This window comes from Melanerpes formicivorus, unplaced genomic scaffold, assembly GCF_026170545.1.
Source record: "Melanerpes formicivorus ecotype bairdi unplaced genomic scaffold, bMelFor1.0.p_v2 SCAF_3, whole genome shotgun sequence".
Lineage (NCBI taxonomy): Eukaryota > Metazoa > Chordata > Aves > Piciformes > Picidae > Melanerpes > Melanerpes formicivorus.
In genome coordinates this window covers 28,552,624-28,623,652 of record NW_027142355.1, presented here as the reverse complement: position 1 = coordinate 28,623,652, position 71,029 = coordinate 28,552,624, and the positions used below count along the sequence as shown (strand labels likewise).

Here is a 71,029-nt window from a genome sequence, read left to right as displayed (position 1 = left end):
AGGGAAGGGAAGGGAAGGGAAGGGAAGGGAAGGGAAGGGAAGGGAAGGGAAGGGAAGGGAAGGGAAGGGAAGGGAAGGGAAGGGGAAGGGAGGGAAGGGAAGGGAAGGGAAGGGAAGGGAAGGGAAGGGAAGGGAAGAAGAAAAGATACACTGAGTCGCCAGAACATGATGCTACCCTACTGGTAAAAACCCAAATATGACATTTGTTTCATTTTCTGCCACAAATCAAGAAAGCAGAAAACTGCATCCATTATGGGAAAATACATTCAAAATGGAAAAGTGAAGTCATCGAGAAGGACTGTTTAAAATAACAATAGTACATAGCATTTCATTAGTAAATAACAGAAGACTAATTGCATCTTATTTTAGGAAAACCATACAAAGCCAATCTCCATATTTTTGTTCTCCTAATATGAAAAGGAAATGGTAATAAATATCCAAGTTAATACCCTTCCTGTAGTCAGACTATGCCTCTTCAGGAACTATGTAATTGGATATAACATAATACAATCATTCATCATGTCAGACATTCAATACAACTTCACCCATATTGCAAGGTCATTTTTTCCAGTGGTCATTAAACAAAAACAGAACTTTGCATTCAACAAATATTTATGCTGGCTTCAGCTAAAAAAATCCCCAAAAAAACAGTGTCTAATTGGAACAGTCAAAAAAAGTCATGGTATCATCAGGATGCTCAAGTTCATGACATTTCTTATTGCTCTCCCACATGAATGTAAGGACATCACAGAGAATCTTCAGAATGTTATTTTACAGAGAGTCTTCTGACAGTTATATTTACAATCTCTTCTTCCTCTTCAACAAGGCTGAAAAGATTTGAAGGCATTCAGGAATTCACAAAAGCAGGACACTGTTTTATAATCTTCTCAGTGCCAGAACAAGTGTCAGTTGTCCTTGATGCTGTATATAGAAAGATCTCCCCATGCTCTCATTAATAAGGGCTGGGAACTACCATTTTTCCTGGTCCTGTGTTCTTCTGAGTCACAAAGAGCCCCAGGCTCGACATCTAGCTCTGTGTCCTGGACACTTACACTCAAAAGATAACAGATAATATAGACTGACATTGCAAAAGAACACCAAATTCTCAGAGCTTTTATTATTTATTAAACATAATTTTAAAGTTACATATTTCTTTCCCCCTATTCATGTTGGTGTTCCCTCCAGGTTTTATCAAGATTAGCAGTTGACTGTGGGTGGTGTACAAATTATACACAATGGATATGGAACCAGGTCCTCCTCTTTCTTTGGCTACATGGAGACCCAGGGAAGTAAAAGTTACTTGTAGAGACAAGCACTAAAAGTTAAAACTTGGAGCCCCCAGAGGAGAAAAATAGGATGCAATCCTCATTTGGGTGGGACAGCCATTAGAAAATGATTGTGTTAGGAACAGAGCAGCACTTGTGTGCAGACAAAAAAATACACCAAAACAACAAAACAACAGTCTTGCCCTCCTCAAGAACAAAAGGAGGAAATAATATCAGTCTTTCCTTTGGATCTACTTTTTCAGTGTCAGATGGAATTTTGTACAAGTGCAGGAATGTGCCCACATGAACATAATGCATAAACACACAGAGGGATTTAAGATTAAAGTAGCTCCATGCTCTGGACTAGCCACAATATCACAACGCCTGCCATCCTGTTCCATGCTGATGAGGAAAATTGAACAGAAAGGATGAAAGACAAGCATGAGGGAATCACAGAACCACAGAAACATTCTGGTTGGAAAAGACCCTCAGGATCACCAGTCCAACCAATAACCCTACTCTACAAAGTTCACACCTAAACCATATTCCCAAGTACCACATCCAAACAACTTTTAAACATATCTAGGGTTGGTGACTCAACCACCTCCCTGGGCAGCACATTCCAATGCCTGACCACTCTTTTTGTGAAATTTTTTTTCCTAGTGTCCAGTCTAAAGAGGAAAGAGTAGTATCCTGGCAGTATCCTGCTATTTCATTCCCTCTTCTTCAACAGGAGTTTCTATTGTCTCACAAAAAAAAAAGAAATGTGAACCCTTCAGCCTCCTCTGTTTTGGAAGTGTGTAAATTTTTCCTTCCTCACTTGCCATATCACTGCCATTCAGTGGCAGCCCAGAGGTTTATTACATTCTTATCTCTGAAAAATGTTGAATTATTTTTTTACATTCTTGCCAAAAAATAACTCATTAGTCATCTCCTGTTTTCTTATCATGGTTATTATTCATAACTTTTGCTAATTTGCTAAATGGGCCAAAATGGACATAAGTCCTTCCATTGACATTGGTGATGCATTCACAAAAGCAAGCACGTTGCAGACTTCATCACAGACTGGTATTGCCAGAAAAGACATTACTCATGTAGAGGTAAGTCTTAGACATAGATGCTCGCTTTCCAAGTTGTTTACATATTCATTCTTCATCAGAGAACAGAATCCAAGATTCCCTACCCTTAATACAGCACAAGCTATATCAGAGTCCTCTTGTCCACCATGATGATTTCTTCATCTGGGCTATCAGAAGTCTATCTCTAATAGGAAGGATGGAGTATGACCCCATTCCAGCCCAGTTTAGAGACTGGGAAATGAGAGGGGGCTGGGACTTCCTCAGGATATGGAGGAAATTTAATTAAATCTTACACTTCCCCAGCAAGTACTTTCCCCCTCAGGTCATCAGGACAACATGGCCACTGCCTTTCCTTCTTCCCTGGGCCATTTATTGCTCTCCCTTACTGAACCAGGAGTGCTCAGATGACTTCTGACAAATCAAGATCTTCCAGAGAGAAGCACTAAACTGATTCATTTAGCCAAAACTGGTCCTGTCATGTGTAGTAAGGCTGCTGAATGTACTGAAGACATCTTTTGGGTATAAGACAAGTGTCTGAGCAGCTATGCTGCTAGGCTGGCTTTACATTAATCATTCAGGGAAATCTATTTCCTTAAATTTGGCTCACAAAGAAACACAGATGCCCAAAAATCATGAGTCTGACCACTAATATCTCTGACTTTGTCCATTCACTGTGCAAAGAGATGAGCCTGAGGGCATATTGAAGTCCAGAATCAGACATGGCTTTAAGGTCACCTCTGGAGAGTGCTCGAGGAGAAGATGGGAAAGCATGAGCAAAAAGCACCTGCAATGTGAGTATTAACACATGACCTTTTGCTTTCACTGACCTAGGTTAAGAGCGAGCCTCTGCCATGCTCCAGTCTTGCTGTGAGGGTCATCAAAGAGGTAGTGACTCTACATTAATGCTAGTAGCCAGTTCACCTTTCATAGAAAGATAAAAGCAGTGATAAAGTCAACTGTCTTGTCATAATTTCCTAGAATTTATGTCATTTGGCATTTGCCACAAAGAAAATGCTAATACAGCTTTCTGTGCTTATATGCCTTCTTAATTTCTAATGGTACATTAGAATACTTTCTCTAACAAAACAACATTTGTATCAGGAAGTCACACAGTTGCATCCGTTTCTAGACAGGATAATAAAATTGCATTGATGTCAAATCTGAGAGAAGAAGTCAAGAATAACTGTTTTATTTACCAACACTAACTTTTTATTCTTACCTTCATGCAGATTTATACTAAGCCAAGTCTGGGTTGAGGTTCAAAATGTCTTGACACTTCTTAACTTGTCTCTTTTGTAACATTCTGGATTAGTAAATATTTTGGAGTGTGACCTGCCTTATCCTTTCTGTAAAATATGAATAAGCCCCCTAAAACTAAATACCAAGCATCTATATTTTTTGGGGGCCTCTCAATTTGATGAAACAATGGAAAATATAAAATTTCCTTGATGTCAAAATTATTTATTATTATAATTCTAGCTCAATATTGCTGCTGAAGAAGTAGTGAATAGGACAAAGTGAATAGGATGAAAAGCATGATGACACTCTGGAAGCCAGTTTGGCTTCCATTAGCAGTTTCAATAAATACAAACCTACTCAGATATTTTTCAATGCCATTAGGTCATGGAAACCTGTTCTTTCAGAACTTGTCACTCCATTCCCAAGCAGAATAAAACAGGCCATGAGTAACTTTTCCACTGTTCTTTAAACAAGACCTGGAAATTAAATAATTTCTTCTTTGACTGTTTAGCAAAATTCCTGCTGGAGATCCTTGTTATTTTCAATGCCTCAAGGCTTGCAGAACATTATATTTCATAACAGGGTGTAGAGAACATGGACTCATGTTCTTTCATTCTTTTCTGCAATGTAATAAAACATGTCTTACTATCTTAGCTATAGAGACATTTTCAAGCAAATGTGCTGTAAAAAAAAGGATTTGGCCTGTATACCACTGAAGCCTCTAGCTTTGTCATTGACTGGGTGAAGACCATATATTTAGAAGCCATTTCATTTCCAGCAAATATTTCCTTCCTTACATCCTTGCCATGTACAGTTCTGCTTAGACCAACCAAGAAATGTAACAAATAGTTGTGAACTATGTGCAGTATGCTGAATTTTTAATATCTAAAACTGAATGCAACGAGAGATAAAAATGTCTGCATCCTAAGGGCCTTTTTATATTTGCATTTGGAAAATATTCCTCTCTTCACAGCTGTTACCCAGCCAAAAAAACAATGTGTGAACGCAGCCAACAATTTGGAGTGGAAAGGAGCTATTTATTTCCTTGCTGTAGTCCGAGGTGTTTTCAGAATTGCTGAATATAGCTTCCTGTTTTTTAGACAGTTCTTAAAAGTGGACCTTTGGGGAAGCAAATTATTCTGAAAGTTGCACTAACTTCAGAGTAATGTCATTGATTTCCCTAAGTTAGTCCCAGCTTAACGTCACTGTGACTCAGTTTCCTTTGTTCTTTATGAAACAATGCAATGTAACCCCATGTATTTTCAAGTATGGATGTAACCATATTGCTGATACTCAACACTGGGAATGACGCCAACTTTGTGAAGTCTTTTTCGTGATCAGTGCCACTACAGATGATATTTGGGATAGAGTCTCTTGCATCGCCCTGTTTCGTGACAAGAAAGCAGTATTCATTGCCAGGTGTGTGTTCCCCTTTTGCCCTATTGCAGCACAGCTTGCAGCAGGCTACTGGGAAGCTCCTGGAAGACAAGCAGTTTATGATAGACTCTTTATTGATAGCCCATTAATGAATTGATAGTCTGTCAGGCGCTTCTACAGAACAGATTTCTCAAAATACATCTTAGCATCTTAGCAAATTTAAGGAGTTCTAGCACCTTGCAGAGCACAAAGCCCTTTGAACTGATTCAGAGACAAATTTGAATACGTTGCCATATTTCAGTGATTTAAGTAAATTTTCTCCTGCAGGTAATTGCACAGTTTGAAATAATACAGCAATTTTAAGTGGCATTTATACTTGTAATTGATATTCTGTTCTCCTCAGAAGTAATACAGATTTATTACACGCCTTTGCATTTTGTTTGCACAATCATTTTATTACCCTCTAGCATGGAATTGCCGTTGTCTGAGGTTTCTGATGGTGCAGGGAAAAAATACATTATTTCCATATTATAGCAGCCCATGCACTTTCACGACTACAAACAGACTTAAGATTTTTTTTCAGGTTCTGTACAGCTCAGGGCTTGGTACAGCTCCATCTGGACATGAGTAAGCCTGTTCTTGATACCTCACTACAGACCTGCTCTGTACTCTTAGGCTTGATCACTTACAAAGTCAGGATGACATCCTTGAAGACTTGGCATCATAACAGGACTATAGCAATTCTGTGCAACTTGTACCTGAATTGGATTTTGAATTCTCATGTCATCAACACTGACTAAAATTTAAACAACTTCATTGAGAGTATGCCTAATCATTACTAATGACCATTGTAATCAACAATCTAAGTACGGTTCAGTAGATTAATCAAATTATGTCTAGTAGCAATCAGGTTTAAATCTTACTATTTCAGTATCACTAAGGTTGGAAGAGACCTCAAAGATCATCGAGTCCAACCTGTCACCACAGACCTCATGACTAGGGTAGGGAGGACACTACTGCCCACTGCAGGCTTGAACTCATGACCTTCCCATTAAGGGTCTTATGCACTATCAACTGAGCCAGATGTTGCGATGTTACTAGACCCATGGGAATCCTTGTCTTGTAAGCTCTACTGATAAACTACTTTCATTCCTGTGTTTAGGACACTCACTGATGTCTTTATCTAGAAAACCATTCACAGAAAATTGTTTATTCACTGAGTCAACATTTACCTTGGACTGTAAATATTTTGAGGCCAAACAGGGACTGCTAATAGGTTGTAATATATATATTTTTAATATGATCTAATGAAAGACATTCTAGAAAGACATTGACTTGCCTCTTGCTCTTCAGGATGTGTGAATTCACACATAATTCAAGTCTTACCTTTCTTGGAAGATTTCATAGCGTTTATAGAATCAGTAAAATTATCAGACTGCAAAGAACTACGGAGAAAAAAAAATCATCCAGTGATAGTGTTCTAAACTATTTTTAATACTGTGCCACTTCCTTCAGTTAATACTCAATATCCTGTGGACATCTGAAGACGTGCAGTCCTTTCCACAGATGTGCTTGATCTGCTTTCTCAGCTATCTTGTGCAAACATAGCATCCACAATCCTGAGGACCTGAGGTTATTCTCCTGTTGGTAAAACCAGAGTCAGAGTGCAGACTTAGACTCTAAAAATGATAAAAGATGATGTTCAGTCTTTCTCATGGTCACTACTTTTCTTCAGAAAAATACCTAAAACTTACATGGAAACATGCAAGTAAACATGGCAATATAATATTAGAGAAGAAATAGTTTGCTGTAGTAACTTTTGTATTTAAGAAAATCACACAGCACTGAAGAGCAGAGTGTATAAAACTGCAGTAAAAAGGGTTTCTAATGCTGGATTATGATCTTCTTACGATGCAGAAGAGTAGTATATTACTGAGAAAAAAATCTGAAAAAGTGGTGCAATGAATAATACTAATACTATAACATATTTGTAAGGGAATGACTGTTTTATTTTTGTTCTTATTTTACCAATCTGCAGTGAGAAAAAAAAAAATATAATAATTCTACACATCACATATTCTGAGGAAATGATAGAACTTCCTGTTCTCTCACATCTGGAACAGTAGCAAGCACAACCTCTAAAAAATAGAGGCTAAATAATTTACCACACTGTTTATTTCAAAGACCTCCTTCCAGAATTAAAGGAAATCTATTTGCATGTTTCTAAAGGCATTGTTCCTTCAGTCTGTGATGTTCATCAGTCAGGTTTGCTGCTTTTGTTTTTGTAATCTAAATAAATATAGTTCAATGGTTTGGAACTCCATGGTTATCCCAGTGGATTCCTCTATATCTATTGTATAAAGTAGAACTAGGGGAAGCAAACTATGACTAATTTTATGAATACAAGCTGATGGAAACAAGTGAAAAATCTCTGCATTCTGATACAGTCTGACACTTTCAGATTCTAATGTCCTGTAACTTCTGAATCTCTCACACTTAAGTTTGTATTTCCCCTTTTTTTCTGATAATTTCTACAATTCTCTTTGATTTATTCATTAAATAGTGTTTGAAATTTGGTAAAACACCACTTATTTATTTGTGGTAGGCAGGTTCACACAGGCATCTACCAAATGATAACCACTGGGTGTAAATCAACGTGCAACAGCTTCACGGCCTAAGTGTGGAGGTAAGGCAGAAAGGACAACTGAGAAACAGCAGCTGAAGAGTTGAAAGCCATGGGAAGTGCAACACCATAGGCTGACAGAAGGAGAAAGAATGCAAATGGAGTTCATTTGTCTTCTGGTTTTTAAAATCAGAATTTAGAAAAAAATTAATTATTTTAAAGATTTTCAAAGTTCTACAAAGCAATTACAGCATAACTAAAGCTGTACCAATTTCTGTGTAGTTCTTACTTGTCAGTGGTTTACTCAGTGAAGTAAATACCTGAGAAGGTCTGTACCTTGAGCAGGGATTTATATGAATTAAATTTTCAGTTTTATGGAAAATTATACAAAATGTATTAAAAAATCTAAACACACTGTTTTCAAATTTCCTGTTATTTCCAATGAATCAAGATGTTTCTGTATTTCCTACCAAAATAGCACTGAAATTGATTTACACTCGATGAATGTCTCCATTTTAGAAAATTATAGGGAAAAGAGGTAATTTGGTTGATGCAGTCTGGATTGTGGCCCCAAATCACCATTTGTTATTCCTTTGAAATCAAGGTAACTCTGGGCAGGATCACACAGTGCACAAGGCAGGACTAAGCCCAAGACTATATAGACAAAACCATGAAAGACAGTGCATAACTGAAGCCAGCTATACAAGAGCTGGATTTCATTCTAAGCATGACCCTTACATTGTATATAGCAAAGAGAAAGAAATTGGCTCCTAAGGCTCCTATATTCTAACTGTAAAACACACATCCAAAATAACTAGCCAAATGACCTTCCGAGGAGTTGCTCCTTCTGCTAACCATAGAGGAACTAGCTTAGGCTAAATGTCTGAATTATAGAATTTCCACTTTTAAGTCAGCTACATTTGGAAGAGAGAAATATTTAATTCTCCTATGTTTTATTGTCTTTTCATATACAAAAACAGCTGTTGATTTTAAATGTAGCTGCTGCCATCTGGAGAACCTGTTTCCTAGTACCACTGAAGACCAAATTCTTCCATAGGCTTCCAAAACATATTTATAGTTCAATGTCAGCCCCACACTATCTCCTGAAAGCCATGCCCAGAAAACAAAGTTCATAGCTATCCTGGGAGCTCCTTCTCACAGTGTTGTTAAATGCAACATTTGTAGGTATGAGAATTTTTATTCCAATTTAAAAATATGAAATGTGATCATATTTGTCACCTTTCAACATCGTGAATAGCTCAATTAGAATTTGATCAAAGTCATTGTCACAGAGTAGACATTGTATTTTATCTTCCAGAGGAAAGGTTTGGAAGACAAAGGGCAAAGTCTGGATTTTCTTTAAAGCTGTGTAGAAGGCCAGTGCAAAGTGACTGACAAGAAGGGTGGGACTTTTCCATTTCCTTGAGTAAGTTCATGATTTAGCCACTGAACTTTGGACATGGAGATGCTATGAGACTTGAGAGCACAAAAGTGGCAGCAGAAATAGTTAAGATGGGAAGTCATTAAGGCATGAACAATGTGAAGCTGGAAAGTACTACAACAGACCATTGGGAAATCATGATTACAGTGTCAGCACTGAACTGCCAAATGTATTTTCTACTGACTGAAGTGGGACCCAGGATTTCTTTGTCACGAATCACATCATTGCTAAAAAGGAAGTACTTCTCTCAGTCAGAGAATAATGTGTAAATAGCATAATGTTGCCTCTCACTTTCTTGGTGGACATATTTGTGCTATAAGTAGTCATGGACTCATCAGCACTGAATTAGTCAGGACTCATTTCTAAAATGGTTTTCCAAGTGCATGGTGAAATGCACTAGGATGGTGAGTACAAAACAAGACAGAGTGCCTTAGCAACAGGTTTCAAAATTAAATACGTTGAAATTTCACTGGCAAATGTACATAATTTTTTTAATAAAAAAGGAATCGCTCAGGGGAACCTTTCTCAAGACCAAAGCTTGTGCAATCTAAAACTTGGAAAGACGTTTTGACTAGACTGAGCAATCTGTTGACCTTTCAGAAATATGTTCTCAGTAAATCCATGTGTACCAAAGGTACTGGAGCTGATTTACTATGGAGCAAGACAAAGTCCGCTCAAGGAATGCCCCAATTTCATGAAGAACGGAAATTTGCTGTCTTTACAGGACCCTGAAAAAGTGACACAGCCATTGCACATTGTACAACCCTGAAGCTCTTTCTTACCAAACTATTACAAACAGTTCACAGATACAAATTCACAGAGGCTAATATATTGTCAGCATTCAGCCAGTGAAAATATTCTAGCCAAAATGTTAAGTTAAATGTTTGCTTACAGGGAATGTTGGGGCTGGAGGGGTCTCTTGGTGTAGTTCTCCAGCATCTCCAAAACCTTTTATGTGACGACAGATATGCACTCTACAATAAAGCCATTTGAAGAAAGCTTTCTATTTTCTTCTGCAAATGGAATTTAGATTTCCTTTTCTCACTGGAAGATAATTTTAAACCTATGATTCACAGTCCAGCTTTTACCAGTTCAATATTTTACTTTAATGTTGTCTCAATAAAAAATATCCAAGATGTGGCTACACGCATTCGTAGCAAATTTATGACCACTTGAAAATGCTTTCCCATTATTCAGTGGTCTCTAAATAAAAACTTTACCTGGTAAAAGCATGTTCTTCAGGATAGATAGCACCACTTAAGCATGGTCATATCTCTTACAGTAAATCCAGGTAGTTCCATCCTAGGATATTTCATGATGCCATGTACTTTTTCTTCTGACTTTTCACATCATCATACTACATCAGAATAATTGATGGTGTGCAGTCCCTGTGTTCACTTCAGTGCAAGAACTGCAATTCAAGTCACCCCTGCTGTTGCAGCCTGTGTTGGATGGAAATATTTTCACTGTCTGCACCAGCACTGCCTCCCATCTGAAGTCCTGTCACATCCAGCTCATGAGGGTTATCTCTCACCCATGGGAGCTGGATGGTCTTCTGAGCTGCAGCACTCACACACCCAGTCCCTGCCCAGGAGGGTGCTGGGGCTTCCCTGTCTCCCTCCCCACCACAACTCCCTGGGGAAGGCAGCCTATTTGAGCTGGCTGGAGAGGGACTGTAGCACGTTCCCGACAGGCTCAAGACATAAACACACAGTATACCCTAATTCTATTCTCAGTTACCCAGACATTAAACAACAGCCGGACTTCCATTGTGCAGGGATTGTATCTTGATGGGTAGAAGAACAAAGAAATGTGTCAAAGCACACAGGAATATTTCTCCCAACATGTTTGCATTTTTCTGAATGCTAATTAAATACACTCAGGTGGCTTTCCTTGATTGTTTATACTTAAACATTTCATCAGCTTGGTATTCCATAAATCTGACTACACGTGCCATTCATTCAGTTTTTTTGAGTGCATTTTGCTTCAAGATGCAGACATTAGTATACTAGAGCACTAACAAATCTCTCAGTATGAATAAACAGGAATCTGTGTTTATGCATGATACAAAGAATGGTGTAGGGAGTTTTCATAATCAAAAAGGTAAGCTAAGCCAAATTTAATCACAGTTTGAAAGCCAAAGGGAAGTATGTCATTATCTCATCCTGCAAGACATAAGGTAATTAAAAACAACAACAACAAAACAACAGTGGCACACTAGTGATAATGTAAACAGATACACAAAATCAGACTAGGCAGTAGTATTTGGCAGGCTCCATACCTACATGCTTATACAGAATCCATTTCAATTTTCAGTCATGATTTCTTGGCTATTTATTTTATATATATATATATACATACACACACACACACACACACATATATATGTAAAGAAAAAAGATAAGTCAGTTTAAAAAAGCTGTCCTAAAGAACACACTCCTTATATTTCTAACATGTAACACTGGAAAACAAAATTAAATGTGTACAATATACTTTTTCACTCTGAGACAGTTTAGGTAGGTTCTAGATTAATATTCTGAAATGAGACATAGAGAAAGCATTTTTAAAGACAATAAGAAGGTTCTCAGCACAGACTTACCAATGGGAAATCATGGCTGACTAATCTGAAACCCTTCTATGGTGGTGTGAGTGAATGGCTAGGTGCAAGGAGTGAGGTAAATGTTGTCTATCTTGAATTTAACCAGGCTTTTGACACTGTCTCCTGTAACATCCTCGTAAGCAAGCTCAGGAAGTCTGGGTTAGAAGAGTAGACAGTGAGATAGATCATGAACTGATTAAATAATATTGCTCAGAGGGTTGTGATTAACAATGCTGAGTCCAGTTGGAGACCTCTAACTAGTGGTGTTCCCAAGGGTTAGTATTGGGCTCAGTCTTATTCTAGATCTTCACAAATTATCTGAATGAAGGGACAGAGTGTACTCTCTGCAAATATGGTGATGATAGCAAACTGGGAAGATTGGCTGATACACCAGCAGGCGGTGCAGCCATTCAGTGAGACCTGGACAGACTGGAGAGATGAAAGGTTCAACAAGTGTAGAGTCCTGCACTGAGGGAGGAATAACACCGTGCACAGGAAAGAGTAGAGGTTGACCTGCTGGAAAGCAGCTCCACAGAGAAGCACCTTGGAGTCCTGGTGGACAGCAAGTTATCTATGGGACAGCAATGTGCCCTTGTAGCCAAAAAGGCCAAAGGTATCCTGGGGTTCATTAAGAATAGTGTGGCCAGCATGTCAAAGGAAGTTATCCTCTCACTCTATTCTGCCCTGGTGAGACTACATCTGGAGTTTTGTGTCTGGTTTTGGGTTCCCCAGTTCAAGAAGGACAGGGATATACTACTGAGCATCTAATGGAGGGCTACAGTGATGATCAAGGGACTGGAACATCTGTCTCAAGAGGAAAAGGATGAGGCAGTTTAGTCTAGAAAAGAGAAGACTGGGAGGAGATCTTGTTAATGTTTATAAATATGTGAAGGCTGGGCATCACAAAAGAATCTGGAGCAAAAATCTTTCTTTTCTTGCCTGATGACAAAAGAGTGTAAAGTAACATCTTAAGGAATTGGGCCAAAAAAAGAAATCTAGGTGCTCAAGACTCTGCCGATGCTGCATTTTGGGTATATATTCACTTTGCTTGGCTTTTTTTAATATGGGGGGGTGTGGGGGTGTGTGTGTTAGTTGTTTTTTTTTTTTTTTCCTGAAGGTGATTCCAAAAGAAGCTGAGCACTGTTCATTTCCCTTGTTTAGCAGCAAGACAAATTCACAGCCTAAGCAAACCCCCTGTTAAATTTTCAAGGTAGTACAGAAAGCTGTCCCTGTAAGTGAAAATAGTGTATTGTATTATTAGACTACCTTGGGCATCTAGCTTCTCCTATGTATTTATATATTTGCACCCAAAAGAAGAATTTGTTCCTGGTTGAGTTGGGCTGATGTGTCTTTAGTTAAAATATCTGCAATTTGCAAAGTACATATCCTTACAGTCAGGAGATATTAACAGCTGTGAGACCAGAACAGTCTGTGATGCTATCTTTGCACAGTGTCATTGTGGTTAGCAAGAACCACTCCATAAATATGCTTTGGGTTCCATGTTCTTAGCTTTTTCTGCCTCATGAGGCTGGAAATTAAAGCCTGCAAATCACAGGGAAGTGCACTAACCAGCCAGTATGGGGGAAGAAGTAGGAAACTGTGGTTTTTACTGGCACACAACACAAATAATCTCTCTGCTCCCAGCTTGCTGAAAATTTTAAAAAGACCTAGTTTTATCAGAAGTATATAAGATGCCAATTTTTTGGTAAAAATGGCTCAGCCAAATAAAAGCACCCAGAGTTTAAGCAGAATGAACACCCACGAAGCCTATGAATACAGCAGTCCACCAAACCCCATATAACCCAGGTTTTAGATTTGGATGGTGCTACAAAACCACATGGAAAAAGATACAAACATTTTTACTTTCCACAAAACAAACTTGTTAACCCACTGCTCAAAAATAAGAGCTTCCTTTAAATGAGTGTGGAGGAACCAGAAACCACATCAGCCACCCCGGAGGCTGCCACTTTATTCTCCTGGCAGTGGCTGGACTTTTCTGTTAAATTCCTGGAGTTAACCCCAATTAATAACCACGCTGCACATCAGCACTTGGCCAGCTCCCATCAAACAGTATTTATGTCTTGTTTATCTGGTCATAAATTGCTAAACTTGATCTTTTGGCCTGCCCAAAACAATTACCTGCCTGTCATAAAAATGTGTGGTGCATCGCTAGAGGCATAAAAGAGCTTCTATTATGTTTCCAAGTCTGTGATGGTAGATGGGCTGTTAGACAGAGAGGCTGCCTTTCCTGAATGAATGGACTCAATCCTCAATCTTGAACTCTGATCTGATGAATGGAATTAAAATGCTTAACCAACCACCTGTACAGATGTTAGCATAATTGCTATCAAACCCTACAAGCTCCCAGAGCTCTTCAAAAACCACCTGCATCCCTCAACAGTGAGAGTGGTTCATAGCAAGGGAACTGGACTTCAATAGATCACTAACTCCAAAGTTCATCTGCCAGATTATTAACATAGGTGCACACACATTTAAGCATATTTTAATGCAACATTTCTTACTGGTATTTCTCTTTTCTCTTACTGTCCAAAATAATAATTCAGGGATCATTCTCTCTCTTGTGGCACCAGACCTCACTGTTGTCTTTCGCACAGCAAACATCTGGGCACAATTTTACGTATTAGCTATCATAAATGTGTCCCCAGTTCTCCTCAGTTCAGATTGCAGATAGCAACTGTGCAGGAACAGGTCTTCAGTGATGCTAACTGATATGCTAGCAGAACTGACACTCTGCTTTGAAAGCTAGTGTACATACAAGGAAATTTCAATTATTTCAACCTATTTTCACTATCAAACCCTGTGACCATTAACAGAGCAAAAAATATTATTTCTTCCTCCATAGTTCTTCATAGTTCCTCCTTCCATAGTTAACCTCAATTACTGCATTATACAGCTAACAAACTACTAATTTCTTCTATCTCACAGAGTCTTGAGAGATACTTTCAGTTATCTTTCAAATCCTCCTTATGGAGAAATTAGATTAAGTCCATCTCACATGGTGAATAGGGGTAGGTGCTCTCAGACTTTCAACCTCTCCATTCCTCAGGCTTTCCAAAGCCAGAGCCACCCTGATTTCCACCTGCAAAAGGGCAGCCCGAGAATGTCAACTATTTCTTTGTGTTGAATATGTCTTTGCTTTCCCTGAACTTGAGTTGACATGAAGTACTTGGCTGAGCAATGGATGGATTCCAAAGGCCAAGCCCCCTTCTCTCTGCCAGGCATGCTGAGATAAAAACAGAGAAGATTTGTTGTTCCTGTAACTTCTGTACCTGGGAAACATTAAACCGGGGCAGTACTCAGCTTCTTTTTAACACTGTGTGTAAAAGCCATTAGACCCAGAGTACACAAGAGGCAAAATTCCTCTCCAACCAGATTGTGTTCTATAAATTCCTGCTATAGAGGTTTTTTTTTAGTGGAGATGTGTATAAATATCCAGAGAGAGAAAACTATGCTGCTTTGCTACCAGATTTCTTGCCTTCCCTGCCTTTCATTTTTACCCATTCTCTAAAATTTACTCATTAAGTCATGCTGCTGACGTGCTTTCACCACAGCATCTGGTTTCTTGCAGCCGTCAGGACTGGATGCCCACAGCACATAGGTTGCCAGGTCAGATAAGAGAAAGTTTATCAGTACTAAGGATGGTATAGCCCTTACTGTACTTGTCTGATTCTTTATTTGTTAGTCATAGTTTGCAGATGGTACAGGAAAAATAATTTTGCAACATCTTCAAACACTGCACGCAGTGGAGGTGGTCAGCTTTCCCCACTACCCAGCTGAATTGTACAGAGCACTAGGCAAGCAGAAAAAGGTTTTGGCTGTTAAGAACATACTAATTAAAGAAACATTCTTCTGTTAATCATTTCAGGCTTCAGCTCTGTTCTGAATTATTATTAGATTTTTGCTCTTTGCCCACTCCTTGGGGAGCTCTGGGTAAATGCTCTCACTATCTGTTGTTAAACTTCCTTGCCTCTATGATGATAGCTGGTTTTTGATCAGTGTCTGAACAAAACTACCTTTGCTGGATGGGTCATAAGGCAGAGTGGAATTTATGAGGCATCTTTCTCCAGTTTATATTGCCTTCAGCTATGCTCTGTCAGAAACATTCTGTAATACTGTGTAAAATACATGCTCTTTTTATGTCACAGTGATCTGGAAATAACATCTTTGAATGGACCAAAAGAGAAAAAGACATTTTCTCAGAGGCTTGTCTTAAAATATTGTGTTTAAAACTGTCAGAATAATCTGTATCCTGTTAATAATGGGCAAAAGGGAGACTTCTTTCCCTCTCACACCTACCAGACTGCACAGCCCTTGCACTGAAACTGCATTCTCATTTATTTTTTACAGATCCCTCCTAGCCAAGCCTCTCACAGGACATCATATCAGGCAGACTGAGCATTTTCAGTCAAATGCATCCAAATCAATCTGTACAATGCTTAGCCCTAAAGATTGCACTGCTATTTGTATTGGTAGCAGCTCTGGGAAGGTTTCTGCTTCATCCTGTGCACTCATTGTGGACAGCAATGGACTCTTCTGTGTCCCTCAGCTCTCCTCCCAGCACTAACAAAGATCATCAGAGGCAACAACACAACGACATCATCTGCTTCCTAACAATGGGATGGCAGGGAGCTAGGAAAAGAGTGGTGCCTTTTTTGATCCTATTCATACCATTGACATGCAAATCAAGGACTGGGCAAAATGTATCTCCACTTGAGCAAGAGAAAAAGTAGTAAACAACCTAATATGTTGCTCTTTCATCAGACTTTGTAGTGATCCCGTAGTTGAGACCTTACTGTATTTTTAAACTCACTGTGAAGATGCAAGTTGCATCCATCTTACCACATACAAGAAGCAGAGTTTATGTAAAACAGCTTCCACATTCTTCATAGCTTTCCCTACCAACCATGCTAAACAGTACTTTTCCTTACAACAAATTAATTTGAGGAGCAGAGGCTGTAAGAATGAGGCAAACTAAGTAACTAAAATATATAATATACTGTTCCTGAGAACCAGGATGCAGACTATAAAATTAATCTCAGAGAAAAAGAGAGTTTGCCAGAAAGTTTTGCATTTTCATGATACAGCTGGAAGTTACACACACAGTATTGTGCAGAACAACACACTAATAAATTTTTAAATGGCATACTGGGCTCATACAAAGGCAAAAGTGTTCCCTGATATGCTTCACAGGATTAATAAACACGAGCCTGACAAAAATGCATTTCATTCCCACACCATGAAATGGTAATGAGTCACACAAATAAAGACAATATAGTACAAAAAGCATAGACATATTGCCAGAAGTTATATAGAGAGAAAAATAAAACCCTTGTCTATCAGCTCTCAGTGTTCAGATAACTATACTGGTACTTCCATATTCATGTCAGAAGGTCTTCTAAAGATGTGTTGTTCTGTCTTTTTCATCTCATTTGCTAACAAATTCGAAGTAAATTAGAAAACCTACAATTAAAAGAGTTAAACAAATCTAAATGCTTGGTTAAGGCAACAAAATAAACCTGAAGCTCTTGAAATGGAAAACAGAATGAGTCATAATCCAAGAAATGCCTCAGGCTTGCCACGCTGTCAGTATAATATGTCAATGTTATCTAATAAACATGATATCCAAAGGTTCAGAATGCCCAGCATATGTTTTGATCGCCAGCACAAAACCCAAGTGAGATATGGATGTAGCTTCATTGCCCTTGCACTTTGAGGATGAAAGATACGCTTCCTGGGAGATTCCTTAGAAGGGCCCCAGGAGCCTTCTCAGAGTATTATCTGGCCCAGTGCATGCAGGATTTTTCAGGAATCAGAGCTCAGTTTGAGGAAAAACTGCCTCCAAGGGCAAGATGGGGCTGCGTCTCAGGAGTGGCTTAGAATTCAGACTATTGCTTGGGTCGTTTTACCATATATAGCCTGGATACAGTCATCCAGTACTTTGACATTCACCCCTCCGATTCTGCCCTTATTCCCAAAGGTTCAGCTGGAAAAGTTGGAGGTCTGACTTACTTCTCTAAGTCTAGACTTATTTCTCCAAGTCTATTTATTAGCTGTAGGACCAGTAGGTTCCTTCCTGAATGATGGGGATATTTACACAGAATCCTTTGTGAAGGAGGAAAAGAAGAAAGCCATAGAGACGTGACAAATAGTATCAGTGAAGGAACATGAATGCACACACACCCATAAACAAATAAACAAATCCTCAGCTATAAACTGAAGCAGCCTACAGAAAACAAAAGCAGCAGACCTTGCACAAACAGAAGCAGTAGAGGCCAAGCATTTATTCTGATTAATCCTACAGCTATAATGCCGAAGAGTGCCCATACAAAAGAAATAAATGCATTGCTTACAGCTGTAAAGCCTGTGAGTGCCCATGAAAAAATAAAATAAAATAAAACAACATTTTAAGCTGTTTTCACAAACACAACATGACAAAAAGGAAGGAGGTAAAAATCTGTCTGCAGATGACCTTATTCTGTGTGTGCCTGTCAGGAATTTCACAGGCAGTTATAGCTGTCTAAGGATCAAAAAGACCGAAGGAGAAAATGGAAAGAGTCCAGAAAACAGCAAAAATGATCTGGAGAGGCTGATATGTAGTGAGCTAAAATAGAAGTGGATTTTTAAGACCTTGGCTCCATGACAATTAAAGAGATACAGCAATCTACAGTTTTGGAAGGCATGAACATAAAAGAGGAGAGGGACTTTTATGGCAAAAGAGGAAAGGCAACTAAATAGGAAAAGAAAAATGCATGTTGGATTTCCAAAATAGACATAGTCTCCCAAGAATGGAACATGTGAAAATTCTGCTAGTCTAGGATTAATCATGTTTTCTTCTCTCACACTTTTCTAGAACAGGTCTCCTAAAAATTACTTATTCCCATTCTTATTAGTCCATCTCCACAATTCAATAGTCCTTGCTACTAAGACACAGCTGGTATGTTATTCAAGGATCATCTAGTTCTGGTCAGTTTTAGAGAACAAACTGATGTCTAATCTAGTCACAGCTCCCTCCCACCACTGCTGCCAAAAGCACAAACATTGAAGGAAATTTTAAGATGTAAGCATCAGATAGGTGTAATTCCTTTCAGCATTTATTGAACTCATTGGCTACTGCTGAGTCATTTAGGCAGGACATTACCTATTCCATCTGGATTTAATAGAAAGCTATATGACAGACAGAAAGCACATAGTTTTGGAAGGGAGCAGCCTGGAGTGAAAAAACCCAGAAGGCTGATGGTCAATCGCAGTTTGCTAGGCTTTGATTATTGATCACATAACTCTTGTCTGGAAAGTAACTTTGCATTCCATCAGCTCCTATCTCCTTTCTTTGGATAAGATAGAGCAAAACACTGTAACAGACATACGTTTGTACATATGTATATAAATACACACACATATGTACATACACATGCATATCATTAAATTATATACCCGTGTCAGAGTTCATGGACTAGATACATGGACACTGCAGAAGCAGGCCAAAACATACTAGAGAAGTCTCATCTTCAAGAATGGGAACATCTACACTTAACTGACTCAAAACAGTTAGCAAAAACCTCAGTTGTTCACACGGGCATTAGTCTTTCACTGCCTGCCCCTCCTCCACCCCCCAGTCTCTCTTCTCAGCAGAGTTTTCAAAGTAGATATTCTTTAATTGTACACCCTTTGAAAAACTGTTATGCAAATTCTACTTGTCACAAAGCCACATCCATTTTCATAGAGGAAGGCATTTACCTCAAAAATCAATTTATGGAAAGAAATCCAGATTCAACCAAACTACCAAACTATAAAAAGAAAAATAAAATACCCATTAAGAAAAAAACACAAACTATAGTGTTCATGGGGCACTCCTTGTGCAACTGAAAGCCAGGTCTTTATTTACCCTAAGTGCAGGAATGGCCAGTGCTTTGGCAAGACAAAAACTCTTCACTGTACACAGCTGACCTATATATATATTTCTGGCTTTCCAATAAACCATCCTAAAACTACATGATGAATAAGAATGGAAAATATTTGTTTCCATATTTTAGCAGGGAAAAAAAAAAAGTTTTTGTTGTTTCTCCAAGGTTAGATTAATTTACTGCTGAGGATGCCCTAATTTCTTCAGAGACTTTCTGGCTCACCAGTGTAGTGCAAAGAGACATAAAAAGCATTCTTAGGATAAGTAGTTTATCAGATTGTAAGCATTTTTGTAAAGGGACTGTACAAGAGAATAACCTAATCCAAAGTATAACATGCTCGGTATTCCCCTTCTACATCCAAAGCACGAAAAGAGCAGAAACCTGTGAGCAGATCAAAGAGAATTCAAAATAGAATGTTGTTAAATAGCAAGTTGCAGAAGTCATCTGGAAAACTCTGTGGTAATAAAACCCTAAAGTGTGGTTTAGAAACATAACCTAAACCATGCTAGTCTAAATTAAGTGATTGTCACTTTTAAAGTGAGATTCCAGATAGATGGCTTTCATAAATAAATCTGAGATGCATTTGATCCAGCTGCTGAATGGATAGGAATCTACATCTTCAGAAAGGAAAAACTATCAGAGTTTCTTTGTCAGATGTCCAAGGTACCTATGATTGTGAAAGCTGTCAAGGAGTTGAAGGATTTGGTTTCTTCCTTTTTTTAAAAAGCCATCCACTGATGACAGCACACTGCTTCCCATCCCTAGTCATCACCTGCTTCCCACTGGGCATTAGCATCCTGCAAAGAAACACTACATCAAGAGAAGTATTCAACAAGCATTAGCAGGGTCTTAAATTAAACCAGTGCATTTAGTAATCTCCAGAACCATAGTGTTACAAGGACCCTCCACCACTGACAGCTAAACACAGAATGCTTGCAACAGAGAGCAGCTAAGCACAGTTATTCTTTTTATAATAATAATCAGTCAGCATCTAATTTAATTGTTGGATGCTCATGGACAAATAATCTGATCCTTCCTGCAGGTACCACCAGCACCAGACCTGTTTGCATATCTCTTCCACAATATCCTGTTTCCTTTTTCATTTCAGTGGACAAATAGCACAAGGTCCAAAGTTCTGATCAGCACTCAGGTTCTGGTTTCACACCACACCAAACTTTCACGCCTTTCTTTGCTCTGCTTGTAGGAATAAACAGTCATAAAGACTTGAATCACCATTTTTTAACAAGACAGCACTGGTTAGCTGAACAGTAGCATCTGGCTGTTTGGCCACCATGCTATAAGGTTAAGGCATATGGTTTTCCTCCCCAGCTGTGGCAGGTGTGAAGCACAAAAAAGATCTATACAGTGCTGAGCAGCTTTGCACATCCTACATCCCTTTCACAGCCTTTTACAACATCCACCTTAGCAGGAATCTTAAATCTTTCTCAAACTCCATTAGAGTTCCTTATAATCTTTACCATGCTTAAGCACAAAAGAAACCTTGATTATAAAGGTCCCTGTACTGCTGTAAACATTGAAGTACATATAACAGGTGTGATCAGCCTCCAAATTGCAGCCTTGGACATTTTCACTGGATTCTCACGTGTTTCAGCACTCATATCCAGATCCCACTGTCTCATTGTGGGTTTTGCCCTGTAACATGTGCTGACAAGTTAATAAGAGCTTGCTGATACATCTTATAAATTGCAGTGGGAAGTAAAAACTGGGGAGGGGAAAAGAAAGAAAACAGACAAGAATTAATTACAAAAACACACTGAAAACATTTCCAGATTTCTGCTGATTGAAGAAAAGGAAAAAAAAAAAGAAGTATTTAAAAAATGTCTGAGCCCAGCCCCTTTGCTGCTCCCCAAGCTCTCCATCTGCTCGCGAGGATTTGCATTCCCATTGTCACTATTAACCAGCAAACTCACTACCTCTTGGAGGCCATTTGAGCACTAACCAGTAAATTATCAAAACAGTAACTCAGGAGATCTCATGGGAGTACTTTCTTTTTTTCTTTCTCATATTACAAATCAGAGCCTATACTGAAAGTTACTATAAGCATCTCTATTATCACTAACCTAGGTTGGCTAAAGAGATACAACTACCTGAAGGGAGGTTGTAGACAGGCTGATGATGGTCTCTTCTCCCAGGCACCCAGTACCAGAACAAGAGGACACAGTCTCAAGCTGCGCCAGGGGAGGTTCAGGTTGGATGTTAGGAAGAAGTTCTATACAGAAAGAGTGATTGCGCTATGGAATGGGTTGCCCGGGGAGGTGGTGGAGTCGCCGTCATTGAAGGTGTTCAGAAGGAGACTTGACGGGGTGCTTGGTGCCATGGGTTAGCTGTTTGGGTGGGTTGGATTGGTTGATGGGTTGGACACGATGATCTTGAAGGTCTCTTCCAACCTGGTTTGGTTTATTCTAATAAAGGTTTATTCTAATACAGAACATTCCAAAATAATTTCTGCAGCTACTTTTTGACCTGAACATGTTTATTATGTCATGTCTACTCTAACTCTCTAAGCCCCTTTCACTCTGACAAAACCAGTCCTCACAGAAGTTTTTGTCTTAAATTCAGCAGGATTTTACATCTGTTTACATTGATTGATCACCAAGAACAGTGAATTTTGCACACTGTAGGGCAGGAAATTACAAGAAAAGCAAATGAGGAGTTTTCATACACAGAGGCACGACCTAATTATGTCTTTTTGTGGAATAAGTCAAGAGTCATTGCTTCAGTGGTGATGAAGTAGCACAAATATGAGGCACCCACTTTTTGGGAAAACTCAGACCATCATCTTTCTTATGTACACACTTCAAACAAGTAACTTTATTTATTTAGCCTATACAAATATGGATACATCATGGCAACATGTCGGAGTTTGCAGCTTAAGCTTCTATATATCTGTCAAATCCAACTATTTAATCTGGCCACTCTGAAAATAAGAAAATCTGGACTTTAATCTATATCTTTAATCTCCAAGATCCTTCAGGTTTTGCCTATTTTAAACTTATCTTTCATATCCCTGAATACCACTCAAATCTCTCAGTTCCCTATACCTGCTTTCTTCATGTGGATTGTGGTGGTGAGAGAAGGCCTAGCTCTCTCTCCCCCAGAAAGAAAGAAACCACAGCTAGCTCAGTCAGAGAAGCAAAGCTATATTTACAAGCAAGATGAAATGCAGGTTATAGATATACACAATATACAGTGTTTACAATATGTACAGAAATACACAACAAAGAAAGTAATGTAGAACAAGACTCCCTCCTCCAGACAGAGGAGGGTTCCCCCTCTGTACCCCCCTCTCTCCCCCTACCTCCCTTTTTCCCAAAAAGGGCTAGAGAGAAAGAAAAGGTAATTAATAAGGATGAAATTTTGTTAGGCTTCAAAAGCGCATGCAGGGATTAGTTATTCTTATCTCAAGGTCAGCTCCGGCTAGTTGCTCAGAAGCAGACAGGCTGGAAAGGCAGAACAGACTGAATTGAGAAAGATTACAACTTAACTAAAACTTAAAGTTGCATTCTACCAATCTACCAATGAAATTTGTTTAGAATATCGATGTTTTCATTTTAATACCAAAACATTCAGCCAGAGTGTCCCAGCACTGTCCCTTTCTTAAAGGCACAGCCTAAAACGGTCACATTGGAATGTGCTGCCCAGGGAGGTGATGGAGTCACCATCCCTGGAGGTGTTCAAGAGGAGATTGGACGTGGCACTTGGTGCCATGGTCTAGTCATGGGGTCTGTGTTTATAGGTTGGACTCGATGATCCTCGAGGTCTCTTCCAACCTTAGTTAAACTGTGATACTGTGAAAATAGAATAGATGAAGCCAAACTGGCCATTATCCATGATCTTGTTGCAAAAGCCAGGGAACTTTCTCAAATGCAAAGTAGAATTGTGAAAGCTTTTGCCATAAGACAACTGACATCCTTTCTGTGGTGAGGAAAGACAATCTCTGCATATAAAGCACTACAACAGTCAAAGTAATGCTCAAAGCTTGAACAGGAGCATCCTTATAAAACTAGTGTTGAACTGACTGCACATTTTCCAATAAAATTGCACATTGGTTGGGTCTAAATGTAACTGATTTGACCTATTCCTCACCACTGGCAAACAGGAAAACTTTTTTTGCCATAAACTTTCCTCTCCAAAAAATCTGTGTGCACTATTTCCCCTTATGCTGCACTTGACACCTCAGAGGAATTGCTGTGAACACACAAGATGCACCTTCATAATCTTTCTCCAAGCAGTTCTTAAAACTCCTTTTCTAATAATGTGTATGAATTACAGAATCACAAAATGTTAGAGATTGTAAGGGACCTCCAGAGATCATTGAGTCCAACCCCCCCTGCCCAAAGCAGGATCACCTAGGGTATTCCATACAGGAATGCATCCAGGAAGGTTTTGAAAGTCTCCAGAGGAGACTCCACAATCTCTCTGGGCAGCCTGTTCCAGTGCTTTGTCACCCTCACTGTAAAGAAGTTTCTTTTCATGTTGGGCTGAAACCTCCTGTGTTCAAGTTCCTATTACTATGCACCACTGAAAAGAGATTGGCCCCCTCCAATTGACACCCACCCCTCAAATATTTATAGATATTGGTCAGATCCCCTCTCAGCCTTCTCTTCTCTACTCTAGACTAAACAGCCCAAGGTCTCTCAGTCTCTCTTCATAGGGGAGATGCTCAAGTCTGTGAAAACACAGCTATAAAACTGCTGAGCCTACCACAGCCTTGCTTGTTTGCTGGGATGTCCCATCTATACGTCTGTATGCATCAGTCATCCCAGGGTCCATGATGTTGATTACAAACTTCTTCAGAGACTACTTGCTGTTCAGTGTTCATGCCCTCTGCATAGCAAGAAGTTCTGGGAGACTTTTCTAATACAAACTTGCAATAATGAACAATTTCACCCCTCCACTTTTTGAAAATAAAGCAGCAAAATGTAGAATGCTTAGGAAAGGGTTGCAGAAAGCTGAGCTTGGCAGCTGGAGAAATCCCTTACTGAACATTGTATATTCTTTGTTTTCTGTACTTTATCCAGAAAAGTCAGGAATCAGCGCTTAACACTGCTCAGCTTTGTGTCAGTCTCACTTGATAGTTCATACACACTTGATAGGTTGGACTCGATGATCCCCGAGGTCCTTTCCAACCTAAGTGATACTGTGAAGTGATACTGTGATTTCCAAAATAATTACTAGCGTTATTGAAGCACCTTGAAGTGTCAGTCTGAACCTCATCTGTCAATTTACCTTTTCCTTCCCCCCACCCACGGATCAAAAAGGAATTGCAGGGACAGGGGTGTAGAAATGCTGTTCATAAGTACATCTTGAGTCATCACACTCTTTCTTTGCTTGCATTTGAACCTATTGTAAACTCATATTTGCAGGCTTTTATACTTAATGAGCCACAGCTACATTGCTAGATCCAAAACATTTACGTGACACCAGCATCACTGAGCTCTTCAGCGTGGGAGAAAAAAACATTAACATGAGTTATGCAGAGATGTGAAGCTTTTCTGCAGAAGTTATCCGGTCAAGAACAATACAATATGGTCCAGAGCATTGTATTAGGTGACCTTCCTACCGCAGCCTCGCACAGTTATTTTTGTATCACTTTCCTGTGAGCTTTTCAAAGCTTAAAGCTCTCATTAATTTAATGCAGTGGTGAAAATTAAAGAAACTTACCAGTACCAACTTCCTTTTCATTTAACAAGCCTGGGTCATTGATAAGTAACATTACTTCTCTTCCTGAGAGTGACAGGTGATCAGGGTTATTGAATGCTGCAAGAACATATTTGTGACAGCTCACAAGCTCACAATGTATCAGTATTACCAAACAGTATAAGTATTACCAAATACTTTCAGCAGTCATTGTGGCAGTTTGCTCACCTCTATACAAATCACTCTTAGGCTTAAAACAGGGTCTCAAACAAAATAGAGGAAATAATTTATGTGGACTGAAGCCAAAACCCAAGGAGGATAGACACATTTATTTCAGCAACAGTTAGGCTGTTTGGGGAGCATAAGTCAAATAAGCAGTGTCGGAGTGTGACAAACCGACGGGGCTGGGCATGGGAACCTTTATTCTTTAGACTTATCCCCTATGTCCTAAAGCACAACCGCCTCAACTTTTTTTCCAGCTGCCTGTTGTGTCAATGACAGAAAAGCTCGTTGCCCCAAATGTCAATCATGCGTGAGGCCGCAGCAAAGGCTGCCCCGGTATTTCACATGAAGGGAGAAAACAAATGCGGCCGGCAGCCCCGGATAGCTGGAGTGGGCAGTCCTGCTGGTAGTTCCGACCCATCAAGCGGTCGCCAAGTCGAGGGGTTGCATGGGCTGCTGGCGAGCCCTTCGGGCGGCGGAACTCTTACTATATTGCGGCGCCCACCCCGGTGCCCGGTCCGGGAAGCTCCCTGTCGCTCCGATTCTCGTCGGTGGCGCGGCCCGTGGGGCGTGTCCGGGCAGCCGTGCTCCGCCCCAGCCCAGCGGGACCGCGGATGCCGCGGTAGCGGACGGGGCAGGGCAGGGCAGGGCAGGGCAGGACTGGGAGCCGTGGAGCAGCGCCATGGGGCTGGAGACGGAGAAGGCGGACACCCGTATCCTCATGGACGACGACAACTTCCCGCGAAGCGGTGGCCCCGCGCTGCCGGAGGCAGAGAAGTTTAGGGAGGATGAGCTGGACCGCGACCCCCGCGGGATGAACGCCCACCTGCAGGTGAGAGCCAGGGATTCCCGGCCTGGCGGGGAACTGCGCCGGGCCGCGGGACGGGCGGGGCTGGCGCTGGGGCCGGGGGGCTGGGGGCTGGGGCCTCTGCCAGGGCGGCGGGTGGGGGGTCGCCAGCGGTCTCCCCTCGTCCCAGCTTTGCGTTACGGCGCAGCTGCATCTTCTTCCAGCTGGGATTCGAGGATGTGATCGCGGAGCCCGAGCTAACCCACTCCTTCGACAAAGTCTGGATCTGCAGCCACGCCCTCTTTGAGCTCAGCAAGTACCTGATCTATAAGGTCCTGACTCTGGTCCTTGCCATACCGCTGGCCATGGTCGTGGGGATCGTCTTCGCCGTGCTTAGCTGCCTGCACATCTGGTAAGTGCATTTTGTTGCTCATCGGTGCGTGGGCTCTGCAGACAGCTCAGCAGAACTCACCTCTTACAGCATTACTGCCTAACCAGTAAACAATGTCTGTAACTTCTATTAATTGTTGTATTTTTAAAGGGACATAAATGAAAACAATGTTTTCTCTGTAATTCAGTTTCCTGCCTTGCTTTTACCAATGGTCTGTGTAAGCTCTGTGGGCACAGAGCTTGTTCTGCTATTTATGTGGCACCTACTGCAATGCATTCAAGCTTCAGCTGGCTTCTGGAGTAATAATGATAACTTGTTGTATGTTGATGTTTTTAAAAAACCATGTTGTTAAGTTGATAAAACTTGTATTTGAAATGAAATGCCTCTCCAGAAGTATTACTCACATCTGGCACCTTCACAGTACTGTCACCTCTTTCGTTTTTCTCCTCACAGACCAAAGAAAGCTTCTGGGGGCCCAGTTTGCTCTTTCTTTGCAACTACCATAAAATATGCTGTCACCTCCTTGCATCTGGTACATGGCCATCTCTAGTGCAGTGCCCCAAAGCACTTCCATCTAAGCAAAAAACAAACAAACAACCCAACCCAAAACAAAATGGAACAACAACCAAAAAAAAACCCCCAAACAACAAAACAAACCACAACCTGGTGAGCTGAGGAAAATTGCTGATGTCCATGGCTCAGGTTCCTAGGCAAATATGGTAGCCTTCCAAGCCACAGTAAACCTGGTGTACTGGCAAAATAGGAAGAGTACCTCACGACCAGAAAGACAATTATTTTGGAGAGGGAAGAAAGGCAGGGAAAAGAATGAGGTTGAGGAAAAAAGAGAGAATCCAGCAGACTGCAGAGGAAGGGATGACTACAGATTATCAATGCCATCCCTGCAAACCAGGATTTTCCATGTATGTGGGTTTTGGGCAAAGTCTTATTTGACTTGGATAGCACTGGAATCATGAAGAAGCTGTTAATGAAAATAAAATATAATCCAGAAACTGGGAAACAAATAGGAATATGTTGGTTATGTGAACATGTAGTTGCAATGTCATGGGTGCAGATTTTAGTTTTTGGAAGTGGACAGGAAGTTTAGGTTGATGATATTTGAAAACTATCTAATTCAAATTTTGGAGCAGAGAGTTTGCATAATATTCACAGGAGTTACAATGTAGTTTAGAGCTGGCCACCTGCTACTTCTGGTTTTCAGATTACTATAAACGTTAATGTGTCCAGACTTTTAGGTCTGTCATTGTGCTGTAGTGTATCACGTGACTCCAAAGGGTATGGTGAGCATATGGATTTCCAGTAGTGGGACATCTATGGAAGAATTAATATCAAATTTATTAAGCCTGTAATAAGCTTTTGTGCTTCAGATACAAACATGTGAGTTTAACTGAAGGAAGGGCTCAGAGGTCAGTTTCTATTTATGCAAGTTATCCCTAGTGACTCTCTCAGGAACTGTGGGTTCTCTGTACATCTGAAATAGGACTGTCTGAATATGGCACTTGATTTAAAAATTTTCCCTTGATTTTGTGAACACATTGTTTCCAAAACAACTGTTTATCTTTCCCTATGTTCATTATCAGTACTGAAGTGATCTTTCATTTTCATTTTCCTTGCACCTGACATAGATGCAAAAGAACTGCATAATTCAGTAGCATTACCTGTTCCCCTTTGGGCCCCATCCAGTGTTACCATCCAAAGCCTGCACTGTCTCATCTTCCCACAACCACAAGCTGGATTTGTTCCAATACAAAGGTGGAACAACACTGAGACTAAGATGCAGCATGCCATGTTCCAGACTTCTTAGGAGTAAGGATTTCAAAGTTTCTGTGTTTGAGAGGGTAGTGCAGGAGCAGTGCAGGTACAGGGACCCTAGACACATGGTGCTTGCTCCCCTGTAGCTCTGTTTGGTCTGGTGAAAACAGTAACTCCTTGTTACTGGGTAAGTGGAAGGGAATTCCATTATAACTCTCTCTTCAGCTGTTGAAATGCTGGGGGGAAACCCCTCTTACATGCAGGAGTCCATACATCCAAGTCAGTGAGATGATGCCTTTGGTTTGTTATAGAGGAGCATTTCTTTAGGCTAGATTTGAGGGTTTTTCAACAACTTTTGGAAGTGCTCAGGCACAAAGCTGTTGATTGTCACACATGTTGTCACAGTTCTGTCAGCATGCTAAAAATCCACAGAAGACTGGCTCAGCATTTCCCATGCAGTAAGAAGACCTCATGAGTTTCACCCCTCATACCTGATAGCAAATGTTTTTCATCAGCAAAAAGATTGATAAAGAAGGACGCACATGTGTGAGACTTCATGAACAGCAAAAAAAAAAGCTGAGTAAGAAGTACGTGATAATGCACTTCAATTTTCATTTTTAACTCTAGAGATGGAATATATTCTGTTCTTGTTCTCAAACTGGCTGCTTGAGCCAGAATCTAGTTTTACACTACCTGGTAAAAGATACTGATAGGCTAAAACTGTGCCAGCTAACAGGTTGGTGACCTACATACAAGCCACTTTAAGGAAAGCTATTTATCTATATTTCTTCTCCTTTAGTAATGACTGTCATTCTCATCATTTTATGACCTATACATGGCAGAATTTGTCAGACTGGATTTTAACATCTTTCTGTGAATATTACCAAGCTTTTTAAACAAAGCATTAGATTGGGACTATTAAAATTATTGATGTTTTGAATATGAATGATTTCCCAATGAACGTGAGCATAGTTTTCCAAGCAGCACATGCCAAATAATGATATTTATTCTAGATTAGGGACTGATTCTTGTACCAAGCCGTGTGTTTGCCACGTTTTGGAAATTAATGCTTGAATTTCATATATGCCTTGTTGTAGTCTTGCCTGAATCCTGTTCTGGTATGTTACATATTTATACTAATAATCAGTGCTTCATTTGAGAATCCATAACATGAGTCTTGAATCTGAGATGTGTTCTAAATCACAAGGATTCGGCCAGCTTTGTGCTCCTATTGTCAGCTGGAGCAGCAGGTGCTTAGAGCTCTTCTTGGCTTGATCTTCATTCACAGTGGTAAGATGTAAGCAGAGTAGATATGGATATACTCTTACCTCTTTCTCCACAACTCCAGTTATGTAACTTACTGCTCTCATACTCATCCACAAAACCATCTCTCTACTGGCTGTCCAAAATCAAAATAAATTACAGCAAGGCCATGAAGACTCACCAGATGATATGGCGTTACCTTAATGCCTCTTCTTTCATGTCCAGTATGTATCAGTTGGCTTCTGAAGAGGAAGTAGGTGGATGTTTTCTTGCTTTCTTTTTAGTTTTATGCTTTGCGCCCTACCCAGTTCCAGGGATATATGATGTTTGGGTTTAATGCATTTCATACATTATGTGTGGGTCCTGGAAGGCTTTGAGGGTTCTCTCTTGCCTCACTCTTAAGTATCCTGAGGGTTAACAGAACTCACCAATAAGCTCTGCAACTGCTAGGCAATATTTATCCATCTGTTCACAATACTTGCTTGTATCGTACAGCCATGCAAGACTTTTAATGTGAAACAATGGTGTAGTACATGTCTGTACTTTGAATTAGGTAATTTAACCACTGGATGGCATAGCATTTAAGAAGTAGCATTAAGGTATTTCTGAGGTTCCATTTTGAAAACACTTTACAGCAGAAGATGTGATTCTTCATTTTGAAGTGGGAATCTAGATTAATAGTGAATGACTACTCCAGCCATGGTTCCCAACCCTGAAAAGTCGAGCTGCTTTGAACTGAAAGTACCCTTATCAGTGGGAATTAAACTGCGGTCTGCCATTTCCAAGAGGTGTCTGGTTCTTGACAGTGTTCCCTCAAGAGAACATTCTTTAGCAGAAAAGAAGTAATGTGAGTTAAAGCAAGAAAGGTTGCTGTGTGTAATTTTGTAGATGTCCAGCCTTGAACAGAAAGAAGAGAAAATAGAATAGGATGGGGAAAAAATTATCATTTGTTCTTTTGAGCTCCACAGTTCCCAGAGAGATGATTCTTTTTACTTATTGAAGGGATAGCTATTCTATTTTATACATATATATATATACACACACATACGTAACAATGAGAGGTCATATAGGCAGTTGAAATACTTCAGCTATGCTTCACCTCAGATGCCAAATTCAACAGAGTTTTGATTTTCTTCCTATGTGCCATGTCATAATACTACTGGTACAAATATTACAGAAAGTGTTGATATCCTTGGGATATGCCAACTTCACATCCACTGCTAGACATTTCTCAAGTAAGCAGTTGCTGTCTCTGTGAATAAAAGTGCAAACTGGGGTGAACCCACAGCACTGGGAGTAAAAGATAGAAGTACTTATTCACATGTCACAAAACCAAATACACAGCTCCTAGTAGCACTTGATTATTTATTTTTTCAAGTGTGCCTGGTCACTCCACTGAAGGCACATCACATTCTGATAATTTGGAAATCATCAGAGGTAAGAGAACATACCCTGTGCAGAACAGGATGTATACACATATACATGTAGATACAAATATAGACACACTCACACTTTTTAGAAAATATACTGCTCTCTCAGGTCTAAATGATTTTATTCTCTGAAGAAAGGTATTTGAGCAATGGTCTAAGTAGGCTGACATTTGTTTTAATACATAGAGTTAGCCTGCATAAGTTTTGGCATGCATTTACCAGAAAATGCAATAGCAAGTGCTAAAAGATTATCAAACATTACCAAAACATTCTTATATTTACTGTATTTAACAATATTGAAAGAGGTTGGGTTCTGGTATGGTGTGAATAACCTCTTCAGCAGTTGCAAGTAGTCTGATCACTGCTTTTCCAGCCTTCCCTAATGACAGCCTGGTGATTCACTACATCTTTCTGTGAAATCTCTGCATAGTGTGGTATTTGTTTAGTTGTATTTTGTGTGGTCCTGTCAATAGAAGGTCCAATGTAAAGGTCAAATTTTCAGCCAAACACCACCATGGCCATTAAACCATGTCCTGAAGTGTCATGTCTACATATTTTTTTAACACCTCCAGGGACACTGATTCCACCACCTCTGTGGGCAATCTATTCTAATGCCTGACCATCCTTTCAGTAAAGAAATTGTTTGTAATATCCAATCTAAACCTCCCATGGTGAATTTTCAGGCCATTTCCTCTTGTTCTATTACTTAATGGTAGGGAGAAGAGACCAACGCCCACATCACTACAAACTCCTTTATAGTAGTTAAGGTCTCCCCTCAGCCTACTTTTCTCCAGACTAAACAACCCCAGTTCCCTCAACTGCTCCTCAGAGAACCTGCTCTCCAGGCCTTTCATCAGCTTCACTACCCTTCTCTGGACATGCTCCAGCAACTCAATGTCCTTCTTGTAGTGAGTGGCCCAAAACTGAACACAGCATTCCAGTTGCAGCCTCACCGGTGCTGAATACAGGAGCATGCTCACTTCCCTACTCCTTCTGGTCACACTAGGACTCGATGATCTTGGGGGTCTTTTCCAATCCAAACAATTATATGATTCTATGTTTTCTGCTTCTCAAATTCACTTAGATTTAAATAAACATGAGCCTGCAGTGTGCCCAGGCAGCCAAGAGGGCCAATGGCATCCTGGCCTGCATCAAGAACAGTGTGGCCAACAGGAGCAGGGAGGTCATTCTACCCCTGTACACTGCACTGGTTAGGCCACACCTCAAATACTGTGTCCAGTTCTCCCCTCAGTTTAGGAAGGATGTTGCCTTGCTGGAGTGTGTCCAGAGAAGGGCAAGGAAGTTGGTGAGGGGTTTGGAACACAAGCCCTATGAGGAGAAACTGAGGGAGCTGGGGCTGCTTAGCCTGGAGAGGAGGAGACTCAGGGGTGACCTTATTGCTCTCTACAACTACCTGAAGGGAGGTTGTACACAGGTGGGTGTTGGTCTCTTCTCCCAGGCAGCCAGTACCAGAACAAGAGGACATAGTCTCAGGCTGCGCCAGGGGAGGTTTAGGTTGGATGTTAGGAAGAAGTTCTATACAGAGAGAATGATTGCCCATTGGAATGGGCTGCCTGGGGAGGTGGTGGAGTCACCATCACTGGAGGTGTTCAGGAGGAGACTTGATGGGGTGCTTGGTGCCATGGTTTAGTTGTTTGGGTGGATTGGATTGGTTGATGGGTTGGATGCGATGATCTTGAAGGTCTCTTCCAACCTGGTCTATTCTATTCTATTCTATTCTATTCTATTCTATTCTATTCTATTCTATTCTATTCTACTCTACTCTACTCTACTCTACTCTACTCTACTCTACTCTACTCTATTCTATTCTTCTAAACAAATAGATAGATAGATAGATAGATAGATAGATAGATAGATAGATAGATAGATAGATAAGCAAGCCACATTAATTTTAGACAGCAGCAAAGGAGCAGTGACATAGCCTTTAGCCTTTATAAACTAACTGAAATGGAAAAGGGGTGAAGTCAACACGAGCTGAGTAGCCATTTCTGGTGTTTTCCCTGTATTGCTTGGAGAAATACTTTTGTTTGTTTTCCTTTGCATTACTGATATTTATCAGCTGCATTTTAACAGGTGGAGCTCCGATTTTATTCTGTAGAAATTATCTATTCTGTATGCAGTGATACTCTAGGTGGTTATAAAAAACAAGGTTTATAGGGTTCAGTTAAAAACTAGAGACACATTATTCCACTAACGCTCACAGTTGCATATGGTGTGTATATCACCAGCTGTTTCAGCAGAGACAAAAGAAGAGAAGGTTTTAGAAAAGCTATTCTTGTTTGAATCCATCCGGGTTAGCATAGAGTGCGGCATACACATACTAGTAGATGGTTTGCATTGTATGATAAAAGCTGATAATAAATAGATAAATACTGAAAAGAATTCCACTCTTAACATTTTTAAGCTTTAACTTTTTTTAACTGTGCCAAGGTTTTGGGTTTTTTTTACTATTTTGTTATTCTGAGCAACACTCATTGGAAATACACAATCTTTCCTTTTTTCTTTCTTTTCTTTTTTAGACCTATGATGAAATAGTAAAGTAAATATTTTCCTGCAATTCAAATCAAAATCAATAAGGTTCTGCAGTAGAATTATGTGGATAAAAGAATGGGATCTTAAATTCTGAGTGCAACAGCAAACTGGAACAGAGATGTTATATGTGCAACAGATTTTTTTCCTAAAACCTTCCTCCAAAACCACCTCAGTACTACATAAATTATTTACGTAAGAGAATCCAGCTTATGAGAAATGACCAGGGGTTTCTGCCAGTAAATGATTAAGAAAGAAGAATAATTTAAAAGAATGAGGTTAGTTGTCATGTAACCACTGCCCTCCTGAGCTGCCCGTACGTGCATTTCTGGCTCACGTCTGTTGTTAGTATGTACTCTTGTTTTAAGCCACCACTAATGACATTGCTTTGGAGTTGAAATATATGGAGAGCATCCCCAGATGCTCACAACAGGAATGCACAATACTTTCAAGTATGCACTCTGAGTGAGTAAAAAGATACTATACCTGACCAGGAGTTTTGACCTCCTTCTACATTAGTTTCTCGCTCACAAATAATAAACTTTACAGGACCAGCAATATCCCAGTTTTACGTGGTTCAGCATGTCTCTGTACTGTAGTAATCTGGTATAACCAGACATTGTGTTATTGTTTCTGTTTTATTGTAGCAACTGCTAACAGCCATGTTAGATTGGTAGGATTGAGATGAGACTGGTGATGTTCATGTGTCCTTGTGCATTTATACCCCAAGAGACAGCAGAGCAAGAACATCATGAAATACTGTTCCCAGCTGATCCAAGTGGGGAATGTGGCATTTCTGTTAAGCTGCAAAGATCCACATTCAGATATGTCCACAGCATAGATGAATCCTTAGCAAAAGACTTTGCTCCTCGGTCACAGTGGAGCAGCATCAAGGTTGCAGAATATCACACGCACCAGCCCTCCAGCAGCAGGGAGAGAACAGAAGCTTACCCCTGTAAAAGGCATGTGCAAAACTTAGCTCAGCATTGCCAATTAGGAATAAGCAAAGACATAATGAAAATAAAGCTAGTATCTCCTGTCTCCTGTGTTGTATACAAACAATCCTGGCCAGAGGACCACACACAGCATGGTGGTTCTGTGTGGGCAGGTGTGAGACACTGAGCAAACGAAACTGATGGAGAATGAGTGAAAGAGTGTGCAATCAACTTGTTTAGAGATCTAGAGTTACAAAATCACTCACACTTCTGTTTGGTTATCCTGATTTCCCCATGCTACAGCAGAAGCAATCTTCAAATCTTCCATTTTCTCTTTTACAGGATTGTTGTGCCTTTTGTGAAAACCTGTCTCATGGTCTTACCTTCGGTCCAAACTGTATGGAAGAGCCTGACAGATGTTTTCATCACACCATTCTTTCAGAGCCTGGGCCGATGCTTTGCCATGATTAACATTCGCCTGGACCAAGTGTAAACATCAGGGATGCAACACAGCTGTAATTGTAGCTAGTGTGATACCTCTTCGCTAACCTAACATACAAGCACTTAGCATTCATTCCAAACTGTTACATTTCAATGGCTGGTTTAAGTGGGAACATGCTTTTTTTTTTCCTTTTTCCTAAAACACATTTATTTTCAGGGAGATCAGCTGAAGAAAAAGTAGGCAGTTTTCATAGCTCAGTATTTTAACAAAAGAGTGAATGCAGAGTATGTTGGCAACACTTTATTTTAATGGTACGTCAATTGAAAGGTCACAGGAGAATTCTCATGGAGGTGTAACAGTCACCACAGTGATAATGATTGGCATTATTACTATAAATATTTAAATAGACTGTGATACTTTAGGTGAAACTGACCTCCACATTGACTTTACTGCAAATCCACCAAGGATCATTTTTGGCCCTCACTGTGCAGAATGATCAACTCAGCCCTCTATTATCAGCAGCTAAAATGAACGTGACTCATTGCACAAGCATACTGGGAACTGTTGTGTAATTCTCCTAGGCTGGGGAGGAAAAGCTCCCTGGAAGATTTTTCCCTTAAAATAAGGTGTTAGCTAATGATTTGGAATATCAGCTAATCTGTATATTTTATTTAATGAGAGGCTAACTTTGCTGTATATTTTGTTCCTTTGTAAATGGCACGTGATCATTTTCTTTGAAGCATTATTTTCATAGTAGCTGAACTCTAACCAGCTTACTAGGCAGTAAGACAATGCAAAAATTGCTTCAGACAACCAAAATTTCAGTTTCTAAGTTATGTAGATTTTTTTTTTTAAGCGTTGCTGTGCAATTTTAATGTATTTGTTATATATGGTTGCATATAAAAGCAAAGATTCTAAGAGTTTTCATGCAGGACTATGCAAAAGAGTTGGACATATCAGTTTATGAGAAATGGTTTTTATTAAATATAGGGTGTAGTAAATGCAAACCTGCCCATTTCTGTATATTATCTGTGTGACTATTGTGATATTTAAAACAAGAGACACTATGCTGGCACTTTAGCTAGGCAGCAAGCCCTTATAGAAGCCAAATGAGTTTAATTTGTATCCTTTTCTAATTCTCCTCACCTACTGACTTGCTTATTTGCTACTTCAAAGCCTAACTGCTGAAAAGCCCTTCTTCCTTCTGCACCTGATATGGCTTTGTAAACCAGAATAACGAAAAGTATGCAGAGGTACATTAAAATTACATTAGCCTTCTGTTGGGCTTATGCTGCTGTTTTCTTTAAATACAGATGGTTAAGTTGCAATTGTAACATGTTTATATTATTTAACAAATTGTTATTTAAAATAATATATCACAGATTTCTTATCAAGCAAAAGATGCATGATAAAATGGCAAAACCTCAACTTTTTCCTATTTTCAACTGCAATTTTTTGGAGGTCTTCAACTTTTTAAAAAGCTCTTAAAAATGACAAACTGCATTAGAACACTATGCAGATCTTCCAGAATATGGGAGAGGGGAAAGAAATGGATGAGCATCAATATGGCTCCGCTACTACAAACAGCATTTAATTTATTTATAGTGGAAAAATATGTATCTCAGTGCATAATTAAGCCCATACAGAATGATTGCTCCCTCTGAAGCATGTCTCTCAATGCAGAATTTTGGCTACCTTCAGAAAAAAAACACTTAATTCTTTTTACAGGCACATGCTTTATTTGCAGATGAGCTGCCAAATTTTCCTTTTCTTGCTTATTGGCCTACAGAAGCTAGCTGACACTGTATATTCTTTTATTAGAATTAGAATAAACCAAACCAGGTTGGAAGTGACCTTCAAGATCATCGTGTCCAACCCATCAACCAATCCAACCCACCTAAACAGCTAACCCATGGCACCAAGCACCCCATCAAGTCTCCTTCTGAACACCTTCAATGACGGCGACTCCACCACCTCCCCGGGCAACCCATTCCATAGCGCAATCACTCTTTCTGTATAGAACTTCTTCCTAACATCCAACCTGAACCTCCCCTGGCACAGCCTGAGACTGTGTCCTCTTGTTCTGGTACTGGGTGCCTGGGAGAAGAGACCATCATCCGCCTGTCTACAACCTCCCTTCAGGTAGTTGTAGAGAGTGATAAGGTCATCCCTGAACCTCCTCTTCTCCAGGCTGAGCAACCCCAGCTCCCTCAGCCTCTCCTCACAGGGCTTGTGTTCCAAACCCCTCACCAACTTTGTTGCTCTTCTCTGGACTCATTCCAGCACATTCGTTCGTTGTACATTGAGAACATCTTCATATGCTAAAAATATTTTTACCCTTTGTGCCATTTAGAGATGGATTCATATGGCTTATCAAAACTGGATTTAATGATTAGTGTCCATGGAAGCTTCTTGGGAGTTGTTTTTTCTGAAAAGAAAAAAAATAGCTTGCTGTTCAGATGTGCTATTTGAGTATTTGAGATACCTTTCTTATGTTAAAAGTGTAAATATCTCTTTGGAAAATAAAAATTGATCAGGTTAGGCTTGAATTCATCGGGGAGCTATTTTCTTTTACAACATCCAGGGATTTTTACAAAGATGTTTTCTACAGAAAAAAATATTCCCTTGATGGATTTATCTTAAAGGGGGAAAAAAAAAGGAAATCTATCATACTAGTCTAAAAGGAGCCTTATAAAAATCTAAACTTTGAGGGAGCTCAGGTTTGGATTCAGCCTTTGAGAATGAGGCCATTCCTTAGAGAAAAATATATCATTTTAGGTCATGCACTCTTGGATACGTGCATTCTTAAGTAGCTTACTGAAGTCATCTGGCTCTAGCTACCACAGAAAATCAAGTAGTATGTTTGATTTGCTGATATTTTGATTTAGGCTTGTTGTTAATTAGTTCTCTTCACCGTTGCCTTAGCTGTTAGAAGACGCAAAAAAGCTCGTAATTAAGTTATTAAAGCTGTTAGTTTCTTCTATATTTTGTAGCAGTATCTTCCCCTGGAACAGATGTGCTTGGCAAATACACATACTCATCCATGGAAGTAATGGAAGGAAGTGTGAATATAAAAAGAGTTTTAGATACTCAAGTGTGAATCTGCCTCAAGCAGCTCTGGCTGATACATCTTCTCTGGGTTTTACTGATTTGACAGTTCTGATAGATACTCCAAAGCTCTGCCACAGATGGTATCATCAATAGCTGACAGCACTGTTGGACAACAGGAGCTGAACAGGCACTGGTGCTGAACTGTGATATTCAATGCAGGAGTAGGTTCATAGAATCATAGAATGTTAGGGGTTGGAAGAAACCTCCAGAGATCATTAAGTCCAACACACCTGCAAAGCAGGACCACCTAGGGCAGGTCACACAGGAACATGTCCAGGCAGGTTTTGAAGATCTCTAGAGAAGGAGACTCCACAACTTCTCTGGGCAGCTGGTTCCAGTGCTCTCACAGTAAAAAAGCTTTTTTTCACATTGAAATAGAATTTCCTGTGATTGAGTTTACATCCATTGCCCCTCATCCTATTGCTGGGTATCACTGAACAGAGACTGGCTTTGTCTTCCTGAAATCCACCCTTCAGATATTTGTAGACAGCAATGAGATCCCCTCTCAGCTTTTCCTTCTCCAAACTAAATAGCCCAGGTCTCTCAGTCTTTCCTCATAAGAGAGATGTTCCACTCCTCTAATCATCCTTGTAGCCCTCAATTGAACTCTCTTCAGTAGTTCCCTATCATTCTTGAACTGGGGATCCCAGAACTGTACACAGATGTTAGGCCACTAGGGATAAGTAAAGGAGGAGCAAAACCTCCTTTGATCTGCTGGACACACTCTTCTTAATGGACCCAAGTATGCTATTGGCCTTCTTGGCCACCAAGGGCACATTGCTGTCCCATGGATAACTTATTATCAACCAGCACTCCAAGGTCCTTCTCTGTGGAGCTATTCTTCAGCAGGTCAACCCCAAACCTGTACTGGTGCATGGTGTTATTATTCCTCAGGTGCAGGCTCAACACTTACCCTTGTTGAGTTCCTGAAGTTTGTCTCTATTTCATATGAAATGTGGACAAACCAACCCAAATGATTGCTTAACAGCAATTTACAATTCAGAATTTAGGCGAGAAGTGGAGTCCACAAACATATTCTCATTGTGTGCAACAAATGCAGGAAAACACCTGATTCAGGTGTATCTACTTTCTTCCCCTCTATGGAACAGGGAAAATCCTGTTGCTCTTGAGAGTGAGTTTTCTATCATCATGGTAGAGCTATGAGGTTAAATAAATAAAAAGTGTGAGATGTTCTAATTCCAGCCTGCCTTGTGTTAATGCAGACCTTACATTTATAACCACAAGCTGGAGATTCACTTCTGCCATGCAAAGTATTTCAGCATCTTGTTTTTCATGAAGATTGTAAACAATATACATAACTAACATTGGATTTGTGTTTATGGACTTTTTTCTTTAAATTCAGATGGAAATTTAACCTGCCCCCTTATGAGAGCTGTGTGCTAAAACCTTTCTAATCTGACTCTAGCACTTTTGTATTTGTATCTTGTCTTTTCCCACCCTACTTGTTTTCCCCATCAATTGGAATAAATACTTAACAGAAACTTTGGCATATGAGTAAATGAGGAGCCTTTTTCTAGCTGTGAAAAAGTCCTCACTCCAGCATACTCTGGATAGAAAATTCAGAACCTCCCTGCGGCACTGGGACCTCAGACCACACACTCATATTTACTGGAAGCCAAAGAATGATAGAGCCATTATTGTTGCAGGGTGGGATTGTTCCCCCACCTGCTGTTATGCTGTGTTAACTCTCTTTTAAAAATACATGGAAAATACATGTGTTTGGGGTTTTTTTTGGTAATAAAATTGCAAATTGAACAAGGTCAAGCATCAATACTTTGACAGTGTTGCATGTTATTAGGCTATGCTCATGAAAATTGCAGTTTAAGATGAAAATTGCTGTGTAAGACTTCACACAAGTGTATCAAACCGGAAGCTATGCATTAAAACCTGAGGTGCTTCCTTCATGCAAGAATTTACAATTGAGCATTGAATTAATTAACATAACTTTAGTCTGGTGACACTAATCTTCCCAAGTTTATTGCAATAAAATGAAAAGTCTTCTGTAGCGGTAATTCAGAGAAGCTTAGATAGGTTCCTGCTATGAGTCATCCTCCAGGGAAGACTCTCTGAACTAATTAATGCAAAATGTTTGGCTTGGCTTGGCTCTTTTCCTCTGCTACATAAAATGTGGTATTTGTGGCAGAAATTGGACAGGCCTATGGAAGCAAATAGAGCTTCACGTAAGTAGTAGGGCAGATTCTTCTCTTCACGCGTTGCGGGGGTGTGCATGTGTGTCACCTGTCCTGGATGTTTGATTTTGTCTTTTGTTTGACTTTTCCCTCCAGCTGCGAACAGGAGAAAGCAGGACCCCTTCAAAAGGCACTGAATCAGATTCTGCTTTAGACATCCAAAAGGAATAAAATGTAGAGATCCACATTTTTATTTCAAACTTGGAGGAAAGTTTGCTTTCCCTACTGTCTCAGTTTAGCAACAGCTGCCCTTTCACCATATGTCCCTACCTCAACTTGCTTTTTATTTTACATTCTCAGAGCTATAACAATGCTAGAACTATAAGGTAGGCCTGGCCATGAAATGCTTTGGCAATGAAACTTCATGACAGAAAGTCCTGCAGAAACCCCAAGGAGTGAATCTTTAAGCCCCATTAATAAGACTAGTTCTCACAGTCTGGAAGACCCTTGAATAATCAATAATGTATTAATACTGGCAGAATAGTACAGAACAGTGTTGACATGGGCCAGTGTTTATGGTCCAGCTTAGTATTTGTCAAGGAATTTTATATTGAAAAGGGCTGATAAAAGAGTAACTTGATTTGTGCAAGGTCTGGTGGAATTAAAGCTTTAAATCTATTTGCCTCTCCAGCCAAGACAGTTAAAAGCTATCTTGATTGAGACCTACAGGGTCTAATACTAGTAAGAGATACTCACACCTCCCACAATATGAAGATGAGAGTCAGGCATTTAAATTCCAAACTGTAATCCCTGCCCAGATGCCACCCAGCCAGGAACATGTCCAAACTCAGAAGGCACCTCCCTTTCATGTAACTTCTCCAGAGAACCTACAGTTTTACTGTTGTTGTGCCCAGAATCAACCTTGTTTGAGCAATTTTGCATCTTACTTGCATCTAAGACCCATAAGAATTCCAAAAGAAGGGAAGAGATTGCCTTCAACACTTCAAAATACACTTACTGTGTATCAGCAGAATAGGGCACTTCCCAAAATACACTTTCCCAGGATTGAGTCCAAAGGCACAGACAGGCAAAAATTGATTTTGAGTCTCTCAGGTGTTGGATTACTTCTTCTAGCCCTCAGGCTATTGTGTAACATGTTATGGTAGCAGAGCTTCCATAGTAAGAGGAAATCATTCCAAGCTAAACATTGTGAGATGTAAAGAATGTGAGGGGTCTCTCCCTCTCCTGGTATAACTACTTCGATGAACAAACAGGCCAAACAACAAACATACATGAAAGTATGGTTCTAGATACTGGTGGTGAGGGGCACCCTTCTCAGTAGAAAAGTTCTTATCCAGTGACTTATAACTGAAAGTACATAAATACTAAATTCTCCAGAGAGCAGAGGCAGGATGACCACCAGGAGCACTGGCCTAGATTTTAAACTCATCCTAATGTGCTTGTTTATCATGCAACCAGATTGAGGACAACAGCACAGTTGATAAAAGCTCACCAATAATTTTGGCAGCTCAGGCTTTCATCCAGCAAAACATCCAAGAATGTGCATTAAATGATGCACTTAAGCAATTGAACAGAAGATACTAAAAGAGCAGTGATCTTCCTCTCCTTAGCCTCAGGTTTTTAAGTGCTCTGCACTAAGTCAGACTCCTATCTGACAGCCTCTGTTACCTAACAGCCTCGGTGCTGTTGAAACTATACATAAAGAATACAGTTTCCCAGAGCTGATTGTGATCTTGCTGACATTGGAATATATCAGGAATATTGTTAATACCATAACTAGAATAATTACACAAGCTTAAACTAAATAAATAAATTAATTAAAAAGAAAAGGCAGTGGTGTGCAAGGACTGGAATATTTGATATCACACAAAGACATTCAGTGAGTAGCCACACAGATTCAGTTCAGTTTTATGACTCGTTTTCTGACAATTCTTTGAGGAATTTTGTCCAGTCCTTTTTTTACTTTTTTTTTTTTCCCCACTGGCTTCTGGAAAGAAACATTTTCTACCCATACCAAAAACTCTTCTGCTCAAAGCTCAATGACAAAATAATTCAGGTTCCATTTCCAAGACCAGCCTGGGTGTCTACAACCCCTGGCAATTTTAGGACATACCTGGATAATCCATTCACAGTAACTGAGAAGAGGACAGTAAGCCTTTGCACTTTTAGAAGATTCTTGCAAGCCTTTACCACACCTTTTCCAGATGAGCTATACTCTTCCTCCATATGTAATGGGAGCTCCTTGCAGAACTCTTGTGTGCATCCACACCAAGTCTCTGGCTGTTAAGTTTGTGTGCATTTCTCACACAACTGTGCCAGAGAAAATGGGCCATGGCCTTTCTCATCTCTGCAGGCGCAACTTCCTCACTCTTACAACTTGGTGGTAGCTATGTCATTTTCTGTGTAGGCTGTCTTCTTGATATTCAAGCTCAAGTGAGCACTGCTAAGGTTCATCAGATGCAATAGCTCATTTCAGCTTGTATGCAGCCTATTCTGGGATTCATCTCATAAAGTTTATAAATTCCACCAGTTTCCAATATTCATCTAGCTGCAGTAGTGTTGCATGGCTGAGAAATGTGTTTTTTAAGGGGCTGCGGTTCTGTGGAAACCATTCCAGGACCAAGTCAACATTTCAAATTAACAAATATATCATATTTTTAACTCATCCTTGAGATATGCAGTAATACTGAATGATAGATCAAAATCTGATTTATGTGTGGGACACTAACTAATTGAAAAGTTTTCCTAGGCATGAAAATGTAGAACTGTTGGGAGGAGGTGTGTGTTCAGATGGGTTGAAAGATTGCAGAGACTATGTCCTTCAATAAACCCCTTTGACACTATGTACACACTCAAATGCTTCGACAGCTGAAGATGTTTTAATGATGGCCTAAAGTGAATTATTGCATCAGTAAAAAAGTCACTTTTAAAAATTACAACTAGCTTGGAAAGTTGGAAATCGTCCATCCAAAGCATTTGTTCTATTGTTTATGAAGAATATAAACTCTTAAAGAAAGTTCATGGCTAACTGACGACCATATAGGTAATACGTGTCCATGTGGACTACGTTTTCAACAGGTGCAGTTATTTACATCTGTGGAGCCAACATCAATCTTAGCCAGTGGCTTTTTTTTTTTTTTTTTGAGGTCATTTCTCTGTTAAATTGGAAAAGCCAAATATACCGAAGTTAAGAATTTTCTACTTCTGTTGCTGCAATTCTATGCTAGATGGCATAACACTAAGGTCACTACTTTTCTGTTAATGTTATAAATCTTTCACTATGGTCTGATTTCCTAACTGAAACCGATGCCTGCAAACACACACCAAAAAAAAACCAACCCCAAACCATATATGTATAGAGCCATTTCAACCCTAACCTGGTCCATACTGGATACAGTGATGAATTCTTACGGCTTTTACACTAACACATGCCTCTGAGGTTACAAAGGTCCCTGAGAGTAGTGCATGGCAAAACATCACCATCCCGCTTTTCCTCTTTAAAAGTAAATCAAAGTGGTTAACATGTATGGCAGACATGCATGGGTCACTCTCCTCCCCGGGAAAAAATATAACACAGTTAAAGTGCAGGACTGTTAAATATTTGCATAATTTTGAAATGAACCAGTTGAAAAAATGGCTTTTTCTTCATCCCAAGAATGTCCAAGTTTCCACAATTGTTCCTGGGACAACGATGACTATGTGTAAACTATTGTCAGTGCCGGGGGTGGAGGGGGAGCGCCACAAACGCCTCGCTCCTTCTGGACGTGAAACACAACTAAAGTTTTCCATCTCCTCATTGCTTCCTTGCCCCCCTCCCCCCCCCCGCCCTGCCCGAGCGGCTCTGCCGCACACAGGCACCGTCGCCCCCCCCGCAGCCCAGAGGCCGGGACCTGCCGGGGGTCGCAGGTGGCCACGGCAAGGAGGGTGGTGCTGGAGGCACTCTGACCCTGTAGCGTCCCTGTACTCACACGTTGTAGTGCAAGTTTCCAGTACCCGGTCCGCCCGCTACCAGGTTGCCGGGGCAGAGCTGCTTTCCCTCCCACCCCCGGTGGTTCCCAGCCGCGTTACGATACGCTGGGCCCTACCGCGGGTTGTCATCCACCCAGCCAAAGGCAGGGAGCAGCCCCTGGCTTGTAGCCAGGAGGTTCTCTCACAGCTACCTCCCCCTGGCTGGCTGCTCCGCAGAGCGGGATCCTCTTGCCTCCGGTCCACCAGTTACAGCGCAGAGACACCCGCGGCAGAGCCGCCAGCCAGCCCAGGACAGCATGTCCGGTACCAAATACGTAGACGCGGAGGTAGGACCGCCGTGGGGAACGGAGCTGGCATGCTGCGAGCGCTCCGCTGCCTGCCCCGGCGCTGAATACCTACAGCGATTCGCTCCCCCCTCCCCTGAGCCTCCCGCCGACTGCAGCGACTCGGCCCAGAAGAGGACGGGGTCGCGGGGGAAGCTCAGTGGGGAGGGCGAGCAAACGGGCACCTGCAGGCAGGGACGGGGGGACAGGGGACCCTAGGGGGCCGGGGCCGCGGGGAGGGAGGTATGTGAAGAGAACCAGGGCGAAGGGGCACAGGGATGGCCGTGCAGGCAGGGCGCTGCAAGTGAAAACAGTATATTGAGGCCAGTACGATGGGTGCGCCCGGTTGCGGGGAGCACGGTGAGGTCCGCGCAGCAAGGGCTATAGGGCGAGAGCAGCATGGGGAGGGTAACATGAGGATGGCATCGTAGGGATGGCAGTATGGGAAGAGTAACGTGGGGAGGACACCGTGGGGAGGGCAGTACGGAGAGTGTAACTTGGAGAGGACTGTGGAGAGGGCGGTATTGGGAGGGTGCTGCACGGGGGGCCCCGGCCGCTCCCTGCGCTGCCTCTGGGGGCCGCGGCTGTGCCCTCCCCCGCTTAGGGGCGGCTGCTCCGCCCTAGGGCAAAGCAGTGGGTAGCGGGTACTGGGTAGCGGGGCCGGGCGCGGGCTGTGCGGGGCGCCGCGGGGCTGTGCCCGGGACATCTGGCGGCAGGAACACGATCAAGAGTCGGTGCCTGGCGCCGCAGGGGTGTGGTTGGTGCCCTGCGGCCACGGTTAAATAGCCGGGGCAAGAGCCGCCCCGCAGCGAAGCTCCTACTGCTCCACGCACCCCGAGGGACCCGGGGCCGCCTCCCCTAGCCCGCCCTCCTGCGCGGCCCTGCCCTGCCCTCCCCGGCTCGACTCTCCCCTCCCGTCCGCTCTCCCTTTCCGCAGGGTTTTCTGTACACGGCGCCCATCAGGGAGCAGGGCAACATCTACAAGCCCAACAACAAGATGATGGCAGATGAGCTGAGCGAAAAGGTGGTGCACGACGTGCACACCAAAGAGATCGACCTGGTCAACCGAGACCCCAAGCACCTCAACGACGACGTGGTCAAGGTGAAAGGGATCGAGGCGGGACGGGGCGGGGGACGATGCCAGGCAGAGTGCGCGAACATTGCCAGGGCAACAACGACCTGCGAACCGCTCCCCTCCACCTGCTACCGCAGGGAAAGGGCCGAAGGGGTGTCGGTAGTTTATTTATTCTGTGCTTTGTAGGGGAGAGCGTACAGGCGAGAGCCCGGCAGCGGACCAGCTCAGCCCGCCGTTGCCGCTTGCACAGGCGGGTCTGCGCCCTTCCCCGGGCTGCCCGCGCACTCTCCGCCGGGGCGCCCCAGGCTGGGCACTGCGAAACCGCGTCCCGCCGGGGCGGGGGTTTGCGGCAGCCCTCCGGGGATAGCGCGGCTCCGGAGTGGGGCTTCCACTGCTATGCGCCGACAGGTCAGCTCTGCAGCCGGGACCTCCCTCCCGGGACCAGAGGGAAAAAAGTGGCGTGACCTTAAGTGACATCGGTAGAAGGATTTTCCTTCCCTCGGGCACGTAAAAAGGCAGGGCAGGGGAGGTGGCACCAAAAAACAGCGCAGTTCGAGATAGCAGCGCTGCTGGCCATGGCCTGCGGGACAGATCATTCTCCCTCAGCCAAGTAGGTGCAAAATCGGGAGGACCTAGTGGTCGTTGGGACTTGTGCCTTTGTTTTGTTTCCTCGGTGTTTTTCCTTCCATCTAGGAAAGATGCTAAGCAAAATCTAACTGTGCTCTTGTCTAGACTTTTGGTTTGGGTTTTTAAGTCAGAATTTGGCTGCTTTGGTAAGTCATGGCCAATGGAGATTTTTACTTGAAGTCACTTTGTTCAGAAAAATAATGGATTTTTCTCTTGGAAGATAAATTTTATACTATGGATGTGGAAAATTGAGGATGTTATCATCTGGGCTTGCCAGAACCTAGGAAAAACAGGAGTTGCCCAGTTGTAGTGCGTGACTAAGTCACTAAAACTGGCTTATTTAGTGTCCAGCAGAGTCAGAGTATGTGCAGTTGACCATGTTTGTTGGTCAGGAAGACCTATTATTGAAAAAGAAATATTGCATTGTTTCCAGAGAATCAAAAGGTTGGAGTCCAGTTCCTGAATGTATGTGAGTAAAGCGATTCATGCTATGTGCAGACAATATAGCAAGGTCCTGAGTAACCTCAAATTCCACTGACTTCAACACAATTTGAAGGTGCTGAATATGATTAGCCATCATGTTTGATCGATGCTAAGAAGTGTTCCACAGAGCAGTCTGTATCTTCAAAGAGCCATTATCAGCTTTGTGATCTAGAAAGAAAAGGTGTAAGTTTATATTTGTTTAGATAAAATAACCTGTGTACCTGATAATACTAAACTTCCATTTGAATTGTTGATTTGAAAAAAAAGAAAGAGCAATTCTTATTTTCTGCTAGCCATGGAGTAGCAGCTGATTAGACAGGGAATGCAACAGCTAAAGAATGAGAGTGCATCATGGCTTACTGGTACATCAACAGAAGTCCCCAAAGCAACCAAACCTTCTGAGGATGAGTCATAGCCCCCAGGCAAGTCATAATCTCTGTGTCCGCAAATTTAACTAGGGAAAGAAAGATCCTACTGAGAAAAGAAGACCAGTGATGGAAAAAACATCCTAACAGACTTAAAAGAAGCTATAGCATACAAAGCCCATGCTGCCCTCTCTTGCCTCCCAGCAGGGGCAATGATTAAGAAAATTTGTTACATCCAATCATCTAAAAGAAACTTGGAAAATAGGAATTATAGGAATGGAATAAACAAGCTTTTCAGTTTGTCCTTTTGCCATAATAGTGAACAGACACGTTCATTGAAAACCAGCGAACATCCAGAATACTGGTACTGTGTCTGTGTCAGCAAGTGAGCTCCTGGTAGTGAACATCGTCACATCAAGACACAGGGATGTATCAAAATGAATTTGATGTTGACCAGACAGGCTCCATTTTGCATCATAAAGCCAGCAGTATTTGTAAAAAAGGTGGCCATTGTAAAGCACTGCTCTTCTGTATTGTTACAAGGACAAGTAAGAATCACTTCAGTTTTTTGAAGTATTTCCTGGTTCAATCTGAAAAGCAGAGAGGGGATTTTTGCCACAATTCAAGTGTATTTAGACACTGCTTACAGGATGAGCCTATTAGATATAGCAATAAAGTTCAGATCCAGTACCAAGGGTTAGAATGAAGATACACAAATTCAGTTCCTGCCTTAGCCATCAGTCTGTGCTCCCCTTCTGTCATGCATCTGCCTTTCTTAGTTCAGCTCTAAATCATCCAGGCAGCATTAAAAAACAAACAAACAAACAAAAAGTTGTCTGCCAGAAGTAGTCCACAGTCTCAATCAGGTACTGAAAGTCAGGGGAAAAAAAAAACTTTCAGGAGTATTGTAAAGCCAGAAGTAGAGTCAAGCTTAGCTCAATTTTTGTTTGGAGCTATTGCATTTTTATAGATTCAGAACCACCTACTTTTTACCCAGCATTTAATGCATTTCTTGCCACTTGACTATGAGGCACAGTAGCATGGAAACTGGGGACAAATCAGTCAGCCATGAAATAGAAATGATTAGACAGAGAATGAGGAATCTGCTCTGTAAGCAGCTCTCTAAAAGGCCTCAGTGTTGTCTGCATTCAAATACTTCCCATAGCACATTTTAAAAATAACCCTTGCTTGTGAGAAGCAGGAGATGTTCCCTTGATGTGCAACACAAAGCATCTGTACAACTTCCTCTGCAGCAGATAATATGGTGTAGGCGGCAATAGGGTAGGGATCCAGACAAGCAGAAGAGATCTGTTTGAGGTCCTTTTATACAACTTTTATATAAACAGAAGCAGCATTGCACCAAAGTTACTGGTGACTGACTTGGCTTAAAGTTCTTCAAATGAGCTACCAAGTGGAAGTTCAGTGCTGGGGGTTCCAGAAAAATGAGGCTAATGACAGGATTTCTGTTCAGAGAGGGATGGAAATGAGCTTGGCCTTACCAACCTGTGGTCTGCAGGCAAAATGGATCTGGCAGCTCTGTGCCGGAGGAAGCATGATCTGTTAAAATTTTCTTCCTGTTTCAATTCCTTCAACAGGGAGTGGACGGGAAGGAGTTTCTTCTTCAGTACAACTGTTCTTGTGCATCACCTTGGCAGGGAAAAATGTGCAACAGTGATCCCATTGCTTGAGATGCTGGCTTGTAGAGTTGGCTAGCCATGCAGGCGGGAAAGGAGGGAATCTAGAAACAGCCTCTTGTGCACCTGAGAGCTTTCCAGGAGTCATGCTGGTGATTATACAGCTATTCTGCTTCACAGCCGTATCTATTTCATGTGTCCTTCACTAGGCAGTTCTACTCTTGGACTTGAGTCCCACAGTTTTTCATTTATGTATGATGAGATGCAGCAGCCAGGATAGTAAGCTGGTTACTCTTTTTTCCTCTCATTCATTCCCCAGTGACCCAGTGCCTGAAGTTCAGTATTTGCTCTTCCTGTTTCTCAACACAGTATTTGTGTCTTCTACAGCATGGCTAAATTACAGCCTTCCAACTCTTTGGATTTCAGAGTTTCTCAAAGTATCTGTGGTCAAGTTTGCATGAAGTTTACTGAATATGGATGAGGTAGAGGTGGGAGCCAGTTCTCTTGCAGCTTGTGCTTCTTAGTACATCCATAATCCTTGTTCAAAATGGGGATAGACATTGCAGCCAACCATGCCTTTGAGACTAGTGAGCACTAAATGTGCAGTCGGTCTGCAACCAGATTATAGTTTTTTTCCTGCGGTGGATGTGCCAGGAAGAAAGGCCTATGCCTGATCTTCCATCCAGTACATTGTGTTTTAAGCAAGTGGTGTCTATCTGCTGTTGTGTAAGAATCCTTTTGTCTCTGGAAAAAATTTCTATTACTTGGCTACAGATGGAAGGATGCAGAGCTTTTGTACCAGCTTTAAATGTTTAATTCGTGTCTTCCACTTAAAGCTAATGCAGTTAAGGGAAATTCAGCTCACTTCACGGCAAAGTCTGGAGTTTTTAGTCAGATGTTGACAAATATAACACCATTATGTAGGCGGTAGGGAGGAAAGTATTACTTAGCCATCATAAAGCCATTTACAATTTCTGCTGCTTTCTAATAATAAAAGAGAGGCTTTTAAAAAGCAATTTGCCATTTTATTTACTCCTTTTCAATGACAATCCCTCCCTGTTGGGCTGAGCATGGTGTAAGCTGTACAGAGCAGTAAGTAGGTGGAGTAATGTCCACCTCCACAGAGGGAGAATCTCCTGGAAGGAAAGCAGGCATTAGCCCCCACTCTCTTCAGATAGCAGAGCTGAGGCATTGAGGGCTGTCACTGATGTAACAGCATGGATCAGCCGGGGAGAAACAGAGTTCTGCTCTTAACAAAGTAAAACAAGAGAAAAGCAGAGCTTGGGTGCTTTTTTTGAAATAAGAAATTAAGTGAAATTTAATTCGGACTCCCTTTCTTTGTTTTCACATACTGTTAAAAGTCCTACATAAGTTTATCAATATAATGATATAAAGATATTTTTATTTAAACATATAAACATGTGTTTATGTTTTAAACCAAGTTTGTCTTCTGGGCTCTGGCTATTGGCAGTGGTGAAAGTTAGATACCTCTGGAGGCAGATCCACATCACTGAGATTAGGCCTCACCATAGGACAAGGCAAGCAGTGCTCTCAGAGGATGTTCCTCTCCATTGACAATATGAGTAGCTTAGATGTGACACTTTACTTTTACGTAACTGAGTTTCAATTAAATTATTCTGAAACTTGGTGCCATGTTAACATCCAGATGCAAAAATATTCAAATATTTGACTTTGGTTACCCACATGATACAATCCTGTTTCAAACAATTCTTCCAAGGTTAAGCTACAATCAAGACACTAAGAACTTCAGTCATTAATATACGAGGACTGAGCAAGGTTTTAGAGTTCTGAAAAACAGTTTTCTTGCTCATTAATTAGGAGTTCCCAGACATGGAACTTCTGAATGTCCATGAAATGACAGATAATAATGGCATCTGTTCTGATGAAAGCTTCTTCTCAAAAAAATGTGTTTGCATTTAAGCTCATAGTATTATTAAAGCCTTATGTGCTGCCTTCTTGCTTTTGATGAACATGACTCATAACTCCATAGGAAAATGTTCGTTGATGGCCATGGGGACACAGCCAACAATTCAGCATGGATGTTGCTTTTGTTACAATTTATTGGACCCAATCTCAAATTCAGAGGAGACAAATACTTTTTGTGTCTGATAAAGAGAATTCAGATATGTTAGAAAATGTTACGAAGAATTTGAATTAATTTTAGAATTCTTAGCCCACTCTATGGATAGAAGGACCATCTAATGCCTAAAAAAGGGAACATTGTTGAAATCCAAAAGTCTCAAGGAGGAAGAAGAATAAATGTGTATAGTTGAGAGGTCTGCCCTTGAGATCTCCAGTGAGAACTTGATCTTCATTGTATTTTAAGCAACAGAGAGAAGAGTGATTCCAAGTTCACAAGTAAAACCTGTGGTCTGGAAAACTAGAGAGATATTGTTCTAAACTAAAATAAGTTTATATTTTGCACAGCTCTCCTTGTATTGAGCAGCAGGATGAAATCTACATCAGCAACTGATTTTTTTTGATCCAGAACCACCATCTCTCTTTGCTTTGCCAGGCGAATGACAGCAATAAAAAACATCTTGGAATAAAATGGATTTGTTATTTTGAAGATGAGAGATAAGTTATGCCATTTAATTTCATCTGATTTATTGGGAAGGCAGGTTTAACAATGTTAGTCTATATTTTTCTGGCAGATTTCTGACAAAAATTCCTTTTGATAGTTTCAAAACAAACTTTGAATTTTATGCAATATCATTCTTCTTTGAAATTATGTCATCAGGTTAGCCTTCAAGAGGACAACTAGTTTCAGTGCCACTGTCCTCACTCAAATTAATAACACTTGCACCAAATTTTATTCAGGATAATCAAGAAACTATCCTATAGATGGCAGTGGGACTGAACAAGGATGAGACTTGTCCTTAGACTTCGCTTTATCTGGCCCATGTATTTTATTTTCAGACAAATGAGAACTGATAAATTCAGCTTCATAGATAAGAAGTGAGAAAATACACTCACAGCTGAAGGTGAAAGCATCACATTCCCTGTCCAAATTCCTGCTGTGCTGAATTTATACTCAGAGTTCCAAAAAAGCCAAAAAGAGTCTAATAGAGAGATTGCAACACTTCCTCTGTCAACTTTGAAATTCCTTCTTAGAGTTAAAAAAAAAACTACGAAAAACAATAATAAAATTTCAGTTTTCCCTTAAGATCAGGTTGGTATCTCCTGTAGAGCTCAGCTGTAAAGTCTTCTGATGTTTTATGAAGTCCCAAGTTCATATATCTCTGTCCTAGTGAAGTTTATGCCAAGATCAGAACTGTAGACTAATGGTATCTTGATTTTTGATGACATACTAAAGAAATAGTTACTCATATTTAAGGATCAATAACTTAAGATTTTCCATAAGAAAGCCAACATTCTAACAGGAGAAATGCAGAGGCAAATTCGTTTTAAAGGAACAGAGAGCCAGCTGGACATCACTGCACACTCACTGTCAGCAATAAGCATGTTCAGGTAGAAATGAGGGGAAAGGTGAGAACAATTTATACCCATTTTCTAAAAAGTATTGCTTCATTTAACAGGTATGTGTTTGTGGGTACTATGCCTAGGTAAAAGTCTACTCTCCTTAGATTCCCTTCATGAATGATAGAATAAAGTGGGTTTCAGATCTAAAGCACCCTCCAAAGGTGCTTCTCTCTACTGAAGAGTCTAAGGTCATTCTTTCCATTTCATATTACTGCCTAAATTGAGGAGGGATAAAGCTAGAGGAGGTTCTAAAATGTTATACTTAATAGAAGTTTATTACCTTAATAGCAGGTCTGTAAAGCTGCATTGAGGGCAGTATAATAGTATAATGTATTATATGTATAGAATAAAATATTTCAAATGTATATATAAAATGTATTTGCATAATGTCTTTTACTAATGTTTCTGAATTCTGGTTAACTCCATACCCCACTGGAATCAATAAAATAATTCCTCTTACCTTTAGTGTAGTCAAAACTTCACCCCATTGTTCATGCTGATGAATATACCTCATTAAACATAGAGATGGACAGACATGTGGATGTATGCACACAGATGCTAAAAGAGCTGTATCAAACAAGGAACTGTGGAATGTGAAGCAATACAATAAAGCAAGCTTCTTCAGAGTTTGTCTGTGGGAAGACTGTACTGACCTCCTGGTAGCCTAGTTTCCAGGGAGGAAAATAGCCACTTTATTTTCTGAGTGCTTACCCCAGCAATATGAACATATTTTCCAAGGAACCAGCTGACATGATATCCCCACCTGCACAGGAAATTTCACTGTTTCAGAGGAGCGCAGATGGCTCCTTGAAACTGCTATTCTTCCCTTCTGCTGGACTATATTGAGACAGGACAGGCAAGTGCTTCAGGAAGAGATCTCTGGAGAATGGTTGGTTGCTACAATGCTGACCCATTGGCATCAGTTGCGTTTTTCTCACTAATACTTCCGCAGATTTCAATGAGCTTGCCCATCTGATAAAACAAAACCCATCACCCAGGCTTTACTGGTATGTAATCAGTAATTCAGCATGGGTGGGGAGCAGGAGGTTATTGTCTCAGTAATAAATAGTAAATTATTTGGAGCTGTTCTCACTGATTTATCAGTTTGTGAAATGGTGATCCGCAGTCTTGGCCTTTTTCTAAGACATGGCATTACTTAAATTTTTTCATAATCCATTTGAATATTTGTTATGTGTGGATCATTCCTGACTGGACTGGTTTTCTTCTCTGGCTGGAAGAGTGTAGTCCTTTAACTCCACTTTCCAACCTTGGTATGTTTGTTGAAGCATTGTTTGGTTTTCTGGCATACTCTCTAGTATTCAGGAAGGATTCACTGTTTCCATTAAGAAATTTGCCAGCAGAACATTTTGTTTGCCACTTTATGGAAAGCATGCAGAGGGAGACAGGGACTGTAAGGCAAATTCATTGGCCAGTTTGAACAAGTAATGAGGGTGGAACAGTTCTGCTTGCCTTTTTAGGTTTTCATTCACTTTGGAATTACTTGTTTGTTATTTTTCAGCCTTACACAAAAGCTATGGCCCTAACCATCTGTTCTCATGGCACCCTTTTATTTGTGTGTGTGTGCAAAGGAATAGTGTGCCTGCTGATCTGGCCAGTAGCCAGAATAGCAGTGTGCTCTGAAGATAGTGTTCAAGGTGGATGGACAGAGCCTAATCATGCTGCACCCCACCCTGGGGGGATTCTTGGGGTTCCCTTGTTAGAAGCTTGCAACCATACCAAGAGTCAAGGTGATTTCCTCTGATGCAGCTTACTCCATCTTTAAACACTGTTGGACCTTCTTATTTTGTAGTCATCCAAGGTATAGCCTGAGGCTTGTATAAATGCTGTGGAGTAGAATGAGTTTTGCTGTTACTATACACCTGAGAGTACCTAATGTTTGCTTTTGAAGACAATGATTAGTGAGGAAGTAGAAAATCTAGGCATCATGGAGTTCTGTGTTTTCAGGAACAAAGTACCGGCCTCCCTTCATAACATTTAAGGTAAACAGTTGCCAGAGGGAGATTACCCAGTGCTCTTTAAAGTGTGAATGAGTGTGGTGTTTGGGAGGTGAGGGAAGGGAGAAGAGTGGCTCTATTCCAAACAAGTGCCAACACTTCCCATGCTTTTCCCCTCAGGTTTAGTAGAAACAACCTCATGCACTGTTTCATCCTTTTCTGATGAACTGTGACAGTGGTCAGGAAGATAATCATCAGTAGCTGTGGAAACATGGTATTTCAAAGGGTCAAGGAAACATTTAGATGTTTAACTGATATTGCTAGTTTAACAGAATGGCTGTGAGCTTATTGCTTAAGGCTTTTTTTTTATGCTGCTGTGATACCTTTGCTCTCCAAGCACTGTGACTGGAAATTTTTAAGTTCCAAATAGTGTAAAAAACTAATAATGATCTCATACACTCATGCATTTTCTTCTTTTAATAACACATTCCCCAGCCTTCTCCAGAGTTAGTAGTGCTGCATCTGACCTGAACAGTGTGGCTCATGCCACAGAATGCCTTGTCATTTTATTACTTTTATACATTTTCTTCTATTGACTGTTTCTTTGAAGGACATTGAAGGCATTGGAAAAAAATTATAAATTGCATTTATTACAAAAAGAGGAAGAAAAGGAGATCATATCTTCACTTTTGTCTATTTCAAGTTTTATAGGGACACAATATAATACAGTGAAACAACAGTATACTTGCAGTCTCGGTATCAGGGAAAGACCTGTTTAAAAACAGCACGGTGTAAGTAGTAAAGACAGTTTCCATACTCTGTGCTAAAAACTGTTAAGAAGAATAGCTTGTGACTCCTTCTCATATAAATAAATTTCTTGTATAAATAAACTTGACTATAGCCCTGGCCTAGCAGTGCATGTAAGCATAGCATCCTGGCCTGTATCAGGAATACTGTGGCCAGCAGGAGCAGGGAAATCATTCTGCCTCTCTACTCAGCACTGGTTAGGCCACACCTTGAGTACTGTGTCCAGTTCTGGGCCCCTCAGTATAGGAAAGATGTTGACTTGCTGGAATGTGTCCAGAGAAGGGCAAAAAAGCTGGTGAGGGGTTTGGAGCATAAGCCCTATGAGAAGAGGCTGAGGGAGCTGGGGTTGCTTAGCCTGGAGAAGAGGAGGCTCAGGGGAGACCTTACTGCTTTCTACAACTACCTGAAGGGAGGTTGTAGGCAGGTGGGGGTTGGTCTCTTCTCCCAGGCAACCAGCACCAGAACAAGAGGACACAGTCTCAAGCTGTGCCAGAGAGCTTTAGGCTGGGTGTTAGGAGGAAGTTCTTCACAGAAAGAGTGATTGGCCATTAGAATGGGCTGCCCAGGGAGGTGGTGGAGTCACCATCACTGGAGGTGTTTAGGAAGAGACTTGATGGGGCGTGTTGTGCCATGGTTTAGTTGACTAGGTAGTGTTGGATGATAGGTTGGACTCGATGCTCTCAAAGGTCTTTTCCAACCTGGTTAATTCTATTCTGTTCATATTGACATCAGTGGAACAGTTCACATCTTTCAGGTTGTGGTCATATTTAAGTGTTTTGTCTGATTGGAGATATTAGCGGTCAGTCACAAGCGATCCAGTAAACATCTGAGCGTCCTTTCACTGACTCCAAAAGATACTGATGGCACTCAAAAATGTAGACATCCTCAGCACTTGTTTGGGTTCCTCCTCAGTGTGGTAGTGGTGGTGCCTGTCTACACAAAATGCATGCTGCATGCGCAGTAGTGGCACAGAACTATGCTGTGTGAAGATATGAATAATTGTAGTTACAATAACAAAAAATGTAGATTAGGTCAAAACCCCATAAAATGCTGACAGCCTTAATATTTTTCTTCTGGTACACCCAGCACAATAAATTTTTCTGTGTAATAGATATTAAGTACCTCAAAGAACAAACTTTTGAAGAGAAGCACAACAGCTAAGTAGGCAATCTGAGGCTGGCATTAAACTTGCCTTTCCAGCCTGACAGGTTTTGACACATAGGAACTAAATTTGGCAAGGTCAACATGTCAGCTCTTTCCATATTACAAGGCATATATTCCTGAGTCAGCTTCACCAGAAACTTCACACTGCTTTTTTAATTAATAGTTTTTTTTTTCCTTTTAACAGACTGGAAAAAAGAAGACAAATTCCCCATACTATTTTCTTTTCTGGTAACTACATCTTTAAGAACCAAACCACTTTCTTTAATTTCCTAATAAAGTTTAATAAACATAATGCAGAGCAAAAGAAGCTGTGATAATTCTCCTAGCAGAATCAGGCAAAAACTTCAAGCAAGGTGAAAACTGGCTTTACCAAACTGAATAGTAGGAAACAACAAATAGCCGAAGTCAGGAAGCATATTGTAGGCATGGAACAGGAGTTGATAGTGTTTAATAGCTTTGGCTGAAACAGAAGGTTGTAGCAAGTTATTAGCATCCTTTAGAGGGTCAAAATGAATTTCCTTTACTTCTTTCCTTGTCACAAGTGAACGTGCCTGTATTTTCATTAGCTTGACAGATAATGTGATTTCACAGCACACCCTGACAGTTCTGGAGGAACACGCTGCACACTGAACATGCAGTCTGCTGAACAAGACCTATGCCTAGCCTCGGCATACATTTATGTAGATAAAACAGAGTTCTTCACAGATCTACATGCATGTGATGCTTTGGCAAAAGTGGCCTAAAGAACAATATGCTAAAAAAGGTATTTTATCCTTGTAAGCCAGTTAACTTCCAGAAATCAGAGTGTCTTTATTCCCTAGGATCATATTTCTGGCCAGTTCTCTTGCTCATGTACCTCCTATTTTTACTTTACTTAGTTCAGCTGGACTCCTGTTATCATTCTGATGACACTCACTGTCACTGAGTGCTACCAAACTGAAAACCAGAGGAAAGCAGTAGGAGAGAGTGAGGAGTGAGTAATCTGAATGATGTAAGTGTAACTCTGCAAGGCAAAAATGCATACAGTCACCTATTCCTTCTGCTGCCGGTGGAGGACTGATCCCTGCAAGTTTAAAAACAGGATCTTTCATGGGAGTGGTTCAGTGCAGGAAGAATCTGGGTAATATCTCAGTTCCTGCAGTATAAGGACTGTACTGGCTGAAGAGTGAAATAAATAAAGCATTTCCCAGCCAGTGGATCTGTACATGATCTGTTAGCAGCTGAGAAGTAGAAAAGCCCAGATTACTTCAACTCCTTGCCTGTCGTTATTTGGACTCTGCTCTGCTGTGGCTAAGTGTGGGTTTGGACAGCACCACAGAGGTTCATGTTCCAGTTGTAGCTGAACTCCCTCGATGTGTACATAATTTCATTACATTCTTACAGCTTTCAGGGAGATAACAGCTTCATTTTAAAACTATATTCAGCTGAGAGTTTTTAGACTTGCCAGCCTGTTTTTCTGTCTTTTCACTCTTGAGTTCAGTTTGGTATCTCCCTTTTTCAAACTGGAGCAATATGGAACACAGGACTTGAGGAATAATGAGATGGGTTAGATATGGTAGGTGGTGAGACATCAGCTGTGGCACCTCCAGGGCCATTTATTCAGCTTCTGCTTATGGGCAGAAATACTTTGAGAGCTGTTGAGATTGACCTCTTGACAATTCTTTGTGACACTATTATTTCACAGTTTAATTCCTGAGTACGTTTTGGACAATTGTCTATGACTTAAGCTGGGAACTCTGAAGATGTATAATAAATGTTCTAATATTAGCATAATCTTCTGGAATGAGGACAGCGTTGTCCATCTGGAAATGTTATATAGCATGATTCTTCTGTCATCTCTCCAGGATTAACTTGATGGACATCTTGGAACACACAACTGCCTAAAAACATTAGTTGCTGAAAATCACAATTACAGAAAGTTTGCTATTGGATTTGAAACCCAAAGATTTTACTGGCTTCCATTTCTCAGTTACACATTTATTATAACTAATTATTTTGAAGGTGATCAGATTATGGGCCAGTCTTACCATTTATTTTTAAAGTTCTAGGAAATTCACATTGACCTGTGGTTTCTTTTTGCATGCCAAAAAATATGGTTTTTCTGATAAAAATAGGTCCCACTTAGCTAAATTAAAGTTGTAACAGTTAAAAGGCTGATGGAGCTCAATACAAACTTGCTTTCCTGCTGAGATTTAATAGTTCCCTTATCAGCCAGTTGGAAAAAATACAGGGTAGACTCCATCACAGCTGAGCTGAACAAAAAGACTTTGGGCATGACCATGAATAGGCCTCCATGCAATGAACTGCTGTATGATGGCTGTGTGCACAAACTGTCTCTGCCAAGGATCGCGTCAACTGGTGGGAAGCATGGAATAAATAGCCATAAATTAAGAAAAAAAGGTCTGTGCTCAGCCATGTAGTCTTTCTGTAGCAGCATTGTTTTTATAAGTAACTTTTTTTTGTTGTTTTGCTTCAATCATCTTGGGGTTTGCCATCATTTGCATACTTCCATTATCTGGTTTCAAGGCAAGCACTGACAATAAGCCAGGAACACCCATTCACTTTGAAAATGAGCTAACATGGGATATGGACTACAGTGACAAGTTTGCTTTTGAATAACTGCAGAAACAGATATTAAAAGTATGCTTGCTTGTATATTCCAGAAAGTAAAAATACTTGCTCCATACATTCAGGCATATACTTTCCCAACGTGTGTACTCAGCTGAATGATATTGATTTCAGTATACAGTGATCTTGGAATCACCTGAGGGAAGGATAAGAATGGTTGTAAGACAACTAAATGCCTTTATCAGTAGATATTATTATTTTCCATGTATACATCTTCAAGCATTTCTTTTTTGATGCAGGCCTAAAATTCAGTGATTGATACAGGGGCATATCTCCCATTTGGTAAAAAGATCACAACACATCCAGAGAAGTTCCTTGATCTGTCTTACTAGACTGCAGCTAACTTTGAATGACTGATTCATGTACTTATTTTAGGGCAAATCTACTTCATAAAGCTAATTTGCTGTCCATTGTTTAGTCCCCTACAAACATTTACATCTATTAATCCCACAATGAAAATAGCATATTGTTGCCTGTGATGCCTTCTCCAGAATTAGAGTTATTTCTACCAGTGCTTGAGTCTTGCACCCATTGAAATTACAAAGCCCAAATGCTTTCCGATTTCCTGTCTTCTCACCAGTGAATGTAGTGGACTTGAAGAATAGGATAGGATAGGATAGGATAGGATAGGATAGGATAGGATAGGATAGGATAGGATAGGATAGGAATAGAATAGGATAGAATAGAATAGAATAGAATAGAATAGGATAGAATAGAATAGAATAGAATAGAATAGAATAGAATAGAATAGAATAGAATAGAATAGAATAGAATAGAATAGAATAGAATAGAATAGAATAGAAAAGAAAAGAAATAGACCAGACCAGACCAGGTTGGAAGAGACCTTTGAGATCATTGTGTCCAACCCATCATCCAACACCATCTAATCAACTAAACCATGGCACCAAGCACCCCATCAAGTCTCCTCCTAAACCACCTCCCCAGGCAGCCCATTCAATGGGCAATCACTCTCTCTATGAGGAATTTCTTCCTAACATCCAGTCTAAACCTCCCCTGGCACAGCCTGAGACTGTGTCCTCTTGTTCTGATGCTGGGAGAAGAGACCAACCCCCACCTGGCTACAACCTCCCTTCAGGTAGTTGTAGAGAGCAAGAAGATCGCCCCTGAGCCTCCTCTTCTCCAGGCTAAGCAATCCCAGCTCCCTCAGCCTCTCCTCATAGGGCTTGTGCTCCAAACCCTTCACCAGCTTTCTTGCCCTTCTCTGGACACATTCCAGCAAGTCAACATCTTTCCTATACTGAGGGGCCCAGAACTGGGCACAGTACTCAAGGTGTGGCCTAACCAGTGGGGTGTCCAGCTCACATTAGATGCTGATTTCAAGAAAACCATTTTCCAAGATTTATACCAAAAATGCATTCACACAACAGGAAGGAGAGGCTATTGCGTAACCATGGAGCTATTGCAGAAGAGAAATGTGATTCAGATTATCTTTTAATTTTACTTTTTGTAGCTATTATTTAAAATTATGCTATTCAGTTTCGGAGTGTCCAGACAGATTTTAGGCTCTGCACACCTTTACGGGCCAAATGCATGGCACAGAGGTGTGTTGCTTGAGTACTCCACCAATGCAAAGGCTGCCATTGGTTTCTGTGAAGACAGAACTGCAACCCAAATGCTACATTTAGGTGTGATGGGGATGATGAATTATTATCCCAATGAATTGTCGATCACTTTCAGATCATTGGTGCCTGGGTCAGAATAGCAGAGAAAGAGGTTTATAGCTTTCATTATATGACGTCTGGAGAGAAGCACTGTAAAAGAGTGATACGGAAGCCCAGTAACAGGCTGCATTAAGCCAACTTGATGTTAAACATTCAAGATGTTTGATATCACAGCTGATTCAGAAAGTTCCTCCCAAGGACTTTCAAGTCCTTCAAATAAATCATGTCTAGACTGTGCAGTTTTTCTTTGGAATTATTTGTTTGTTTGTTTGTTTAAGAAACTGAAAAGTCCAGTGGTTTTATAGTTTTTTTTCCCCTTTAATGTAAACTTTTGTTTGGAGGTGATTGAAGATTCAGTTGGAGAGAGGAGTCCCTTCCAATTGTTATGTATAATTTAGATTAAAATAAGTGATTGTGATCCTTTTCCTACAGTCTAAGCCATATTTACAGAATTGTACATATATTCACCTCCTTCCAGCATGCATTCTAGGTAATGTTGCCTGAGTTTCAGAGGCTGCTGAACCATATCATACTTACCCTGCTTCACTTACAGCAACATTATCATCTCATTTTGGGATCCAGTCCCAGGAATGCAATTCATTTTTTTCTTTCATCTGATTTAAACAGCCAATTTCTTGCACAGCAATAGTGTTCTGATGTTCTCTTTCCTGTTGAATGCTGTATCTATACAATTGGTCATGCTAACTAAATTAAATATCCTGTATTGTGGCTTATATCAAACACATGTTTGTGTGACATAGAAAAGAACCATCATCACAAGTCTGTTAATTTTCTAATAGAAATGTTATGACAATTACACTTCCTGAATAGCTCAATATTTCAACAGAGAACAGTAAAATATGCCTGTTGGAATGCACTGCTTCCTTAGGTGACTTTTTGACAATTTATGAATAGTCAAAATTATAAAATACATGGAAGAGTGTGTTCCTTCTAAATATTAATAAGTTATCCTGGCCATGTCTTTCATGAGCAAGGTGTTAGCACATAAACAGGATAGACTAGAACGAATGGTTGGGCCGCACCTCGAGTCCTGTGTCCAGTTCTGGGCCCCTCAGTTTAGGAAGGAGGTTGACTTGCTGGAACGAGTCCAGAGAAGGGCAACAAAGTTGGTGAGGGGCTTGGAACACAAGCCCTATGAGGAGAGACTGAGGGAGCTGGGGTTGCTTAGTCAGGAGAGGAGGAGACTCAGGGGTGACCTTATTGCTGTCTACAACTACCTGAAGGAGGGTTGTAGACAGGCAGAGGTTAGTCTCTTCTCCCAAGCAGCCAGTACCAGAACAAGAGGACACAGTCTCAGGCTGCGCCAGGGGAGGTTTAAGTTGGATGTTAGGAAGAAGTTCTATACAGAGAGAGTGATTGCCCATTGGAATGGGCTGCCTGGGGAGGTGGTGGAGTCAGCATCATTGGAGGTGTTCAGGAGGAGACTTGATGGGGTACTTGGTGCCATGGTTTAGTTGTTTAGGTGGGTTGGATTGGTTGATGGGTTGGTCATGATGATCTTGAAGGTCTCTTCCAACCTGGTTTATTCTATGTATTCTATGAAACACTTCTAATGTGAACAGCCTCCTTAAGTTTAATAAGGTGAGAGAGCTCTCCCTTTCAGACTAAGGAGGAGCTCCACCTGATGTTTTTCAGTCAGCTAAGAACTATCTATGCCTGTTTCAAGGTACATATTGGAATAGCTAGCCTCACTATTTATTTACTGTCAAAGCTCATCAATATAATCAATGTAAGGATGCAAAAAGTCAGAGCAAGAAAGTGCATTTTACTGATGCATGCCTGAGGTGTATAAAAAGTTGCAGTGACTGCAACTTATTTCATTCATAAGATGTGAAACAGTTAGGCAATGAAAGCATGATTATTCTGTTCACCTGGTTAGTCCTTTATGTTGACTCTAAGGGCTGTAGAATTCATAGGTGTAGGGCTGTAAGAGATCTAAACAGATTTCTGATTATGAGCTAATCATTGAGGCTCCCTGGTGGTCATCATAAACATGATAGTTACTGATGATTCGTGGATTAAATTATGTGCTAAAATGGCTTGAATCATGTTGGGATATAGGAAGTATGTACTTCGTGTTTTTTCCTTGCAGGGCACCACTGCACTCCAGGAAAGGTATTTCTGGAATCTGCCCCTGATGCCAATGTCTGACTGACCTGACTTTGTGTTCTTTGCTGCAGATTGATTTTGAAGATGTGATTGCTGAGCCAGAGGGAACCCACAGCTTTGATGGGATTTGGAAGGCCAGTTTTACCACCTTCACTGTTACAAAATACTGGTTTTATCGTTTGCTCTCAGCAATCCTTGGCATTCCAATGGCTCTCATCTGGGGCATCTACTTTGCCATTTTGTCATTCCTGCACATCTGGGCGGTGGTGCCATGCATAAGGAGCTACCTGATTGAGATCCAGTGCATTAGTCGCGTCTATTCGATCTGCATCCACACATTCTGCGACCCACTGTTTGAGGCCATAGGCAAAATGTTCAGCAACATCCGAGCCACAGTACAGAAAGAGATTTGAGGGACATTTCAAGGAGAGCCAACAGCCTAGAAAGTGGGTGGAGGTTTTGTGTTGTTTGAAGTGTTTTGGTGCCAGTTTCTAGTTTCCCAAAGCAACATACAGCAACTGGTGGTGGATATACTGGCCCAAAACAAACAATCACTTGCTCAGTTTCTTTTTCTACTGTTTATTCTTACTGGACTACTCACTTTTTTGTTTTTTTCCTTCCCTTCCATCTGCATTTCAAACTAACCTTAAATGGCTGCTCTTCAATGCCAGCTATATATCATTCTGCTGGCTGTTCAATTTAGAGACTGAAGTGTTGTTGAATGCCTTTTTATCTCATCCTTCATTCCTTGTGAGATAAATCCACAGTGATTCTGAAGAACGACACAAATGCTTTCCAACACTATAAAGCCATTCATTTTATTGTGGCCAAAGAGTGCAGAGCTATTGCAGCAGAATAAACGTGACCAGCTGGCAGGTTTCAGCAGAATGTTCTTTTTCAATTGGATTGTCAGTTGACTGCAGCTATTTACAGTCATAGTTAGATATGGTGCACTATGGATAAATTAGTTAAGCAAATGAATCACTGAAGTGATACATGTACCAAAAATCTAACACTATCAGGTTGGAGACAGTAACAGGTGAAAGCTTTTCATGTGCATAAAAAGTTTCAATCAGTGCCTTTCTGTCTCATTCTGTCTTAGACATTTGCATCCAGTCTTTTCTCAACCTTTCCTAGGTTTGCAGAAGCAAACTGCAGTTGAGACTAAAACTGGTCATTATGGAAGTGTTTTCCTGACTGTGACATAGGACACATGCCTTAGCAAGTATTTAGGTGCTTCTCTCATAGGCTTTTGTTGGGTTTTTTTTGCAAACTATTCATATAAATACATATTGCAGGTATGTCAGGGATAACCCTGAGTTACAAGAAAAAATAAGGTGTGCCAAATCCAAGCTACATGAGGCCAAGGAGGAGCTACCCCTGAGATTAACTTTTCTGTCAGCTTTCAAAACTTCCCAATCAGCTGAAGTTGGCATGCCACAAGCACATAGATCATTTTTCAGGAGAATTGATGCTTTGCTGAGTCTAACCTAATCCAACATGAGATAGTTTGGGAACTTTACATTTGTGCATTGGTTTGTTAGTTTTTAGCTGAGCTGCTACATCAGGAAGTCTTAAACAGAGGGTATTGTGTGAAACTACCGTGTTGCAAAGCGCGAGGCCTAGAAAGCAAAGCCTTTGTGACGTGTTCTGATGCTGTGACCTGCGGGAGCTTTTTGCCCTCATGATAGTACTGTGTTCAGGGATGCTCTCTGCATCCTTGTGCGGTTTGCGTGAAGCCTTTCTAAAAGTCATGAGGCTAAATAAGCTTTATGTTAAACCAAGCTGGTGCCTGAGCCTGCTTCGTTTAGATTCTTCGGCAAACCAGTTCTTGACCTCAGAGAATGCAAGATTTGGCCCTTAGACGAACATGGAGCTGTCTGGTACACCAACAGCTTTTTATTTAGCGCTGATGTTTCACATACTGCTTTACCTAACACAGGAGTGGCTTCAGTTCAATTTCTGCCAAAGCATTGAAAACTTTAGGAAATGCTTCTTCTTTTTTTATTGGAGGGAGGGAGGGAGGGAGGGAGGGAAGAGGGTGCACAAAAGATAATTTACAAAGCTATTAACTACTATTGTTTGCATTTAAAACAGACACTGGTATGGATATAGTTTTATGTTTTTCTATGTACATAATGAAGAGTGTACTATTACAGATATTTTTTTTCAGTATTGATGCCAAGAAGGATTGTAAACGAGAAATATTTTATCTTTTTATGAGGAAAATCACTCGAAAGAAAACCTTCTCGATTTACCATATAAACTGTATATCCTGAAAGATGTCTGTTCACTTAACGAGTTATTGGTCCCTAATCAAAATACATTGCTGATCCCAGGCATTTATATTGTTGTTATATGCTTACAGAAATAACTGACACTTTTTTAAAGAAAAAAAATTCTGCATGTACATTAAAGAATATAATAAAAAGATGTTTAATGATAGCTCCTGTCTGATTTCTTTTCTGTGCAAGTCATGTGAACAAAACTCGTGTTGGGAAGAAAAGCTAAGTCTTTCTTGATAAAGAAATGTGTTTCTCAGGAAAGAACGTGGATGTGGTGGTGAGAGAAGGCTCAGCTCTCCCTCCCCCCCAAAGAAAGAAACCACGGCTGACTCAGTTGGAGAAGCAGAGATGAATTAAAGCTATATTTACAAGCAAGATGAAATGCAGTGAATGTATACACAATATACAGTATTTACAATATATACAGAAATATACAGCAAAGAAAGTAATACAGAACAAAACTCCCTCCTCCGGACAGAGGAGGGTTCCTCCCCTTCACCCCCTCCCTTCCCCCTACCTCCCTTTTTTCCCTAAAAGGGCTAGAGAGAGAGAAAAGGTAATTAATAAAGATATTTTGTTAGGCCTCAAAGCGCATGCAGGGATTAGTCCTCTTATCTGTTATCCAAGGTCAGCTCCGGCTAGTTGCTCAGAAGCAGACAGGCTGGAAAGGCAGAACAGACTGGAACAGAGAAAGATTCCAACTGAACTAAAACTTAAAGTTGCATTCTACCTATCTACCAATGAAATTCATTTGGAATATCTGAATGTTTTCATTCTACACCAAAACATTCAGCCAGAGTGTTCCAGCATTGTCCCTCTCTTAAAGGCACAGCCTAAAACGGTCACAGTGGAAAACTTTCTCAATGAATCTGTCTCAGGAAGATTTTTCTCTACAAAAATTGTCATTTTTTTTCCCAAGTAAGTATTTTCTGGGGCTAAAAAAGCAGACAAAATATGTAATTTATTGACCTGTAGCTTGATCTCTCTAGTCCTATACTGCTGGATGGTAGCTGCCAAGAAGAAATGTTGTTCTTTAGACAGAAGAACAGAGATAAAAGATGTACCTAGAGGCTATGGCACACTTTCCTTTGCTATGGAATATATTCAATGTTTTGGAGCAGTGACAAATTTGTGGACCAAGTTAGGAAAAAAAGCAAACAAACTCAAAATTCTCTTTAACGATTTTCCTTTTAAGTTGTTGCCATGGAAAAATATTGTTTAATATCACCACTGTTATACATGGTTGGATTAGGAAGACTCATCTCCTGCTTTTGTCAGTTTATACCACAAATTGCATCATGACAACATTGTACCTGAAAGATCCCATATACTGCAGCACACCACACTGTCCTGCTTTATGCATTTCTGTCTTGAGCTGCAGAATGCAGAGTCCACAGAGCTGAGTTTATCCAAAAAGTATCTGGGAATTAGAGAATATTGAGTCATTTTAGCTGCAGAGTTATTTTAATTGACACTTAGTTTTAGAAGCAGTGAATTTATATTATTTTTTCTGTAATAGTAAAAAAAATGGAATGGGCTGCCCAAGGAGGTGGTGGAGTCAACATCACTGGAGGTGTTTAGGAAGAGACTGGATGGGGTGATTGGTGCCAAGGTTTAGACAGTGTTGGATGATAGGTTGGACTCAATCTCAAAGGTCTTTTCCCACCTGGTTAATTCTATTCTATTCTATTCTATTCTATTCTATTCTATTCTATTCTATTCTATTCTATTCTATTCTATTCTATTCTATTCTATTCCATTCCATTCCATTCCATTCCATTCCATTCCATTCCATTCCATTCTATTCTGTGTTGTCGTTGACTAGGGATCTTAAGCTTGTTAGAATGCTTGGTGTTCCTCACTTTCCTTGCATTTCAAATTAGGATAATGATGTTTACTTGTAGACAACACCAAATAAACAGAATGATACTGTATTATAATGAATTGTTTATAGTTCATTTTACATCAAATATTTTGGCCATCCAAAATTTGGTCCTGAATTGTCCTGATGATGATTCTTCAGCTAAAATACTTTAAAACTTTCTTTTTCAGTCCAGTGGAAATAAGATTGTTCTTAATAAATCTCACTAGCCTAAGCAGTTAATATATGCAGAATGATAGATAGCTTTTATTCAGCTGTGTATAGACCTAACTTGTGATGGGGCAGTTCTTTTTTGTGGGGTTATTGAACAATATCCATCACACCATTAAACTAGCACTCAAAAGTCCAACAAAACAGACAATTACATTTTGGCCTACAAATCTGTTACTCATATTTTAATGTTCAGATGGCAGATACCAGCATAAGGCACTCTGTCACATGTTTTCCAGTACTAGGACTGTGTACTTAATGGTAGTTAATAGTTCAGTGGTAGCAAATACTACACAGAATTGGGCTATGTGAGAAAATTTAAAATATTTTCCAAGGTAAAAGGGAGGTCACAATGTGAAAGTAAAGCAAATGAGCCTTTCAGTATTCACACTATTGAGCTGAAGCATTTATAATGTCATGTCTCCAAGACTCTTATGTGACAGATGTGAAGATTCACCCTGTGGTTGCACTGTCACTGTCACTTCACTGGCAGCAGTCAGAGGGCTGTGCTGTGGGTAAATCTCATACCTGTGCTCCCACTAGGCTCTCAGTGCAGCAACACTTGTGACCAATACCATAGTCGTGATACACCCCACAGCAAGATCAAAGTTTGCCTGCCTAAGGAATAGATATTAGACAATGGCATCAGGCAATTTCTTACAATGGTTGTATATGCAGTGTAGACAACCTTGCACAGCCTTACTCTGCTAGATAGGAAAGTCGATATCAAACTGCCTCAGGACCTGTGGATTCAGGTGGTGCCAGCATCACTTTTTCTTCCTACCAGGAAAAACTTTTTTGGTTGTCATTGTTCACTATTCTTATCTTCTGAGTCATCTGTTCTTAAATGATACCGTGTAGCTTGAATAGTTTTGCTTTGAATGCTCTCAGACAATGTTTGGGGGAGCTGGACACTCCAATTAAAATGGGCTGGATTACCCAAGTTCTGAGAAACAAGGAAGCATGAACCACTTAGTTGTGCAGTCCATCCACTCTGAGTTGGATTGTTGAAAACCAAACTAAATTTGGATTTAAATAAACAAGCAAGCAAACAAACAGATAAATAGTGTTAGGTTGCATCCAAATCATAGGCTTCTGTTAATGATGGAGAATTTCCATAGCTGCATCTAAACTACCTTTTGACCTTCTCTTAGTTCAAACTAGAATATTTTCTGTTCACTTACTTTCATTGCTGCCTTCATCTGCTGCCGTCTTTATCTCCTAAGGGGGGAAGAATAAAAGTCACAGAATACAAGTCATTGCTAAGCTAGGCCACCTTTGTTATCTTCATTTATGTCTTGCAAACCTTGATTTTGTTCACTTCATGTTATCTGACATAGATTATATTAGTTTTATCTTGCTTGCTTCTGTAGATTTTTAATCCAAATTTCAATGGCATAGTACAACTAGCACATCTTGTTTTCAAGATGCCTTTCTCTGTTATAGCCTTCTGAAGGCGCAGTGGAAAAAAATGTACATTTGATAAATATGACAATATATAAAAGCACACTATTCTCACTAGATTTGTGACTATCTTTACTAAGGATTTCAAAAGTGAGAAGAACGATTAGGCTTATTACAAGTCTGTCCTCTCATAGTCAAGACACACTACAGTGTTGATTCAAGACAATGCACAAAAGGTCTGGGCTCAGTGCCAGTAGGTAGTTAGCTTTTGTTTTGAGACCCTGAATTTACATAACCCTGCTGACATCTGAATTTCCTTGGTGCATAATCATCAGTAAAACTCACCATAAGTGTGGAATGTACAAATGAGATGTTCCTCTGGCTGCCACCTTCTTTCAGGAACTGGAGATTATAAGTATTCTGAAGGATCACTAAACAGAGGCGGGAAATAATGCCTTTCTGGGGCTTGTAGTCTACTGTCTCACTTCTTGAGAAAGAGGAGACTTAAACTGCTCTCACTGTACTCGAGTCTAAACTTCAGCTGCTCACTACTTAGTATGTTGACTACTAAGGATGCAATTTTTATAAGACCAATTATCCTTATGTGCTGTGCAGGAATAAATCATAGACCCCTGATGTGGCATGATGGCTTCCAGTGGGTGTCAGGTCACTTTAAAGGCACTGTGACGCATCTGTTGGTCTAAAGCCTTCAGAATCCAGTTTTTCTCTTCCATTAAGCAGTCATCAGTGCAGAGGGGAACAAAAGCATTATGATCTCCAGTGCTGGCACTTCTAGAAATAATTCTGTTTTCAAGCTTGAAACACTAAGGACCTAGGCTGAAGGTTCTTGTTCTGTTTTCTTCACAATGAGAGCAGCTCTCAGGGGACATTTTGGCACCTAGAGGTTAACTTAAATTAAGGCTGTCATTACTTTCTCAATTTGATCTTTGAACCTTTATTCAGGATATGCAATACTTTTACATCACATCTAGACAGTCTTTTTTTTGGCTAGTTATTCTGAGCTACAAAATGCTTTACACCAGAGGACTGGTTTCTTAAAGGACCAAGAGATTTGTAGTTGTGTAACCTTTTGGCAACTGCCAGAATATAGGCATTCATCTGTGACTATTACTCATCAAAACATTCAGCCTGCTGATCTCCAGCAAACAGGGCTCCAGATGTAGCTTGCCAGATGTACATGATGCCAAAAATACTACTGACAGAAAATCCCAAGTGAAAAAAGTGACATGAAAACTAAGTAGTTTGTGCTAATAGATGAAAACAAGAATATCATCAAAAGGAGCAGGTATATTCTATAGAGAGAACAAGAGGACAAGAGAATCTGAGGGGTTTGCCTTTCATATGCAAGGAATGAGGAGAAGCTGTGCACAGCAGGGACACTTCCATCTAGAAGTGATAGATGGAAAGTTTTGAAAGGGAAAAAAAGGGGGATGACTTATACCTTTCCTTAGTTCCCAGCTGTAGTGTTTTGCAGGTAAATTCTGAACTGAAAGGGAATTATACCAGACAGCAAATATGAACAGTGTAGTGATAGGCACCAACAGAGACAGCAATAACCAAGGCATTCATGTATCATCAAGATGTGTGAATTCCTACTTCAGTGTGACTTGCCTTAAAGGAGGGTGACTGTAGGAATGGTCAGATAAGCTAGATCAGAAATTTGGATGTGGTCTGGGTGACCAGACTTACACAATAGGAGCTTGGCTGGGCAAACAACCACGCGTGGAAGCTGCTTCCCATCCTGGAGAACACTGGGAAGCAGGCTAAGGAATCACCTTGTGCTGTCAGCAGCAGACTCATGGATGAAAACTCTGTCTGCAATCCCAAAGGCCGCCCTAAATGTCCACCCTGCTCAGCCTGCAGTAAGCATACAGTGCCTTACCAGACTACTCCCTTTTATAGCTATGCTCCATCTCACTGACAGAAATCCTCCATTGTATTCTGGTTTCCTTGTGCAACAGTAAGTATCCCAGTAGTAGAAACTGAAAATTGAACAGAGCACATAAGTTCTTGTAGGTTTAGACAAGTGCATTTGATGTTTGCCCTTTTGTCATCTCCTGACTTTTAATCTTCCGGTTTGTACTGTATTTTATCTTCTTATATCATGACACGTTGACTCCAATTCAGCTGTCTTCTCTTAACAAGAGCAGGTGTCGTTATGCCCCATTAGACAGTGATTCAACTACATTTGGAAGCAGCTAAAATTCTGCCTTGTTTCATCTGTGCTGAGTTTCTGAAACAGTGCAAAGAACCATGCAAACCAAAGATGCTTTGGGACAAAACCTTGGAGCTGTTTTTGTCAGATTTTAGGAGGACTAGATCTTTTGATCTGAATTTAAGTGTCTTTGGAGTATCATTTCTATAGCTACAAAAAAAATTTGTTTTGTGTACCACTAGCAAGCATCTTATGAGGAAGGTCACTGAAAAGACAGATTTACTCCTCTAGGCTACAGAATTGTCTAACCAAATGTGAGAATTCAGCACAGACTGATTAAAGCTATCACTGAACAGCTCATCAGTGGAGTGGGAAAAGCCTGTCTGTTGCAGGGTTCTCAAAAATCACTTGGGCCTCTCCATGTATTATTTTACTGCTTTCTGGCTGA

At 40.6% G+C, this 71,029-nt stretch overlaps 2 protein-coding genes across 2 annotated transcripts; both read left to right on the top strand.

Moving 5' to 3' along the window:
- The first annotated feature begins 26,042 nt into the window (after window positions 1-26,042).
- Window positions 26,043-39,886, top strand: CAV2 (caveolin 2). Its single transcript, XM_068169867.1, has 3 exons — window positions 26,043-26,260; window positions 26,440-26,627; window positions 34,897-39,886. The coding sequence occupies exons 1-3, from the start codon at window positions 26,111-26,113 to the stop codon at window positions 35,045-35,047; spliced, it is 489 nt and encodes a 162-aa protein (XP_068025968.1). The 5' UTR covers window positions 26,043-26,110; the 3' UTR covers window positions 35,048-39,886.
- A 4,512-nt stretch (window positions 39,887-44,398) lies between these two features.
- On the top strand, window positions 44,399-65,069 carry CAV1 (caveolin 1). Its single transcript, XM_068169863.1, has 3 exons — window positions 44,399-44,573; window positions 45,508-45,672; window positions 62,696-65,069. Exons 1-3 carry the CDS (start codon window positions 44,544-44,546, stop codon window positions 63,035-63,037), a joined length of 537 nt encoding a protein of 178 aa, XP_068025964.1. The 5' UTR covers window positions 44,399-44,543; the 3' UTR covers window positions 63,038-65,069.
- Window positions 65,070-71,029: the final 5,960 nt, after the last annotated feature.

Bases quoted from the DNA above. Each gene is read 5' to 3' on its own strand.
- CAV2 (XM_068169867.1), top strand. From the start codon at position 26,111: ATGGGGCTGGAGACGGAGAAGGCGGACACCCGTATCCTCATGGACGAC. The intron at 26,261-26,439 runs GTGAGAGCCAGG...ATCTTCTTCCAG, and splicing joins GGATGAACGCCCACCTGCAG to CTGGGATTCGAGGATGTGAT. The intron at 26,628-34,896 runs GTAAGTGCATTT...TCTCTTTTACAG, and splicing joins CTTAGCTGCCTGCACATCTG to GATTGTTGTGCCTTTTGTGA.
- CAV1 (XM_068169863.1), top strand. From the start codon at position 44,544: ATGTCCGGTACCAAATACGTAGACGCGGAG. The intron at 44,574-45,507 runs GTAGGACCGCCG...CCCTTTCCGCAG, and splicing joins CCAAATACGTAGACGCGGAG to GGTTTTCTGTACACGGCGCC. The intron at 45,673-62,695 runs GTGAAAGGGATC...TCTTTGCTGCAG, and splicing joins TCAACGACGACGTGGTCAAG to ATTGATTTTGAAGATGTGAT.